Source organism: Triticum urartu, chromosome 7 (assembly GCF_003073215.2).
Source record: "Triticum urartu cultivar G1812 chromosome 7, Tu2.1, whole genome shotgun sequence".
Classification (NCBI taxonomy): Eukaryota; Viridiplantae; Streptophyta; class Magnoliopsida; order Poales; family Poaceae; genus Triticum; species Triticum urartu.
Window position 1 is genome coordinate 8,929,905 of NC_053028.1, and position 72,089 is coordinate 9,001,993.

At 43.8% G+C, this 72,089-nt stretch overlaps 1 protein-coding gene and 1 pseudogene across 1 annotated transcript; both read left to right on the top strand.

Annotated features, from left to right (window-relative positions):
- The first annotated feature begins 3,216 nt into the window (after positions 1-3,216).
- Positions 3,217-39,570, top strand: LOC125518075 (annotated as a pseudogene).
- Positions 39,571-40,285: 715 nt separating this feature from the next.
- On the top strand, positions 40,286-42,510 carry LOC125525888 (G-type lectin S-receptor-like serine/threonine-protein kinase At2g19130). The gene has a single exon (XM_048690893.1). The coding sequence runs from the start codon at positions 41,087-41,089 to the stop codon at positions 42,362-42,364; it is 1,278 nt and encodes a 425-aa protein (XP_048546850.1). The 5' UTR covers positions 40,286-41,086; the 3' UTR covers positions 42,365-42,510.
- Positions 42,511-72,089: the final 29,579 nt, after the last annotated feature.

Here is a 72,089-nt window from a genome sequence, read left to right on the forward strand (position 1 = left end):
GACATTTCCTATGTTCATAATTAAAAGATTAAACTTCTAAAATTCAATATATGTACTACAAAAACTAAATTAGATCATTATTATTCATCACAGGATGACTATCGGTCTGTCGAGTCTTTTCTTGAAAACTCTCAGCTCACGTGGTGTATATATTCGACCGTCGGTGATGGTCGCTCCTCTCCCTTCGTCCCCGAGTGCATTACACCAAAATATCTAGCACACGGAACGAAGGAGAAGCGGCCCCCACGAAAACAATCTGGATTCTTCGTCCACTCATATATGGTGGAGACTCTCCCTCAATGATTGCTCGCTGACATTTGCGTCCGTCAGTGATGGTCGTTCTTCTCTTCCTTCCCGTGCATTACCAAAAGGTCTATCACGAGCAAGAAGAGGCAGAACGACCCCCACGACAACAGTCGGCATTCTTCTTCTCTCGTATATGGTGGAGTCCCGACAGACTTAAAGTCAACCCAAAATGTCATTTAATTATGTTTCTATAAAATCCGGGCCACTCGATATTCCCTACATATTCTAGCACAAGTCATGCCAAAATTCACGGAAAAAATCCGGCATGACCTTTGCTAAAAAGGACATATATCGAGCACCTGAAATTTGCCGGAATGGAAATTAATCAACACTCTGGCAAAACATAGGCCACTCTGAGGAGTTCCCCGCAAACATAGGCCACTTGGGCAAGCACTTGTAGCACACAACACTACATATCACATGTCTAAATCTCCATCATATTTGAATGATCTACATTGAAAATTTTCTATTCCATGAAAATTGTCACAACTACTCTTCTACTACTCTACTACATCTATCAAAACATCTACATCATCTCGACATGGGGATTTGGCTGGTCTAACCTCGAGGTTGGAGGAGGTCGGTGACGGGGACGACGGCAGGATGATGCAGGGTCCTTGATTTTTGCAAAAAAATATATAGACAAAAACATTATTATCCTCATTTTAGGGTTTAGTGAAACCCTAAACCCTAGAAAAATGCCTTGATTTTTTTACCTACTGTCTATTTCTTGAACCATAGAAACCATTACTAATTTTTTCTATTATATTATATCAAATAACCTAAATCAATACTAATTTTCAAAGGTATTTGGTTTTTTTGACCCTACATTACTAAAAAGAATCTATTCTATTCAAATAATCTACAATATTGAAAATTTTCTATCCTATTCAAATAAGCTACAATACTAATTATCTTATAACCCCTACATTTACTAAAAGGTTACATTCTAAATTCTATCGTATTTGAAAAACATAAAAAAAACCCTACATTCTGCAAGAACAGAGGGAGGAGAGAAAGAGAGGAGGGAGGATGGTGCCTGGAGGAGGAGGGAGGGAGGGAGGGAGGAGAGAGAGGAGGAGGGCAGCCGGCCGAGGAAGGGAGGAGGGAGGAGAGAGGAGAGAGTAGGAGGAGGGAGGAGGGAGGCGGCTTACCAGCGAGGAAGGAGGCGGCGACGGCGGCGGAAATGCGGGGGAGGAGGGCGGGCTCGGGCCGGGAGGCGGCCGGAGCAGTGCGGGGGCAGGCCGCCGACGAGGGTAGGAGAGAGAGTGGAGATGGAGAGTGAGGAGGGGAGACTGAGAGGTTAGGCGCGGAGGATTATGATAACCTAGGCTTAGCAGTAGCGGGTTTTTAGGTCCAACGCTACTACTAAAGTCAATAGCTGTATTGCAGGCCCAAGCCAGACGCACTGCTAAGTGGTGATGGGCACATGGGCCTGAGCTGGCCATAACTACTAACCACCTACTAGTAGCGCTCAAAACTGACGCTACTACTAATTAACAGCAGGGCCTCTTTTTAGCACGCGCTATTGGTAAGATTCTGTATATAAGGTTTTCCCTAGTAGTAGAGGGCTGTGGTAGGGCCTTGGATGCGTTGTTGTCCTCTCCTTCCTCTTTCATCCATGGCAACGGTCTGAGACAGATGTTAGATCTGTTGCTGGGCGGCCGGAATTTCGGCATCGTCCATGGTTGACTAGGCGCGGTTGGCTTATTTCAGACCTGGACAACTTGGTGGTGAGGATCTAGATCCAGTTGACCAGGTGGTGGTTGCTGTAGACTTTGCTAGTTGCCGGAGTATTTTTGTACGTGTGTTTCCTGTACGCATTCTATCAATATAGAGTCTGGATGTGTGTTTATAATGTTTGTATCTTCTTGATATTTCAGTTTGAACCAATAAAATACACCCTTTGACTAAAATAATGTTCGAAGTAAACAGTCAATACAAAATGTTGAGAAACTGGAACACTCTTCCAATCCGCGCATCAATTTCGACACGCTAGTACCAATGCATCGGACAAGTGAATACATCAGATCCGCACATCACTTTCTCATCCTAGACTAGATCACAGTGCACTCAGAGGAATCAACTCTTTTTCAACATGGCATCAGCATCTGCGGACACACTCCTACTTTTAGCGAAATTGCTATGTCGAACGACAACTGATGACCAACGACTTGACTAGGCGAGCTCCGGCCATTTTATATATGAAGTGCTCGACTCGTCACTCCCCACGTCACCAAATTTCCGACAAAAATAATGTCGATGAGCACCCGTCCCTTCCACCTTCTACTCATCGGCGTCCACCTACTCCTACTGGCTTGCAAATCAAGCTCGCAGCCCACCTCCGGCGCGAGGAAACCCACGCCAGCTTGTGACGTTAGACCCCGTCACCAACCCCGGCCACTGCGCAACTGGACCGGCGTGGTCTGCGGTGGTGGACACGCTGAGTCCGTGACAGGGATATCCTTGCAGAGAACCTTATGCCTAACTCCAACGCACGACCTCAAATGTTCCGATCGCGTATGTTTGAGGATAAGTGGACACAAACCGCAGCCCAACGCGCGGGAGCAAACTTACGAACGTTCGTTTTTGTCCGCCGCCGACACATTTTCAGCATAAATTTGGGTTGTGTTTGCGTCGAAATAGACAACATGCGGACGGGCGGGACATGCGCCCTTGTCCTATCCTGACGCGCCCGTCGGGGACACAACGCGCCCACTTTCCTGAATGGCAGCATGATCGTGCCGGCCACCCCCGTCCAACTGGCCGTCGTCGACCTCAACGTCACGCCTGGGTACAATGGCGCTGGCTAGTCGTCTGATAGGATGCAAAGGAAGCAGTCCTAGTCGATTCTGACGGCAACCATCCCGGCGCCATAACCTGTTCGACGAAATGCCAATACCAACGCCGATGGTCGACCACCACGACTACAATGCGTTTTTGGAGAACGTCGTCTTCGAGGGCCGTGGCCAGGCCTTCACCCAACCAGCCAAGGCCAAGCCTTCGATTCGGACGAGAGCCAAAGCCAAGACGGCTGCGACCAAGATGGTGCCGACCACTATGTTGTCCACGAAGAAGAAGAGGCCGATGACCATTGAAAATCATGGCATGAAGATGAGGACATGTATTGCGAGAAGAGGAAGAAGAGGTCGACATTATAGAGGAGCCATTGTTTATCGATGAGCTCACCCGAAGAGCTGACGCACAAATGAGGAAGCAAAGCCTTTGCACGGGAGCATACAGCAAAGAAGAGGACACGTGATTTGCTAGAGTTGGATGGAGATACGCCAAGATCCCAAGACTGGTGCCGAGCAAAAACGGTCGGGTTTTTGGATGAGAGTTCATACAACGTTTCATGAATGGAGAAAGTTTGCGCCCTGCAATTTTCCAAGCAATCGAGGCATCAAATCAAATCCAAAAGAGATGGGGGTTCATTCAACAAGAATGCAACAAGTATTGTGCCGCTCTTGAGAGCGTTGAAGCCCATCCCGTGAGTGGCCTAGGCGTGGGCGACTCGGTATGACTTCTCCTATTTCACTGCTATGACATATTCATGTGTTGTTGCATCTTGTGTCCTTCGCTATTAAATTTGCGGCCTTCTCTTTGATTGTGTAGGCATTCTAATCTTTGTAAGCCTTCAAGGCCCGGCATAAGAACAAGCCATTCACTCTCGCCCATGGTTGGTCACTCATTAAAGATTATACCAAGTTCAAAGATCAATATGCCGCTCTAAAGGAGAAATGAGGGCCAGCGATTGTGGCTGGGAATGGAGATGTGTTGAAGAGGCCGACAGGCAAGACCAACTCGAAGGTTGACGAGAAGCGTGATGTAGCATCTATCGCCTTGCAAAAACTTTGCACGACATGATGACTCAAAAGGAAGTGAGTGAAGAGAGGAAGTGCCAAGGAAAGAAGGAGCAAACGGAGATATACATGGAGCTCCAAATGAAGAAGCTTGACATGGAGTAGGCCGCTCAGAAGAGGAAGCTTGACATGGAGTAGGCCGCTAATAAGAGGAAGTTCGACATGGAGGAGGCCATCCAAATGAAGAAGCTCGCGATCTAGGCCACCAATGCCAACACCAAGGCAAAAGAGGTGGCGCTAATAATCATGAGCGTAGACTTGCCCAACATGTCACCAAAGAGAAGAAGTTGGTTCGTGAGCCTGCAAAAGGAGATGTTTGACCGAGACGACGTGAACTAGGGAGGAATCAGCCGTGCACTATGGCTGTTCTTTTTGAACGCTGGCAAGTGTGCCAGCCGCCGGCTTTGTTGCCGGCAAGAAAACTTGAGGCTTGTTCATTTTCAAGGCTGGCAAGTGTGCGGGCAGCTAACTTTGTAGCCGGCGTGAAAACTCGGGCAGGGGAAGGGGGGAGGGGGAGGGCTGATCATTCTGTAGGCTGGCCGCTGGCACTCTGGCCGGCATGAACTAGGGTCGTTGGCATGAACTATGACCGCGGTGTTTAATTTCATTTGCAAAAAAATTCAGGCGGCTAGACGAGATGCGTCGCGTGTTGGGTGCACGACCGGCGCATCCAAGAAAACGGCCGAACTCCGCCTCATTGCCCTACCGAAACGGACAAAATACCAACAAAACGGACATCCGATTGGGATCGTAAGTTGGAGTTGGCCTTACCGGCAAGGTACCGGAGTCTCTGTGCAACCTGTTGAGCCACACAAATGGAACCATTGTTCTCAAATATATTAGCCGGTAAACACAAATGGAACCACACAAACTTGTTGTTGCCTACAATATGACATGATTGATCCCATCATCATAGCCACGGAGAAAAGAAAGTGAGAAAGAGGATGAAAAGGAGAAAAGTACTAACATCATGCTAAGTTTCATTAGAAGACTAATATATGAATGGAAATGGTTAATCTCACAAATGAATTTTTGACAGTAGTCATCAACCCGTGCGACTGCACGGGCCAGAAATATAAAAACCATATTTATACTCAAGAAATGTTTTAGAAAATTTGTTTTGCTCACTGATTTTGGCAACCGAAAATATGAAAAAATGTGACATAGTACTGAAAAAAAATTAGTTACATGTAGTATTCCTTTCCACGTATGGCAACTAAATCTTCCTTCACTATATTATTCTAATTACACTCTATTTATTAGTTAAAGTGGGGAATAGTAACTGTATTATTTCTTTAATTTATATGTGTACTAAATTAGGAGACTTATGGCTGAGCCGGTAGAAAACCAAGACATAGGAATATGCACACTTTACAACATACACTTCCACGTGTAATTTATTTGTAGGAACACAATAACCCATGTTAATGTTTTCGAATTCTAGAAGTTAAGGGTTCTGTCGATAGGCACTGGCACTTTCTTGTTTTTCATGAAAATATTGATGGATCTGTCCCTGAAAAGAAAAGAAAAAAGATTAAACATTTATCATCTACCGAAGTTCTTGATGTAAAAAAATTATAGACACCAGAGGAACTCATTACTGCCTTTAATCGAACTATCTAAACACCAAGCTATGAATTTGTAACTTGTTAGTCAATTAGACACATTATATGTGTGACAACCTAGAAATATTGTAGTCTGGTATCCTTTTAATATATAGCTGAACAAAATGTCTGACATTGAAATTATATCAAGAAGAAAATCCTGACCAGACAAAGAATTATAAAAAATTATACAAATTAATTCCCTTCATATTTTGTTATCCTATCACATGCCCAATGAATAGGATTTAGAGCTTCCTTTTATAGTTCTTGTACATCATGAATCTCCTTGCACTATTACTTTTAACAGGGATTCAGGGCTTGAGAGGAAAACGACCAGGAGAGCCGGAGCTAGACTTTCAGACATGATTGATTGGATCGTATATATGCTAAATCAAACATTTTTAGAAATAACTCATGTTGAGGCAGCGACCATATGGAGGAGTCCACCGAGATTTTAACCGGAAGAATATGTTACTGATGGAGTCCTTTTTTCTTTTTGACAAACAATTAGCCATATCATAGTTCTTAACCGGGACTTCCCTTCTTTCTTTTTCTTTTTTTATTGACAATCCTGGGGGAGTTTTTAACGGGGACTTTCCTTCTTTCTTTTCTTTTTTATTGAAAATCCCAGGGGCTTTCTTTCTTAATGGGAACGGGAGAAGGCTTTCCTTCTTAATTACGTGAGAATTTCCTTGTTTTTTTTCCTTTTTACATGATAATTTCCTCGTTTTTTTTCTTGCGCGGGGATTTCCTTGTTTTTTTAGTGATATTTTTTCTAACGGACGTGATAATCGGCGGTACACAAGTTTTTTACATCCTGATCTTAAATTTTACGTGAGACGATCTAACTGATTAACTGATTTTTGTTTTTTATAGGTGTATTAATTAGTTCTTATGGGGTGGATTAATGAGATGTCATGAATTTTCTAAGGCTGGTCGTAATGGTAGTATCATAGGTAGTATCATGCATGCCAACTAGGCAATTTTGATGAGGTGTCATAACATTAAATGAAGAAAGAGAGGGTGTAGTATCATATCATGATACCGTATCATATTAAATGCTAAGCTACCTTGTGTCATGCATGGCAATAAATAGAGTACTACATGATACTAATATATGATACTATGCATTAGGGAGGTAGTATCATATACTAGTATCATATGCATGATACTAGTATATGATACTCCCCATTACAACCAGCCTAGCGGGAGCTTCCCTTCTTAATTTGTGGGAACGGGTGGGGACTTACCTTGTTTTTGTTAATTGTAGAGGCTTACCTTATATTTTCCTACCTGAGGTTTACTTTTATTTTGTACGTCAGGATTTCCTTGTTTGTTACTTCGTATGTCAGGCTTGGACGTGTCAGATGGGTTTTTCTATAGGACTTTGTTTCTTACGTGAGGTTTCCCTTTTGTTCTGTACGTGAGGTTTTCCAAGATTTTTTCAACTAATGTTAGACTTAGACGTGTTAGGTGCATTTTTTCTAAAGGACGGCATCATCTACGTTACATAACTTTTTCTTTTATCTTGATCATAAATTTTACAATCTAATGGTTTAATTAATTTTGATGATGTGGATTAATGAGAGGTCAAGAAAGATGCCTCCAATTAGTAAATATACTAGTCGTCAACCCATGCTATACTGCACGGGCAAGAACCTTTTGAACATTTAAAGTATTATACACAATTTTTTCCAATAATTATTTACTTTAGATCTCATACAAATTCAATGTACAAAATAATTAAAATTATTTTTCACTTATTTTCAGAGCATATGAAATATTATATTTCCATACACCCGTTACTTAAGACATAGTGGATCATCATATATCGTCAATTTTTTTGTATTATTCATGTGACACCATTATGCATATTTAATGGTCCCTAAATTTACCAATGACTAAATGTATATGGAGATGCCTTGTGTTTTAAACATCATTATACATATCTTATGTATTATTTCACTCTCTACCACTTACTATTAGCCTAGCTACCCCATGCTTCTGCATGCAAACATGTGATTGAAATATTTTTCCAAAACATGCCTGACCAACAACCAATCTCTCAGCAGCAGTGGCGGAGACAGGGGGGACGAGCAGGGGCCTCCCCCCCCCCCTATCGATCGACAATTCCTATGGCTGCTACGAGTAATTAGCGCTGGATCAAGCGAATACAGGTAGTGTGGCCCCCCTTAAGTCAAACCATGGTGAAAACTGAGAGTATAAAATCTGAAAAAAAGGCCCATAAGAAAGCCCATTCATGGCCATGACCTCCGTTCCCAGTACACTCCTGGCTTTATTTTACCCCCAGCATGATTAACGTATGCGATTATATCTTGTAAAAAAAACTTGAGGCAATTAGAGCTGGCGGCGGCCGCTGCCTAATCAGGCGCCAGCAGCACCGCGATTGGGACATCCTGGAGCCTAGACTCTTTCAATATTCTAGCGGTCCAGCGCCAAGGTTAGCATGATTGAGTACTACCCCTCTCAACTCTCATCGTGTACGTGTTGAAATTGCACATCAATTTTAGTTATTTTGATGGCGAGGTCAATGATTCTAATTCATTTTTAATTTCATTTGATTATTTGATTTCTGATGTGATCATGAAGAGCAAATCGCAGCCAAACATCATAAAGATAAATTTGATTTGATTTTTAAATATACCAATCCTAGTCCAATGGAATATGACTTGCTTTGAAATCACGCGAGGATATACATTCATTGGAAATTACTAGCAATTAGGTTATCTTCGGGTGAAATTATTAACTTTTTTATCTTATTGGTAATTGTAGGAAAAACTAAACTAATACGTACAAATGTACTTGTGTTTTGCATTGAAACGACACATTATTATGGTACTTATGTTTCGCGTTGCACTTTTTTTTCCAACTTGGCTCGGCCCCCCCTATACCCAAATCCTGGCTCCGCCCCTGCTCAGCAGTAAGTAACGCCAATCATTCTCATCCACGTCCATGTGTGCACTATTTGTGTATTACACATGCACGCACACGCGGACACACACATATCCCTTTCCAACTCGTTGCCGCACCCACCAGTCAAGTGCTCATCAGTTCAACATGTTGATCAGCTGCGCGTCTCACTATGGGTTGCGTCTTAGTTCAAGTGTATCCTTGTACTTCTAAATTTTTAGAAATTTTTTGAACTTCCTCAAGTCGTTCGTAAACTCCTGCAAGCATTCTATGTCTTTTTAATAATTCACTACATTTCTGGTTTTCTGATCAGATTTTCTACTTGGACTGTAATGTTCCAGAATTCATCATGTATTTTTAAAATTTGAATACTAAAATTTGGAAGTCTGCTTGGGGATTTTTAAATTAGCACGTATATTTTTAGAAGCTCACTTTTGTTTTGTCTAAGAATTCACTTAATTATTGATGACCGCTATCAAGTTATTCGACATTTTTTTAAACTGATCCTTTGACATCCCAATTGAGCTACCGGGAAAAGTAATAATGATGATTTTGTTAGGCCATCAATGATAGCCTGCATCCTAGTCCATTTATTTTTTCTAGAATACCATATCCTAGTCCTTATGAATATGAACTTATACCCTGTGTCGAAACTTCTGAAATTAGTCGGTTTCTCGTGCACTTGCGCGGTAGAAATTTTGGATTTTTAAAATACAATCTAGGATTTTCTTATTAGATATATTTTTGACATACATTTAAATTTTTTCTATGCTAATATATTTCTTTTTTCAGAAAACACAATGTGTGTGTCACGTACAAATTTCAGAATATATAATTAAACGCAATTTCTAGATGGGATTAGTGTAATACACGCATATATGTGTTGTGATTGTGGGCGCAGTGATTTCTGAATGAGAAAAATAATTGCATGTACCTAGGTTTACGCACAGTACACTTAGGTTGGCCATAGTGGGGGTAACATAAGTAGTATCATGTACTTGGGACTCGCAAATATGCTTATGTGGCAGGCAATTAAAGAAGAGAGAGATGGTTAAAGTAACATAGGTAGATACCGTAACATAATAAATATGGTGCTACTATGTGTCATGCATGGCAATAAATGAGACCACCTATGATACTAATCCATGATACTATGCACTATAGAGGTAGTAACATAGACTAGTAACATATGCATGTTACTAGTCTAAGTTACTCCCCACTATGACCAGCCTTAGGGCAATGATGTATGTGTATTGCTAGCACGTTTCCAAAAAAAATCCTTTCAATTGTTAGCTCATTTCAGTTTGCACGTTTCCTTTCTCTTTTTTTAAGGAATTGTACGCTTCCTTTTTTTTACACCAGACGTTTCCTTCCATGTGTAATATATACGAACTCTTGGGCCAGTTGGATGTCACGTACAGAGTTCCAGACATGAGGGGATAGCACATTCCCTTTTTTATTTTTGACATCCCATGTTCCTTCCAAGTGTAATGCCTATGGACTCTTAGGGCAATCGGGGTCTGACTATCTCGTTTTATAACATACACGAGATTAAGATCTAACGTTATTTATAAATACTTTTAAGGATTAACGTGGAGGCTCGTACGGTCGTTATTTATAAATACTTTTAAGGATTAACGTGGAGGCTCGTATGGTGCTTTCAATTAGTAAATATATATACCATGACGGCGTGCGTTGCCGCGCCCGTCTATTTTGACAATAGAATGATAGTGATATTTCTAAATTAAAGGGTGGTACAAAGCATGAAAGTAAAATTTATATGAACTAATATATAGTTGTTCGCATACAAGTGCATTTGCATGAGCCATATATGTCCAATAAAGTGACTAAGGTCGTAGTGTGATCTAGTTTTGATGATCTAATGTCTTCTCGGGATACGAGGGCATCCTGTATTATTTCATCAAAAGACAAGTACTCCCTCCGTAAACTTTTATAAGACGTTATAGATCTTCTCGGGATACGAGGGCATCCTGTATTATTTCATCAAAAGACAAGTACCCCCTCCGTAAACTTTTATAAGACGTTATATATCACTAATTTAGTGATCTAAACCATCTTATAAAAGCATACAGAGGTAGTATTTAGCAATTTGGATTTTCCAGAAGATACTGTATACATATATCCACAAAGAGATCGAATAGATGTGTAGGATGTGAATGTTTACCGGGCAGATACCTTAATTGAACAACACCTTCTTTGTAAGAAATCTATTGCGTGAGCTGCTCGCACTCATTCCCTGCAAATAACTTTGTAAGAGAGAACTGTGTGCATTTTCTTTGTATATGCCACTTCCTAATAATTATTTGGCTGCTACTCCCTAGTACCCAAAAAGTTGGCATGTACACTTGTCCCCAACATGTTTCATGCACAATTAGGGATAACAAGGCTCCAAGAATCCTCCAAACCAACAGACCAGAACCAGACCAAAGCACTTGTATTAAATCTGACAAAAAATGGATGAATGTGCTCGTGGGAATAATTATAATAGTAACACATGCATATATGGAAATTTCATGAACTTAATAAGGTAAAAAATTAAGGTACATACTCTGGAATCTCGAATGTTATGTCGGCAAAACAACCCATAATACATCTTTGTTTAGAAATGGGTTTTGTTTAGTAAGAGGACACCCACCAGTTTTTTTTTGACATAGACACCATTGTAAAGCCATATAGAGTGGATTATCACAAGACATGTTCGGTGATATGGTGGATGCATATATTCCCCTTATATAGATAGTGATCATGATCTCAGTATTTAGGTCAGGTCAAACATGCGAAACATTAACCTATTTCCCCTCATGACACATGTGTTTAATAATCTCCAGACTTGATGCTGCAACTACAGAGGGAAAGCAAATAGGACTGACAAACATACGTAATAGCAAGCCTGGGCATCTGATGGTGTAACTCTAATATAATATTATAGGTGCTCTTGCTTTTCAACTTCCTGTGTGTAGGAGCAAGATAACAAGAAATAATATAAACTCTTGTATGCAACAAGATGGCTTAATTAGCAGTGGCGGAGACAGGGGGGACGAGCAGGGGCCTGGCCCCCCCTATCGATCGACAATTCCTTTGGTTGCTACGAGTAATTAGCGCTGGATCAAGCGAATACAGGTAGTGTGGCCCCCCTTAAGTCAAACCACGGTGAAAACTGAGAGTATAAAATCTGAAAAAAAAGGCCCATAAGAAAGCCCATTCATGGCCATGACCTCCGTTCCCAGTACACTCCTGGCTTTATTTTACCCCCGGCACGATTAACGTATGCGATTATATCTTGTAAAAAAAACTTGAGGCAATTAGAGCTGGCGGCGGCCGCTGCCTAATCAGGCGCGAGCAGCACCGCGATTGGGACATCCTGGAGCCTAGACTCTTTCAATATTCTAGCGGTCCAGCGCCAAGGTTAGCATGATTGAGTACTACCCCTCTCAACTCTCATCGTGTACGTGTTGAAATTGCACGTCAATTTTAGTTATTTTGATGGCGAGGTCAATGATTCTAATTCATTTTTAATTTCATTTGATTGTTTAATTTCTGATGTGATCATGAAGAGCAAATCGCAGCCAAACATCATAAAGATAAATTTGATTTGATTTTTAAATATACCAATCCTAGTCCAATGGAATATGACTTGCTTTGAAATCACGCGAGGATATACATTCATTGGAAATTACTAGCAATTAGGTTATCTTCGGGTGAAATTATTAAATTTTTTATCTTATTGGTAATTGTAGGAAAAACTAAACTAATACGTACAAGTGTACTTGTGTTTTGCATTGAAACGACACATTATTATGGTACTTATGTTTCGCGTTGCACTTTTTTTTCCAACTTGGCTCGGCCCCCCCTATACCCAAATCCTGGCTCCGCCCCTGTTAATTAGCAATCAAGAACCGGGGAAATAAATCTGACAGGTACTTGAGGTTCTTGATATAAGCAACTGAATTTTGGATGCTCTAGCCAAGATGACTCTCAGATGGAAATTGGACCAGAAGTTGTGTACACACTTTGTTACTCGTGCTCCTAGATGTTGTTCTGCAATAGCATGTCCAAGAACAACAGACACAATCCCTTCTGAGTTCTGATCACTATGCCTTACAATAAAACAACGTAGGGACAACTTGGAGCGTCAAGACACCGGGGGCGGCTCACCAAGAGTCCGCCACAGCAAAACTGGCTGCCGCCGCTTCCTCATTCTTCTCTTGTGATCAGAAATTTTGCACACACTTTATTACTCGTGGTCCTGTGATCAGAAATTATGCACACACTTTGTTACTCGTGGTCCTAAAAAAACTATACACACTACAAAGGGGAGGGGCATAGAAACTGCATATCTACAAGAAAAATCACCTTCATTCCCGCAAAAAAAGAAAAGAAAAATCACCTTCAGACTGCCACATAGCTGCTCTAGGATGTATCCCCAAGGAGACATTGCAACAATCGACCGGGAGAGGGTTTATATAGGACCAGTAGGGAGGCGAGGGGACTGCAGTGGAATACCATTAATCTTATTGGCGACCAGGGAGTAAAGCACCTTCATTGCCATAGTGCCATTAATGGGTTGTAGCAACGGAAATTTAACTTCAACACATCAATTTGAGGGAGCACTTCAATCGCCCGCCCAAGCTTCTGCGGGACGACTCCGCTCGCTCTAGTAGTATCTTCTTTCTTCCTTTCCTTTTCCTACGGGGCCGGCGGAGAGAGAGAAGCCAATCAGGCCCAATTCAATGAGCGAAGCCCAAAAATGTTAACGGAGCAGCGGCCCACCCATTTACTGCTTCGTGGTTACTGAAGGAAGCAAGCACGGGTGCGACTTGGCAGAAATCACACAGCCAAAAACGCATAGATATGAAGATCCAATGGCCAAAAATGCAAATGGCTTGAGAAGGCTGGAAAGGTGCGCAGTTATAATATATTTAAATATATATATATATAACATAATAAAGATATAAGATATATATAACATAATAAAGATATAAGATATATATATATAAGCTAATAACAATTTTTGCGGGTATTTTTTACATAATCACTGAATATTCATATTATGAACATAAACACAAACTAGCCCGTGTGCAGGCTGACAGCGCAACACAAATAGACCTACGTACGAAGAACATGAATCTAGTAGTGCTATGACACTTGCAACTATAACAAGTCTCTAAAGTTGAAAACATATAGACTTCACTAATCAAGATTACTACTACTAACAACCCTTTATTGACAAGTGTGAATGAACTGGTATATATGGGCTCCGCGACGACCGGCGACCGATGACCGGGCCACTAGGGGAGCTCGTGCCTTTTCACGCGGATATTAGCCCAGCTAGCTCTGCTCCACTCGTCACCGAAGCTCAGTAGCTAGTAAGAGCCAGTGGCAGAGACAGGGGGACGAGCAGGGGCCTGGCCCCCCTATTGATCGACAATTCCTTTGGCTGCTACGAGTAATTAGCGCTGGATCAAGCGAATACAGGTAGTGTGGCCCCCCTTAAGTCAAACCACGGTGAAAACTGAGAGTATAAAATCTGAAAAAAAGGCCCATAAGAAAGCCCATTCTTCATGGCCATGACCTCCGTTCCCAGTACACTCCTGGCTTTATTTTACCCCCAGCATGATTAACGTATGCGATTATACCTTGTAAAAAAACTTGAGGCAATTAGAGCTGGCGGCGGCCGCTGCCTAATCAGGCGCGAGCAGCACCGCGATTGGGACATCCTGGAGCCTAGACTCTTTCAATATTCTAGCGGTCCAGCGCCAAGGTTAGCATGATTGAGTACTACCCCTCTCAACTCTCATCGTGTACGTGTTGAAATTGCACGTCAATTTTAGTTATTTTGATGGCGAGGTCAATGATTCTAATTCATTTTTAATTTCATTTGATTGTTTAATTTCTGATGTGATCATGAAGAGCAAATCGCAGCCAAACATCATAAAGATAAATTTGATTTGATTTTTAAATATACCAATCCTAGTCCAATGGAATATGACTTGCTTTGAAATCACGCGAGGATATACATTCATTGGAAATTACTAGCAATTAGGTTATCTTCGGGTGAAATTATTAACTTTTTTATCTTATTGGTAATTGTAGGAAAAACTAAACTAATACGTACAAATGTACTTGTGTTTTGCATTGAAACGACCATTATTATGGTACTTATGTTTCGCGTTGCACTTTTTTTTCCAACTTGGCTCGGCCCCCCTATACCCAAATCCTGGCTCCCACCCCTGGTAAGAGCAACTCTAGCTGACCCCGCAAAATCATGACCCGCATAAGTGTTTTACGGAATGAGGAAAACGGATTATAATGGTTGATTTTAACTGCGGCCAAACATAATCCAAATAATCAATCCGTAAGAAAGAATATTCTCTAAATATATCATCTTCTTCCTCACGCCCTTTCCATCTCGACCTTCGTCCTCTCGGCGTGTGCACGTCCTGCCTCCGCAACCATCTCCTCGTGCTCGCCAGTGAGCGCGACTGGCCGGGGCCAACAGCAGTGTCGATTGCAGCAACAGACGACCGCAGCGCCCGGGCGGAGGCCAAGGCCGCTGGGGCAGCGCGAGCTGCGGCCGAACTCCCCCATTCGCTAGCTACACGCGCATCCATTGAGCTGCTAGGTAGCTAGCTAGCTAGCTGATCCATTTGAATCAATTCTAGCTAGCTAGCTCCTCCAACGCGGCCGGCGCGGCCGACGGCCGGCGGGCTGGGCGGATGCCGGCGGGCGCGGCAGTGAGGGCCGGCGTTGCGGCTGGGGCGTGCGCCGGCGGCCGGGGACGGACAGGCGGGAGCGAGCCATGAAGTTTCAGCTGGCAGTTAGATTCCCGCCAACGGTTTTTCACGTATACAGGTCGTCCTTGGATCGTCTTCGAAATCCGTATTTTCACCGGTTTGGCCGGAATGTTTGCGGTGCCCCTTAAATTTTTTACGGGTTAGGGTGGTTTACGGGTTCTATTCTGGTCTTTTTTTACCTAAAACTGTAAACTGACGGTTAGTTTGCAGTTTCATGTGTTTTGCGGTGACTGCTAGAGTTGCTCTAACAAAGTACAGACAAAGATAATGGCGAGCAGCTATCCCTTCCACCTTCTACTATTCCTGGGTCTCCTCCTGCTGGCTGTGGGCGACAAATCGAGCTCGCAGTCCACCTCCGGCGACCAAGCCACCCTCCTAGCTATCAAGAAAAGTGGGGAAACCCACGCCAGCTTGTGTCGTGGGACCCGGTTGCCGACGCCGATGGCCGACCACTGCAACTGGACTGGCGTGGTCTGCGGCCGCAGCGAACGCGTGGTGACGGGGATATCCTTGCTGAAGCTGAACATCGCCGGTAAGGTACCGGAGTCTCTGTGCGACTGTGTTTTGATTTTCGGTTTGCCATTTTTTTCGGCCCTGAACGAAATGGCTGAATTTCGGTCATTTCAAAAATTACGGCAAAATTTCGGACGAAATTATAAAATCAAAATTTGAATTTTCAGACAAAATTTGGCCGAAATTTGGCCGAAATTCGGCCGAAATTTGACCAAACATTCACAGAAATTTGAAATCAAGCTAAGCAAAAGCATAGCAGCCCAACAACCATCAGGAGTAATCATATGATGTTTAGCAAATTAGCTCTAGGGATTAAAATAAGAGCGTCAGTCCAATATGACCCTCACGCACATTAGTTCTAAACTTACAGTCCACAACCATCACATCATAGTTCAAAGTTTAAATACTTCAGTACAACCAACTCTAGGAATTTAAAGGATTTCACATAGAAACAGCTCCAAAAGACAACCATCAAATCATCACAACGAACAACAACTCCAAAAGAAATCCATGAAAGCATGGACGGGGAGGTCTTGTTCCATTGAAAAAGCTCCAGCTTCCATGCTCCAAGCCTCCAACTAGCATCATGCTCCAAGCTCCAGCTAGGTACCATTTAAAAGACAAATACAAGTGATAAGTAGCATTTAGAACAACACTACTACATCATAAGTAGCAACTAGAATAGCACTACTAAGAGATAAGTAGCAATTAGAACAGCACTAGTATGTGAGTGCTAGCAATTGGAACAGCACTAGTAGGTGATAAGTAGCAATTACAACAGCCATACAAGAAGATAAGTAGAAATTACAACAGTACTACACGATAATTGACAAGTAGCAATTAGAACATCAGTATTGATCATTACACAGTGAGCATACACATTAGAGCACCAGAATAAGAAAGCAATGTACATCAAGCTATTTAAAGATCAACCGCTTCAAACATATGCATCAAGCTAAGTAATCATCATGAAGAAGAAACACCGAAAAGAAGAGACTTACCAAATCTACGAGTAGAGGCTGTTGACTTCCTTGGTCTTCTTCCTAACAAGTCGTCCAGATCTACGAGTCTCCAAATTGCCAATGCTTGCTTGTGTCTCCTTTTCAACTTGTACTTGTGTCTCTTCTTCCACTTGCATTTGTGTTTCTTGCTGATCTTGTTGATCATCCTCATCATCCTCACTCACCCCATCATCATCCTCACTCTCATTATCAACATATTCATTCTCATTGTCGTCATCCTCACTGTCAGTTTCGACATACTCATTCTCCTCATCATGATTCCTCTTTCTTTTCTTCTTATTAGCCTTTGTACCAACATAAGAATCCTTCCTGCTTGAGTTGAGGCGCCTTATTTTCTCAAAAACAGCACTGGCCGCATCGGCTCCATCCAAAATTGGATCCTCTTCATCCTCATTCAGCCACTCCATTATTGGATTTGTCTCATCGAACATTGTTGTATCTATCAGCAGTGCACTTGGATCAACCTCTTTATCTATATCTCTCTCTTTCTCTTGATCTTCTTCAGCTCGTATCTTCAAGGTTTGGATAGTAAACCAAGTAAATTATATGACATGCAAGGACAATACAAGGTACAAAGTAAATTTGAGTTGGTTTATACCTTTAGGTTGTAGCGGACAGAAACTAGCTTGTGGAGCTTGTCATATAAAAGGCGATTTCTTGGCTTTGTGTGCACCAAAGCAAAGGCGCTCCAGTTCCTCTCACACCCACTAGATGAGACACATTGTGAGCAAATTCTCATTGCGCACTTCTGCAATGCAGGAACATCCCCTCCAAATTGAAACCACCACTGGGCTGCAAGATATCACCAATGAAATTTTCAGAATTACACAAAACAAAAGGAAATGGAAATTCTAAAACCAAAAGACCACGACTTACTTGGCTCCATTCTCGCCGCAGCTTCTTGTGCTAATCTGGTCCCAAACCTTCCTTGGCACTCCCTAAACTTACTAACTTCATCAATGGCTGAAAGAGCACTCTTTGGATCTAATATCTTCGCTATCGCATCTGTTAGTGCAGTAGCATAATTTGTATGGTTGCAAAGGTTGAGGCTATAATGTGTATATGGATCAAGGACGGCAGCTGCAACCATAAACGTATCTTCTTCCATTGCATCTATCCTCTTGCACACCTTGCGCATGAAACTAAGGTACAACCTTGATGTAGGGCCTAGATGTGCTTCCATCCGTTGTATAGCGAGCATCATACTTTTTTTGAAGCTAGAAAGAGTGCATTGTTTCTGCGTATCAGCATACCTCATGGCCTTATAAAGTGGCCTTAACGAACCTAGTACCCACTCTAGTGCATTCCACCAAACATTACTAGACAAACATTCTTCAAAAAACACGTATCCAGGCTCATAGCTCCACTGACACTCCTTCCAATCCTGAGAAACCATCCACTCCCTAAATTTATCTTTCTTCAAATGGTAACTCTCAAGGAACATGAAGACAGTCCCAAACCGGGTGGCATTTGGTCTAATTAGTTCACCACCTATGTTCTTCTTCATGTTATCATGTAGATTATTGTGCTTATGCAAGAACCTACAGATTGTCTTGGCACTCTTGACTATCACATCAACCTCAGGAAACTTGGCTATATCTTTTAACATAAGATTGACGGTGTGAGCAGCACACGGTTGCCAAACAATATGAGAGTACTTTGGTTCTTCTATAAGGGTTTTGCAAGCTTTTTTATAATTGGACCCATTATCGGTTACGATTTGAACTATATGTTCATGGCCTATCTCTTCTACAACCTTCTCAATCTCTCTATAGATAAAGTCTGCAAAATTATGTAAGATGCATATACCTAGTTAGAAAAAATCAAGTATTTTAAGAACATAAAACAATTCTAGGACAGATCGAAGTATTCAAGAAGCATGTATTGTAAGAACATATGTAAAATGCATATATACCTACTTAGAACAAAGCATTAGGAACATAAAACAATTCTAGGACAGATCCAAGTATTCAAGAAAAGTATTGTAAGAACATATGTATATACCTAACTAGAACAAAGCAAATATTTTCATGAACATAAGACAATTCTAGGACAAACCCAAGTATTCAAGAAGAAAGTAAAACGCGAAGAAGAGGAGGAAGTAACCTGAATTCTGAGTCTGACCGGATGCATCAATAGTATTAAGGAAGAACATTCGTCTATTGCAATACACCATGAAGTTTATGAGACACATTCCTGTTGGACCAGTCCAAGAGTCACACATAAGAGTCACACCAAAGTTTTTCCAATCTTGTTTGAATTTTTGAAGAAACGAAGTTGCTTCATCATAGTTTGCATCCAAATATTTTCTATCAATCTCCTTCGCGGTTGGTATAGGAGTAGGTCCTAATTGTTGAGTGATCTTCAAAGCAGCTCGGAAGTATGGACAGTCAGCTTTACGTCCAGCAATATCATTGGCATGAAAAAACTTGGACCAAGCTAGGCCAAGTGCATCTCTCGAATTAGGATCCAAAGCACTACTGATCTTGGGCTGCATAGATACTTTGTTGCTGCATAATTGCTTGTCAAAATATGCGGTGATACTCTTTTTGCCAACATCAACTCGCACATCACCCACATTCCCCTTGCCAATCCTCCTATCAACTCTCCGGGAGACATTCGGGTCACGCAATGCCTCTCGAATATTCATCTGAATTTCTTCTTCTTCATCATCTATTATGTTAATCACCCTTCCTTGTTGATACAGCCCTTCCATAATATTTCTTTCAATTCTCAGCCTTCTATTTTGTTTCTCTCTTTTCTTCCTCTTCGATTCATCCCGGCACTCTCTCATTGCATCTCTCACATTTCTTGGCACATTTGGGCAGCTCCTCACGTTACCTACAATCCAACCAAGGTGCTCCTTGGCACGGGTTGCACCTCCACCTTTGTGCTTTAGGCCACAGTACATACAATGAAAACCCCCAGAATACGGCCATGTATGGTTCCAAGGATCATATAAGTTATTATCTTTAATTCCTGCATTGCAAAGTTACAAACAACATCACTTTAATTGAACCTAACAATATTCCATTTGCATCGTGTGAACAAGCAAAGCATAGTAATCTGGCAACATACCAAGCAAATACTCTAGAAATGTGCACCAATAAGATCAAGATATATGCCTTACTATATAGAAATATGAAAGAGAGATCCAAATACTCTAAACTGTGATCATCCTCATCTCACTACATGGACAACGCAGTGTACTGTTATTTACAATTTACAAACAAATACCAAATAGTTTCATGGAAGTACTGAATTAAGTGAGATCTCTATGCCATCTTTTTTTATTTGAACCAAGTTAGAGCTCTATAAGAAGCACATGCAATCTCATAGCTCATATCAAGTTAGTATATTACCTTTCCAAGAGCTTTGAGAACCACTTGCACTTGCATCATGGTTGCCGCTGCCATTCCTATTTGCAGTTCCATTACCTGAAAATCAAGTGACAAAAGGACACCGGTCAGTTATCAAGAGTAGGTAACTAAGGAAGCAACCCTTGCTTACTAGGGTGTCCTCATATTAATGATAAAGAAAAAACAGTACAACCCAATGCTCTAGTTCACATACTAAGGAATAAGTAATTTATATACAACTCGATGCTCTAGTTTGCCAAACAGACAAGTCATATACTGTACCCAATGATGCTTAGTTCTAGAACCACCACTTAATGGTACCACTGACCATTGAAATTAATCATCGGTCAACATCTACTTTTCTGTGCAAATAACTCAAGTGTGAAGTCTGATAGAAATTAGCACAAGAGGCAGCCTTTACAGGAAATCGACGGCATGGCGCAGCTCAAAAACATTAGAGCACAGAAGGCCTACCGTGCAAATAAGAAGTTCCAACAACATCATTAACATAATAATCCGATCAATAATATCATTAACATAACAATCCGATCGACAACACATTATTACGTACAATTGCATATTCTCAACAACACAGTTTACGGGGGAGTCACTCGCAACATCCATCATACATAACAACTCAAGTTCAGCAGCAATTCATGGGCAAGCGCAGCTGAACCCAAGGCCTGTTCGGGTAACACGCGCGGAAGGAAACATAACAGCAGCTAGTGCGGTGTGCTTCTGCCTCGGCCAGCAGCAATTTTATCCAAGTCGGTGGCTTCAAGGAGCAGTCCCCTTGTCCATGGAACAATTATATATTTTAGGATGTTCATAACAAAGTTTGTAACCCACTTTCTGTTGGACCAAAAGAAATATTACCAGATCTAGAGCATCCTTGGTGACTACAAGATGCATGTATAATTCAGATTAATAATGCCACTACTGTGTTCAACTCATCAAGACTCGATTTTTCTTACCCCGGTATGATATATGCATTTGCCAAGCCATTTACCAGGGACCTATCCTAAATCTAAAGCAGCACAAGTAGACACAGATTATAACCAAGAAACAAATCCACATCGATCTGAAATTGCTGAAGAACTGAAACAGCATACACGTACTTGGACGAGACAAATTGCTGAAGACTGAAACTGCATACACGTACTGAAACTGCATCAAGAACATATGTACCTTCCCAGTCAAGCGGACGCCCTCCATGCTGCTGCCGCTGCTCCGTGCTACTGCCTCCGTTGAACTGGTCGGCTTGCGCTCCATCAGCTCTGTTGCCGCAGCCGCCAAGCACCATGCTGCAGTCTTGGAGAAGCAAAGGACAGGAAGTGGATGGGGTGGAGGCGAGGAGATGTGGAGGACGGCCAGAGAAGCGAGCGCCTTGGCCGGAGATGTGGAGGAGGGCAAGGAGATGTGGCCTGTGCGCGGCGGCGGCGCCGCACACAAGAAGAGGGACAGGGAACGAGTGATTCTAGGGTTAGGCCGTTTGGGTTTCGTGGTTTTGTCTCAGCGGAAGCTAACTAGAAGGCTCTCGAAGCTGGGCCGGGCAAAAAAAAATTCAAACTGGGCCGAATTATTCGGCCGATAGGCCCATATATCGGGCCCTAGCGAGACGGCCGAAATTCGGCCGAAAATCATTTTTTTCGGCCGAAAATCAAAACGCAGCTGTGCAACCTGCCGAGCCTTAGCCACCTCGACCTCTCATACAACAACCTCACCGGCGAGTTTCCCGGCGCCTCGCTCTACGAATGCTCTCAGCTCCGCTTCCTCGACCTCTCCAACAACGCCTTCCACGGGGTACTTCCGGATGACATCTGCCGCCTGTCACCGGCCATGGAGCACCTCAACCTGTCGACAAATTTCTTCGGTGGCACCGTGCCGGCCGCGGTGGCCGGGCTTCCGGCGCTGAGGTTGCTGCTTCTTGACACCAACCAGTTCACCGGAGCGTACCCAGCGGCCGAGATAAGCAAGCTTGCTGGGCTCGAGCAGCTCACGCTTGTCTCGAACCAGTTCGCGCCTGCGCCGATGGAGTTCGCCAAGCTGACCAACCTGTACTACATCTGGATGTCCAATATGAGCATGACCGGCCAGATCCCGAAGGCCTACTCGAGCTTAGCGAACCTCCAGCTGATCGCGGTGAATAATAATAACCTCACCGGCCAGATCCCAGCATTGGTGTGGCAACACAAAAAGCTCGAGTACGTGTACCTGTACAACAATGGACCCACCGGTGAACTGCCACGCAAAATCACGTCGGTGAATTTGATAGAGCTTGATGTGTCATCGAACCAGCTCACGGGACGGGAGAAGTACCGGAAGACTTCAGTGGCCTCAAGTACCTGAGCTTACTGTTTCTGTACATCAACGAGCTCACCGGCACCATTCCAGCAAGCATAGCGATGCTCCCCAATCTCAGGGACATCAGGCTATGGGCCAATAGCTCCTGTGCGACGTTTTTGATGTGAATTGGAAAGGAGTGCGACGTTGTTGAAATAAATGGTTGTGATGCGACACATTTGAGCGTGTAAATAGCCCAGGGCCACATGGGGTGTTAAATGTGGTTAAATTGGTCGTCAACCAAGCCCCCCCCCCATTTTTGTTAGGACATGTGGGTCCAACTTAATTGTTCCTCAAAACAGCTGACCGTGCCCTGCCGCCCGACCATGTTGGGCCCGCCACTCTGCCCCCCTTCTTCTCCGGTGGCGGCGGATCTTGCGTTCTCGGTGGCGGCGGCGGAGCCCTCGTTCTCAACGGCGGTGGAGCCTTCGTCCTCAGAAAATGGTGAGTGAATTCGAACCCTAGTCGCCCTCCCGTTCCTCTCTCGGGCCCGTAGATCTCAGCTTGTTTCCTCTTTTTTCGCTTGTTGAATCGATAGGTTGTGAGGGGAGCCCGTGGGCATACTGAGATGGAGCCGCCAGATTCAACTTCGAATAGGTAATGCGCCTCTCTCCGATCCAATTTTGCATGCAATTAGGGCATCGTCTGCTCTTTCTCAGGGGCTCACACCGTCCGCCACTGACAGAGGGGATGCTGCCGCTCGGACCTTCGAATCGACTGTCAATTTCTTTCCATCGAAGGCAAAATTAGTTGATGGTAGCATACAGAACATTGAGAGAGACACAATTGTTAAATGGGAGGTTGAGTCTACAGAGATTGATCCACATGTTCTACGGAACATGGGAGAGACGGCAGTGAAGAAATGGGTGGAAAAAATTGGGGAGAATATTGTTTGGGGTCCAGAGCAAGAAGTATCACTGTTGCGGTTTGATGATTGGAAAGGAGAGTATGTGAGAATAGAAGATGGTGAACAGATTGTTGAAGAAATCGGTCGGCAAAACGGCTGGACAAGCAAACGGGCTAATTTTTTTGCTGAATTCGTTGATCTGAACATTTTTTCGAAGGTTGGATATGTGCCATCACAATTGGCTGCGCAGATGGTAGATGATGATTGGGCTACACAGAGGCCATTGATTTCCATGTGTACTGAACTTACAGTAATAGCCGAAGAGGGACAGGTGACTGGAACTGAAACTGAAACTACAACAACTGTTGATTGGAATGTAGTTGAATTAGATGAGCCTACTGATTTGGTCATTGCACCAATGCCTGACATTGAGATGGCCAAACTTTTTGGCATTCCAGTCGATGACAGAGATAAGTAGGAGAGGGGCGAATCTAGTTTCCCTGATAATGCTAATGAAGAAGTAGATGGACAGTTGATGGAACAAGCTGCAAATGAAGTAGATGATGCATATGATGATGAGCTGGCGCATGTGTATGACAAAGAAAACCCTGTCATTGAAGTAGGCAAGTTGTTCCCAAGCATGAAGAAGTTTAGGATGTGTTTCAAGACTTATGCAGTGAAACATGAGTTTGATGCCAAGACTATTTGCACTGATAGAAAGAAGTTTTATGCGGGTGCAAAGGATTTGGTGGTAGTGTGAAGCCTTGCAAGTGGTACATATCTTCTAGACTGCAACCTAATGGAAGTACTATCAGGGTTAACCAAATCCCCAATCAACATACTTGTATTACAAGTTCACAGAGAGTATCAACCATGACATCACAACTTTCGGTTGTAGAAAAGATCACCCCAATTTTAGCCAAAACACCAAACACTACTGCCAAGAAACTCAAAGTAGACTTGGAAAAGATGTACCCCATTAAACTGAAATATACCACAGTGTGGAAGGAAAAACAAAGGGCAATGAAAAATTTATATGGTGATTGGGCAAATACATTTAGGATGCTTTACAACTTCAAAGCAGAGGTGGAATAGAGGTCACCTGCCAGTGTTGTGGAGATAGATACAGAGGTATCAACCGAAGGTGAAGTCAAGTTCTCCAAGTTTTTTATGGCTTTGAAGCCTTGCATTGATGGGTTCAAAGCAGGGTGCTGTCCATATTTGAGCATAGACTCATCATTTTTGACAGGCATGTGGAATGGTCAGTTGGCAGCATGCAATGCTCTAGATGGACAGAACTGGATGTTTCCTATTGCTGTTGGCTTGTTTCAGTCAGAAACAGAGGCTTCATGGACATGGTTCATGATCCAGTTGAAAAGATGCCTAGGGCCAGTGTCACCTTTGGCTATACACACAGATGCATGTAAGGGGCTTGAAAATTCAGTGAAAATTGTTTTCCCACATGCTGAGCAGAGGGAGTGCTTCGGTCATTTGTGGGTGAATTTGATCAAAAAAAATAGAGGAGAAGAATTTGGGCGCATGTGGCCAGCAGCAAGATTTTACACTAGAGAGATACAAAAATATCATCTTGATAAGATAATGGCAGCATGTGATGAGTTTGGTCCATGGCTGAACACCTACCATTCTTTGTTTTGTTACAGGTCAGCATTCAACACTGCCATCAAGTGTGACCACATCAACAACAATTTGGCAGAGTTTCAACAACAAGGTGAAGGAGTTAAAAGATTTGCCTATGCATGACATGGTTGACCAAATCAGGATCATGCTCATGCGGTTGTGGGAATTGAGAATAAGGATAGGTGATTGTCTGCAAGGTGACAAGCTTCCAGCAGTGGTACAACAGGTGGTCAATAGGACCAGATGTCTTTCACATTTGTTTGTTGAAAATTCTTCACCTTGGGGTGCTGAAGTTAGAGATAACAAAACTGGAAGGAGACATGTTGTTAACGCTGAATTGCATGATTGCACTTGCCTCGAGTGGCAACACACTGGTAAACCATGTGAGCATGTCATTCTTTTCTTAGCATCCCAACCGAAGATAAACATGCACCCATATTTGCATGAATATTATTTGGTAGCAAGATTCAAAGCTACATATGCTACTCCAATTCCAGCACTTACAGATCAGTCTCAGTGGCCTGAAGTGGACATTGAATTTTCCATGTGTCCTCCTTGACGAAAAGAAAGGCTGGCAGGCCTAAACAGAGTAGATTCAAGGCATGGTTTGAGAAAGGTGGCAGTAGTAAGAAGGGAAAGAAAGATGGAAAGTCAAAAAGGTAACAAAAACAGATGCAAGTTGTGCCAGGAACTTGGGCACACAGTGGGATCTGTCAAATGCCGTTACACTCCTGATAAGCCAAAGTATGTTCTTGTTTATTTGTCTGTGTTTTGATTTGGTCCTTTTTTCCAATTACTATATCTATAACATTTTCCCATTGGCCAGGAGGAAGCAAGCAAGTCAGCCCCTTGTTGTTGAACAGTGTTGGCCAACAAAAAAAGCAAGAGTCAATGGCAGTAGAAAGAAGAGAAGTGTGTCTGAGCCTGAGCAGCCTGAAGAAAATCCTGCTGCAGTCAACATTCAGACTAAAGAAACTGGTGTGGAGGTGCACACCGAAGAAACTGAATTTGCAGTCAACATTCAGACTGAAGAAACTGCTCTCGAGGTTGAAACTGAACCTGAGCGTGTCGAGGTTCAGACTGAAGAAACCCATGTTGAGGTACACACCGAAGAAACTGAAACTGCTGTCAACATTGAGACTGAAGACGCTGATCACGAGGGTGTTGGCGAGGTGTTGAAAAGACCAGTGAAGAAAACCAAGATGATCAGTGAACTTGTGTGTGTAGTAGAACCAAAAACAAGAAGTGTTCAGGCGAAGAAGGGCACACGACGTGGTAGGAAGAGGTAGAAACAGAGAACAGTTTGAAAACTTGGGGCATGTAATAATATTTGTAACTTGGTGCATACTGGTAGTCATTATGTATCCCCGTGTTTCTATTCGAACTTGTTTGTTGGTACCTTGTCTAAACCAGCCAAATAAAATTCAAATTTGGGCTCAAATTTGAATTAGAGATGGGGAATTGATGATTTAATGTTATCTAAAGTACCTCAACTGAAATATGTTTGCTTGCTGACCATTCCGAGCCCTTTTGGTAAGTTGAACTCATAGTCATGAAAAGTGTGTCTCAAATGACCTCCAAAGGTAGGGTTAACGGCCTCATATTTAAGCAAGTTTTTTGGCACCTTGTCTAAACCAGCCAAATAATTTTTCTACACATCTATTCTACCTATATAGTGTAAATCTAAAGTCTCGCTATTTATTGAATTAATTTTCTATTATTTTCTTTTCTTTTTGAAAAAACAAGGCTTAATAGAAAATTATATATAAACAAGTTTAAAACATGAAAATGAGAAAAGTAAGTTAAGATCTTTCTTAGTCAATCCAAAATGAAGTTTTGGTAAGGTTTTCACACTTTTAATTTTCAAAACCCCACCTACTCTCGGGTGCCCACTACTCTCTCCCTTGAACTCCATACTACATTGTTCGAGGAATGACAATTTTGTGAAGGATTTTTCGTAAAAATGTATGTAAACCATATTTATATTTTTTTTCTCGTTACTATATGACATAATAAGACTATGTGCGCAAGTTTTATATATTTTTGATTTTTTTGAATTAGTTATGCTCAACCCTAATCAGTCAAAACCCCTCAGAACCTCTCAAAATCCCTCAAAAACCCTCTCAAAAGACCTCAAAACCCCGCACACTACCGGGTCATCGATCGTTGTGCGTGGACGTTTGAGATCAGGCGCTAGGGTTAGCTACAGTGTGCATCGATCCGCATGAGACGCACTGATTGGTTGAATCAGTGTGCATCGATCCGCATGAGACACACTGATTGGTTGAATCGGTGGGGTTTGGATCAGCCTCTCTCATTGGGGCATCATGATCGTTCATCTGAATCCAACGGCAAGAGTTGACGCGGTGCATGGACCAAGCCTACACAGTGCCCTTTCCATCGTTGCATGTGTGCCCGTGCCTACCTGCAGCATGCATGCCCACCCGCAGAACTGCGCCCGTGCGTTGCATGCATGCCCTCGACGTAGCCCTGCTCCGCCACCCCTATTGACGCAGTAAGTTGTCGCATGCCTACCATTAGAACCGATGTAGCGTCGCATCAAAGCATGCACCCGGCCACAATGCAGCAGCCCGATGAAGACAACCAAAAAGCCAACGCTACATGGCATGCTGTACATGGCATGCTCCTCTTTGAGGACACAATACTGGCATGGGGTATCGATGTGGGTATCGATGCAGTTCAAACAGCGTGCTGCCCTTTACAAGATGGGCAAATGAAGGCTTCCATTATTGTCACGTCTCCCATCGATCGAACGTTGCCCTCTAGCCAGGCCCTAGCAAGATGGGCAAATTAATGGGCTGCGGCATGAATGCACGGGCGGCACACACAGAGAACCTGGGGCAGGCGTGTCCTCTTGACCCACGATGGCACAGACGCGTGCGTGAGCCCGTCCCCCTTGACCCGCGACCGGTGGCACAGAAGGATCGCAGCCCGTTTCCCACGCTCGTGTACACATTTTCATGGGGCGCCACCAAACACCGCCCGCCCATTAATTCTACGGGGTGAAACCACGTCGCACTTGGGCTATTTAAGCCGGGCACTATCGTCCTTCCTCTCCCTCCTCATCCACACCCCATCCTCTGCCTCCTCTGCCCTCCTTCTTCCTTCTTCTCCATCAAACCCGATCGAGCCCTCGAGCCACCCCACCACCATGCAGTACAACGCCCCCACCTACCGCTTCCCCCCAACCGTGCCGGAAAGGCTCTACCCGGCCGGAGTGTATGTAGAGAGAACCCTTAGGGTTTGGGTGATCTCGAGGTGGAGGGGCGCAAGGGAGTTAACGGAGTTCTTCCTTGCGGCCGGCTTCCGCCACCTCCCTCGCGGCTCTCCTCGGATGTACCATCTTGAGGAGGTCAACCACAACAGCGTTGTGGTTGCACTAGTAGAAAAGGGTCAAATGTCAAGCACATTAGTGCCGGTTTGCTTTTGAGCCGGCACTAATGTGTTCATTAGTGCCGGTTCCAACGGCTAGCCAGCCGCTCTCATTAGTACCGGGTCGTGGCCAACCTTTAGCACCAGTTCGTGCCACGGACCGGTACTAAAGTGAGTGGTGGCTGGATGTTATCAGTCCGGGGCCCCTCCAGCACCTTTAGTACCGGTTCGTGGCACGAACCGGTGCTAAAGGTTGTCCTACATAAACCCTTCATCCACCCGCGCTCGCTCTGTTCTTCCCCTTTCCCCTCTCCTCTCTGTTCTCCCCCTCTTCCTCTCGAGCTCATCACACATTTTGCCCAAAATTTGTCAAGATTTGAAGGCCCCCATCCATTCAAATGATCACAAAGGTTAGCAAATTTGTCCTTTCATCTCTCATTGCTAGATTACCTCTTGCAATGCTTTGTATAGTGATTAATTTATGAGTTAGTAATTTGGGAGGAAATATATGTGCTAGTATTTAATTTATATGCAATTTGAGGTCAAAAATAACACTTAGTTTGCATATGTAGGTGTGGTTTACTTAGTGCCTTCTAAATCTCCGTCATAACCACAGTCGATCGCCCGCACTGTTCCATCGCCGGCAGCACCTTGTGGTGAGCCTCTTGTTCATGAATGTTTTACATTACCAAATTGATGTTTGTGTGATTTGGATATATAGTTACTCGTATAATTATCTTACCCATACGTTGTTTGTTATACATAGTGCCATGGTTTTGATATCCGTCCCCGTCGGCCCTCGTCCTTGTTATGATTCGGATGTGGTATATTCTCTTTTAAAACTAGTTGTTTCATTTCGTGTTTATGACAAATTATGGCCATCAAGTTAACATAGATATTTTTGTCTAGGAGGTTTGTGAACCGGAAATTCCAACCGACCCTATTGTCGAGAGGTTAAATTTAGTTGAAAGAGAAAACGAGTATTTGAAAGAAAAATTGAAAAGAATTGAGGGGGAGAAGATGGAATTGGAGTTGCATATTGCCGATGTCGTCGATGATCACAAGATCAAGATGGAGAAAATGCGCTCGAAGATTAGAAAGATTAGAAAATATGCCATTGATAGTGAGGCTTGGTATCGTTATGCTGTTGGATCTATTGTTACCTTAGTTGCGATCTTGATCGCATTTGTTGTTGCATTTAAATGCTTTAGTTAGAGAGTTATATGTTTGTTGCATTTAAGTCTTGTATGAACTTTATTGACCCGAGCATCCAGTTAAATGATGAAGATTTTCCATGGCTACGGCGCAAAGGGACACACACGAAGTAAAAGTTTCACACCCAAAGATCTGGGACGTGATCGGCTTCACTATCATCACTTTCTTATGTGTTTCACACCCAGGAGGGAATCTTTGTAATAGTTAGGGTAGTTATGTGTTTTGGCATTTGAAATGCGAAGAAATTTTATGTGCAAACAAATTCTTTCATGCATTTACTGATTTTTTTCAGCTAAATGACCCTGGCATTTCAAATGAACTCAGAAAATGTTGAAAGTTGGCATGGTATCATAATTTCACCCACATAGCATGTGCAAAAGAGTAGATAGGGTTACCGCAAAAACTGGATGCACTTCGTGTACAAAATTGACAATCTCTTTCGAAGTATCAAGGTTTCGGATGAAAACTCATCCGTTACAAAGGCATTTCATTTTTTAAATAACTTAAGCATTACCAAATTGAATATAATGATAAAACACACTAATATTAAGCATAAGAAAAAAGAATCACTCAAAAATCTATTTTCAAAATTAAGTTATTCACAAACTAGTGATTCACACAAACTTCAAATAATTCAAAACCTAAACTACTCAAATTTCTAAACTACCGGCACTAATAGAAAGTTTGTAATTTTTTGTACCTAAAGCAAAAATATTCACAAAGAAACTCTAAATACAACAAAAAAACAACTCAAAATAAATAAAACAAAAAAATAAGAAAATAAAAAAGCCCGCCTACTGCGCCACAGCGGCGTGCATAAGACTAGAAACCCAACCTGTAGTTGGGCCAGGATGCAGGCCCGCAAGCCCAGTAGGCCCACAGGCAGAGTAGGAGAGGTAGGCCCAGAAGGCCTGCTATTGAGAGGAGCTCAATGCAGTGCCCGCGCCGTGGCTTATAAACAGGTCCTGGCGCTCCTCAACTAGCGAGGTGGGACTAAACTTCTGCGCCCCTCGCCTGGCAGCGCACACCCTTTAGTACCGGGTCGTGGCTCCAACCGGTACTAAAGGGGGGTCTTTAGTACCGGTTGGTGCCACCACTCGGTACTAAAGGTGGGCGCTTCCCACCGCTTGGCATGGCCAAAACAGACCTTTAGTATCGGTTGGTGGCTCCAACCGGTACTAAAGGGGTGTTCTATATAAGAAAACCCTTCAAAAAAATTCGTCAGTTTCGTTCTCCCTCTGCTTCTTCTCCTCTGCCCCGTCGCCGCCGCCCCTCGTCGCCGCCCCCGTCGCTGTCGCCGCCGCCCCCGTCGTCGTCCCCGTCGCCTCGCCGTCGCCGTCGCCGTCCGCGTCCCCGTCCCCATCGTCCCCGTCGCCACGCCCCACCCCGGCCTCCCGTCGTCCCCGCCCGGCCTGTCCCCGTCCCCGTCGTCGCCGCCCCGTCCCCATCGCCGTCGTCACCGCCCGTCTCCGTCCCCGTCGCCGCCCCCCGTCGCCGTGCCTCGCCGGTGAGCTCCTGTGCCCCGGCCGCCATGTCCACACACACACACACACATTGTTATAGAAATGTTAGCAATTTTTCTATTTTTAGTTATAGAAATATTAGAAATATTAGTTATATAGAAATGTTAGTTATATAGAAATGTTATAAATTTTTCTGTTTTTTAGTTATAGAAATATTTCTAGAAATGTTAGCAATTTTTCTATTTTTTAGTTATAGAAATATTAGAAATGTTAGTTATATATATATATAAATGTTAGAAATTTTAGAGTTAGTTTTAGCTAGATGAATTAGATTAATGTCAAATTGTTAGAATTTGCATATAGAATTTTAGTTATCACAATCCAATCACATTTAAAAAATGTTACTTTTTGCAGGCATATAGTATTTGTTCTCGACGATGCCCGGCCCGCATCCTCGCCGTCGACCCGTTCGCCCCAACGTCCGACTGACCCATGTCCGGGACTAGGCTCCACCGGGCTGGCACTGGGAGGTGCTACCTGGAGGGGCGCGCCGCTTGGTGAGGAACCCAGCCTCGGGTCCCGTCGTCGACCCTGATCTCCTTTGGTGGCGTTCGCGTGGGCCACATTCGGTGCAGAGGGAGCCGGCCCCGCCGGAGGTGGTGCGTCATCGTGTCAGGGAGGAGGACGAGCACGTCCATCGCTACATGGCTGCTATGGACGTCAGGTTCTCCAATACCTGCCAGGTTCTTTGGGCAGATGACCAGAGATATGATCCTGTGATGGTTCCTTCTCTTTGGGTGTCCACCGCTCGTGCCCCAGGAACCGCGAGTGGCCTAGATTCTTCTGTAGTATTCGATCTTTATTAGCTACCTAGCCAGTGATGTATTCGATATATAATATTCGAGACGATGTATTCGAGATTATATATATTATTCGAGACGATGTACTCGAGATTATATATCATTCGAGACGATGCATATATATTATGTACTATATGATTCAGTTTTTCCTTATTGATTGCATCCATGCATTGTAATTTGAATACTAAATTGTTTTATATTTCTTCTGTATTAGTTAAGTAAAAGCTATGGCAGACAATACCGGCAGAGAGAGAGAGGAGGAATTGTTCGAGATCATACACAGCCCTCGCAGGCTAGATGATCTGAATGAAACAGATGACGGCTCCCAATATCTGAACAATACCGGGGAGGGTGATGATAACATATTCGATCTCGACGACCGAGCTGATGAAGTCATGAACTATGATTATGATTATGATGACGCAGACAATGTTTATGATGACACAGACAATGTTGATCTTGAAATAACAAAGACTACCGGCGAGGTATATTTATATAAGCAGGCATCTGGTGATCATCACATGTTTTTTTTATTTGAAGATATATATATTAACGAATCGATCTTTCTTCTTTCAGCCCTCCAGATCGAGCAAATCTGCTTCTACAGACAGCAGGACAAAGCGAGGCCCGGGCAAAAAGTTGAAGGAGGGTGTAAAGTACAACATCGACTCTATCAAAGCTAATGGCGAACCCCTCACGCCTAAGAACATTGCGAACAAGTGGACTCGTCAGTGCGGAGTTCTTGTGGAGGACCAACTCCCGATCTCCATTCAAGAATGGAAAGAGCCAAAAACTAAACGTCCAGATGATACTTGGGTCGACGACAGAGCAAAACAAAATCTTTGGGAATCTCTGATGGAACATTTCACCCTACCAGATTATTTCACTGATGCAGATGTGCAGAAAGTCAAGGACGCTGCTCTTAAGAAGATGGCAATTGCATTCAACACCCACAAGAAAACTGTATGGGCAACTACCTCGTTGCAAAAAAGAAGACTCCGGAATTCAAGGGAACACTGGAGAAGCAAAAAGAACACTGGCCCGCTTTCGTGAAATTCAAGGAATCAGAATTATCTAAGGAACGGTCGATAAAAAACAAGGCCAATGCCACAAAAAAGACGCAGTTCCATAGGTTGGGGCCAGGTGGCTACGCGGTGGCAATGCCTAAGTGGGATAAGTCTGAGCAAGAGATGGAGGACGCAGGGGTCACTCCGGTTACTAGGAGCTGGCCCCCCAGGTGCAGAACTTGGTTCTATGCGCATGGGGGGCGTTGGACCCGAAGACAGGCCTGGTTTCGAAGAAGGCAAGTCTAAAAGGAGCCGAACAAAAGTTACTTGACGCAATAGAAGATGCTCGAAAGGGGGTGTTCACGCCCAACAGAGAGAAGGACGAGCTTACGCACGCCCTGGGAAATCCTGAACACCTGGGAAGAACACGAGGCAAGGGCGTTATTCCCTGGTATGAAGGCTTTTCGGAATGGAATGACGACTACATGACCTGTGCAAGAAATAAGATGGAGGAGGAGAAGAAGAGGAAGCTGGAGGAGGAGCAGAGGAAGCAGGACGCAGAACGCCTTCAAGGCCTAGAAGCAAGGCACGCGGACTTGGCACTCAAATTCCAGCAGCAGCAGCAGCAGATCGACTCACTTAGCCAGGAAAGGGGGTCTCAGCAGCGGTAGCAGCAAGCGGATGATCGTCCAGCATTGGATAGCACCGCCCCATCCATGCCGAGAAGCAGCATTGGTTCCGCCCCGGGTGACACACTGTTGGATACATACCCTATGGATGACATCATAGAGAACACAAACTGTGAGCTACACTTCAAAATGAAGAACATATCCCTGAAGGTGGTGGACGTCGTTGCTTTTACAGTTACCCCCGAAGCAACCTTCCATTGCACCCCGATTCCAGCGGGCTATGCTCGTGTCGTGATTGATGAGGTGGTGGACCCATATTCGGGGTTACAGCTTGACATTCCTGGAGGTGACGACGAGCACACACTGGAAGAGGCCATACATCGTATCATCCTATGGAGAAAGGATTGCATCGTCTTTCGAAGTCCACCGACACCACGTCTGCCGACTCCTCCTCAGAGTCCGCCACCGAGTCAGCAGACTCCCGCTCCTGCAAGTCCATGAACGCGTGAGCCGACTCCTCCTTGAAGTCCGTCACCGTGTCAGCAGACTCCCGCTCCTCCAAGTCCACGAACGCGTGAGCAGACTCCTGCTTCAAGTCCGGCACAGCGTCAGGCCACTCCTCCCGTTTTAAGTCCGACACCGTGTCAGGCCACACCTCCTTCTTCAAGTCCGGCACAGTGTCAGGCCACTCCTCCTGCTCCAACTCAGCCACGTCAGCCGTCTCCGCCACCTCAGCAATCGCAGAAGAGACACGCCGCAGCTATGGTGTGTAGCGGTGCGAGTCGAGGTAGTACAGGAAGTACATGCGGAGACAAGCGATGTAAATATGGTTCAAGCCTCGCTCCTCTTCCTCAGAGGCCTTACGACATGACCGAGGAGCAAAACACAGCCATAGTGAGGGCCGAAGTGGACTCCCATTTTGGACCGAAACCGGCACCGCCGCCAAGGGTGAAAGTGCCTGAGGAAGTTATGGACCACTTTATTCATATGGTAAGAAAACCAGCTCCCAAGCCTGTTGACTCAGACTATGAGAACCAAATCAGGAAGGCACATCGAGCACGACTACAGAAAGAAGCGAGCTCGAGCTCGAGCCAACAAGCAGCTGTCAAAAAATGCGGGAAAACCGTTCCCCAGCTGGGAGAACAGGCGGCGCAATAGATCCCCCCGCTTGTTGTGCCAAAAACACATGAGAGTACGCGCACCCAATATTATTGTGGGCAAACCGTTTACGTTCCCGAGGTGGGCGATGTGGTAATAACCGAGGAGCATATAATGTAGGCTGAAACGCTCAAGATCACTATTGGACAACTGCTCGATATCGAGCCCATGTCTCCGCTTAGAGAGGAGGAAATAAAAGGGAAATATGTCCGGGGCCAACCTTTGGTCGAGCCAGACGAGGTCAAGAACCTCCCAACCAGAATGTATGAATTGCATGATTGGTACATGAAAATTACCAAGATTTCCAATCGAGAGTCCCTCATGGTGCAAGTCAGGAAGATCATTACTTCAATAAGAAAGCTCTGTCCGTTGAGTATTCAGAACTATTTCAGTTATTCAATCAAGATGCACTCGACAAATCTATCGTCAGTTGCTATTGTCTGTAAGTGATTTCTTTCTGTAATTTAAGTCTCAAGCTAGCTCTAGTGCTCATTGATTGATCATTAATTACCTGTAATTATATATCCTCACTATATATTCTTTTCTGTGGTATTATGCAGGATGAAGATGTATGAAATGAAAAAAGATGGACGCTATGGCATTGGGTTCAATGACCCAAATACCATTAATGAATACACATGGAAATTTGAATACTGTAGACAAGATGTAGAGAAAAACGTGCTAGAGTTCTTGAAGCGCCTCAATAGCAATGAAGATATACTACTTCCTTACAACTTCGAGTGAGTCACACGTCTTGTACTACAAATTCTGTTTTTGCTTTCTAGCTAGATGTTAATAAGTGTATAGGGTTTAGGGTTATAGTTGATTAGTGTTATGCACATGCCCGCTTAATTTATACATGCAAATGTATGCGCATGCAGGTATCGCTGGATCTTGTTAGACATTAAAGTTGACGAAGGAAAAGTTGAAGTACTGGACTCACTACTTAAAAAAGATAGTGACTACAGCATCGTGAAAAGGATAGTCGACAGGTAATTTCAATCATTATTAACTATATCGTCTCGGCCTATTTAGTTCATCATTTCCTGATATGAACTATTTTTAATAACCCCTTTATTAATTTTCTCTGCCGGCGGGCAGGGCTTGGGCAAAGTACATCAAGGTGACTCCAGGAAAATGGCGACAAAAACTAATTTGGTATCGACCCAAGGTAAGTAATTAAGTAGTACTAGCTAGCTAGCTACCATCGCTTTAATTATTGTTTCAATACCATTAATTAATTAACATGCTTGATTAATTATTATCTGATTAAATTTTATTCTCGTAAAGGCCCTGAAGCAGACGCCGGGGACTGAAGTGTGTGCATACTACGTTTGCGAGAACATTCGCATGATAGCGTCCGAAAGGAGCAGATCTGATAGACAGGACTGGGTACGTTTGCCAGAATACTATTCACAAATCTTACATGATTGTCGATATCTAGTCACACAACTAATGCACATGCATATTGATCTCCTTCTTAACAGTTCAAAGAGGTGCGGGACCAGCTCCTACCAACAGAGCGCATACGAGCACTTCAAGAGGAAATAACGGGATTTTTGCTCGACCAGGTCATAGATCCCAAAGGAGAATACTATTACCCGCTACCGCCCCCATGAACCACTTGTCATCGTGCTCCGAAGGCACCAAGGCAACATGTAGGACAAATTGTATATATATACATGTGTATGTGTGAATAATTAATGGTGGTTGTGAAACATTAGATTATATATATATATATATGATCGGTTCTACGAGAAAATCTATTTATATATATGCATAACGTGTACAACATGTAGTATCGTAAAATACCAGCAAACAAAAAAGAATTAAATGAAAAACACAAAATTAATGGAAAAATAAAAATTAAAACCAAAACCCCCCCAAACATTTAGTACCGGTTTGTGCTACCAACCGGTACAAATGGTCTACCAGCACACGGGCCTGGCTCGTGTCACGTGGTGGCACATTAGCGCCGGTTCATGCCGAACCGGTAGTAAAGGGGGGGGGCTTTAGTCTCCACTCTTTAGTGCCGGTTGCAGAACCGGCACTAAAGGCCCTTACGAACCAGCGCTAAAGCCCGGTTCTGCACTAGTGTTGGGCTCCTCGCCACGTTCACTAACCCTTTCGATGCTTTCCATCTCCTCGGGCGAGCGTATTGGGTTGGTTGTGAGTTCATAGCTTTCACCACCTACAATATCTTCACCGACTTCAACGGCATCTTCCCCAACAATGGCGTTATGCACACGCTCCCGTACCCCATCAACAACGGGGAGGAGTGAAGGGCGGCGCCCGGAGGAGCGAGGTGGCCCCGGAGGAGGAGGAGAAGAAGAACCCGCGTTTGGTGCCCACCGATCTATCTAGCTTGCTATAGATCTATCGTATTAGTTTTTTTAAGTTGTAATCGTTCTGCTACTATTATTAAGTTTTATTAGTACTTTAAGTTGTAAGGCTATCATGGAGTTGTAAGGCTATCGTGGAACTATGGGTTGCAATTGTTATGCTTCTATATAATCGTTATGCTACTATATATATTGTGTGTTTCGTGCTATTATTTGTTCATTTCTATGGGTTGTTCTTGCTTATTATTCGTGTATTGCTATGGGTTGCTACGGGCCCGGGTTGCTACACCCCAATCACCACACACACCATCTTCAAAATATTGGCCAAACCATGGACATGCAACTAGGAGCCCCATGCAAACCCACTATGGACATGCAACTAGGAAATGCAAACTAATTTACTTCGGGCACTTCATGCAAGCATGCAACTCATTTAGTTCATGGAACCGTAGACATGCATAAAAAAAATTAACATTTAGTTTTAGTGCATCAAAAAATGATCCATCACAAAATTTAGTGCAAGAAAAAGTCCAAAGTAAAAACAAGTAACATTTTATTGGGCCCCATTTTATTTGCCGAAGTTAGAGGTGGGCTGGTGCCCCTACGCAGGTGGGCTGGTCTGGAGCATGGTTATTTTCTCAGGGCCCATTTTCTCACGGCCCAACATCTATTCGGCAGTCCAGTTTTGTTTTTTACTAAAAACTGAATTTGGGTGTGTACTCTGTTAACTGAAGAACAAAAACAGAGGAAACAGAGCATGAAAACTGAATAGGGCCCCTGAGAATATCATTGAAATAATTCAAGCAAGTTTTGCTTCACACAAATTCAAATTCATCTAACAAATGATCTATGTCTATCTCAAACTACTGGGCACCCCTGAAACTAGCTGACACACTAACTGAAACTCTAACAAATTCTAGCTATTGATGAACATCAAGTAAAATAAACCCATAGCAATGACACAACCATAAAATGCTCCAGCCATCATATTTGCTTGCTGCTTCAAATCGATCAGATGCTTTAGTTGCTTGCCAATTTTCTTTAATTCACACTTCAGTTGCACTGTGCATCATCGGATCGCTCTGTCCGCCAAATTGGGGGCTTGTTCCACGGCAAGCCGCCCCCCAAAATTGAGCTCTTGGGTTCGGGTTGATCCCTTCAATTTCAACCTTTCAACATAGTCATCGAGCCACTCAAAATGCCCACATTTCTTCAAAACCTGAAAAACAGAGGGCCGGCGGCGAATGAATCCTAGATCCACCACCCTAATTCGAGGAAAAAAGAAAGAAATCGGGAGAAATTAGACCGTAGGATTGGTCAAGAACACAGATCTAACCTGCCCCGGCTGTGGCTTGCTCAAGCATTTCACAAACTCGCGCCCACGGTTGCCATTTTCTTCACTCACACAAGTCAAATGCTTCAGAGGCTCCATGCGCGGGCAATTGGGGCATCTTGTCAACGGCAGTGGACCGTACTGCGTCCATGATTGGCGGGAGGCCGAAGTCGAGCTAGACATCACTCGCCGGCGGCGCGCTTTGTTGCCGGAGCAGAGGAAGAAAGCTTGGGTCGGGGCACGTTGATGAGCACGGGCATGCTTGCGTGGATATGTTGTGGGTCCCACCCGCATGCGAGTAACTGCTAGGCCCCGCGTGTCATAACTCGAACCGCTAACCCCTCGTGTTTTTCATTTCATGGTTAAACAGAGCCATGTGGCATTGGAGCTATTGTTTTCTTCTAAAACGTCGCATCACAATCATTCATTCCAACAACATCGCACTCCTTCTAATTCGCATGAAAAACGTGGTACAGGAGCTATTGGCCCTCAGGCTATATGAAAACAAGCTCTGTGGTGAACTGCCGGTGAAGCTATGGTCGTTATCAAAGCTCAACAACTTCAATATAACAATGGTTTCACCGGGGCTTTACCAACCAAGATACCCGAGAAGATCCAGTGGCTTGATGTGGGGAACAACAAGTTCTCCGGCTACCTACCAACATCGGCAACCGGGCTGCGGGTGTTCAGGACGGCAAACAACCTGCTCTCCGGCGAGCTACCGGCCGACATGAGCAAGTTTGCCAACCTTACACGTTTGGTGTTGTCCGGCAACCAACTAACTGGTGTCATACCATGATGCCAACATCAGTCAATTTGTTGCAGAAGCTCAGCACTCTCAACTTGTGCACGATAGGATTTGAAGTTCTTGAGGTGTAAGTTGTAACCAAACCGTTGAAGTGTAAAACAGATTTGGTGTGTCGTGTCAAGCTAGGAAACCTGGTTAGCAGAATCGCGTCCTGTTGGGTCAAACGGTGGGCGTGTTGGCCCTTCCTGGGTTACGGCCTCGAACCTGACTTGTGGCCCAGAACACAAATCATTGAGATCGCCCGACCGCTGCGTGGGCCTGCGCTGTTTTATCCCTCTGCAGTTCTTCTTCTTCTTCTTCTTCTTCTTCTTCTTCTTCCTTCCACAACCTGTCCAAGTTCAGGAATCGGAAATGAAAGATGAGACGCCATCTCTATCGTGTAGAGACGTTTGAGATGCCATGGCCTGCGCGTGGCTGGACGAAAAATCGGTGCCGCGCGTGTAGCTTGGGTCAAAAAATGAAAGGTGTTTGTTCAAATGGCTCAACGCATAGCCAGCTTGCTAAAATATCATCTGGCAACGGTTGAATTCAAGTCTTGAATATTGTTCAGCAAAGATTATCATCATACTGCTGGGTGTTTTTGTATGGACACCGACTGCAGTGGTACTTTTCAGTCCTAATGTCACTGTTGCTGTCACTTGCTGTTCTTTCCGGGTAGATTCGTGGCTACAAAAATGCCAGCTTCATCACGGAAATAACTTGTGGTTCTGGGAGCAAGTTGGGCTAATATCAACATCAGCAGTCACAAGAAAATTTCCACACGTCTTGGTACGGCCTTAAAAGCAAGTTCACATCCTTGACCCCGTATGCTAGTTGTCTTCGTCTTGAGTAAAGGATACATTGGGACGGTCAGAATATCCACATTTTGTTAGTAAGAGATCGACCTCATACAAAATGAACAAGGCGTGCAAGACATTTTTATTAGTAAGCGATCCATCTCATACAAAATGAAGGCATGCAAGACATCTTCCTTTGCAGCAGCAATTCTCTACTTGATCATTGCCGTGTCTTCACGGTGTAAATTTGGGCATGCGACAGATACTCTTCTTCCAGGCCAATCTCTGCATGGTAACTGTACCCTACTCTCAAAGAATGGTGCCTTTGAGTTGGGTTTCAGCTGCCTATTTCCCCCATGCTCAGAGTTTACATTTGGCATATGGTACGTCAACTCATCAACTTGTAGTGCTCTTCTAGTTTGGGCTCCTCCTCAATGGGACCTCACCTCAGACCCCCGGACCTCGGTTCTTAGCCTCTCATATGGCAACTTACAGCTCACCTCTCTGACCTATGGCCATGATGCTATTATCTGGTCATCAGAAGGTACACAGAGTGTATCTACTTCTGCAATTGCAGTACTTCTTGACAACATAGATCTGGTAATAAGAGACCAAGTGAATAGTTCATTACTGTTCTGGCATAGCTTTGATTACCCAAGTGATACATTGCTACCTGGAGGATGGCTGGGATCTAATACGATCAGTAGTAGTGCTACCAATAATGTTTCTTGTGTCATTTATTCTTATCTGGAGAGGAATACAAACCTAAAAAGAGGGTTCACTATCTCCCACACCTCTAGTACTGCTTTTGATTACAGAAGTTATGTTAAGACCAAATATTCCGGCTCTTTCCCCAGCTGAATGGATATTCATGAAGATGAAGACTCTTTATTTTTGCCCAAGAATTCGCATTTTTATGTACGGTTGTATTCTGATGGTACGGTTACTGTTGCGAAACTATGGGGTTGTGGGACTGTGTTGTGGTCTGCTCAAGATTCCAGGCATGAAAATTCAGAATGCAAGCAACAAATATTGGATTCCAAGCAAGAAAAGTCATATTCAAAGATTAAAATCGTTGTTCTAATTACAGTGATGGGAATGTTAACCGTTATGCTTGTTTGCCTTGTTCTTCTATGGAGAAGCATAAATAAGCTATCCAAGGAACTACCGTTGAGTTCCACTAGCAGCCTCAAGATCTTTTCAAACATGCAACTAAAGAAGGCAACGAAAATTTTCTCCGAAAAACTTGGAGAAGGAGGTTTTGGTTGTGTTTACAAGGGGACATTGGTAGGTTTCTCTCTAGTGGCACTCAAAAGGCTGAAATGCATCGGACATGGGGAAAAGCAATTCCGAGCAGAAGTACAGACAATTGGCATAATTCGCCACATCAATCTTGTCCGATTATTTGGTTTTTGTGCTGAAGGGCAGAAAAGGCTGCTGGTATATGAGTACATGGAGAATGGTTCTTTGAGTTCTCATTTGTTTTCAAAGTGTTTGGCCATATTGACCTGGGATCTCCGGTACCGTATAGCACTTGGAACTGCAAGAGGTTTGGCTTATCTCCACGAGGAATGCAAAGAATGCATTATACACTGTGACATGAAGCCAGACAATGTACTTCTTGATGCAGAGTTCTGCCCCAAGATTGCAGACTTCGGGATGGCGAAGCTTCTTGGTCAAGATTTCTGCGGGGCTTTGACAACAATGCAAGGGACCATTGGATATCTTGCACCGGAGTGGATATCGGGGTTACCGATCACACATAAGACTGATGTTTACAGCTATGGCATGATGCTTCTTGAAATCATATCGGGTCGAAGGAACTCAGAGAAAATTAAGGAAGGACAGTTAACATACTTTCCCATTTTTGCGGCAATCAAGGTGAATGAAGGAGATGCTATGTGTCTGGTGGACAGTAGATTGGAAGGCCAGGCAGATGGAGAGCAGCTAAGCAGAGCTTGCAGAATTGCATGCTGGTGCATTCAAGATGCCGAGGATGACAGGCCTATGATGGGACAAGTTGTTCACATGCTAGAGAATGTCATGGATGTCGAAACCCCACCTATTCCAAGGTCACTTGAAAACTATGTTGGCATGGAGGATTGCTCATACTCTGCGGAACCAGATAACTTGTTCTAAATTCTACATGTTTGTTCGATAGGCCGGCATTAGTTATAAGGCCCAGTAGTCTATGTTTCTGTTTATTTGTTGAAGTTTAGTGGAATACAGAAATATATATGTGGTGTGTCCTGTAGTTTCAATAAAGCACACATGTCTTCACTTTATACTTTGTTGCAGAACTTTTTTGCTAGGCTTGGAGGTTCGTTTGTATTTATGTTTTTTTAGAAGGATTCGAGGTTTGTTTGTACGTACGTATGTCATCCACCTGATTACAAGGTTAAGATGTGCATCATCGTCTGCCTTATGTTTCTTCTGAATTTCATCTGAATGACCGCGTACTCTGTTTTTGGAAAAGGAATCAGAGTACTCTGTTTTTGGAAAAGGAAGCAGAGTACTCTGTTTTTTGTATTCCAGCCCTCTTGTTACTCTCTGCTATATTAACCTCTAAAAAAGAATTGTACGTAATAGAGAAATAAGAATGCATCAATGTGTTGTCTAATAGCTGCTCGAGAAAGCTGCTGGAGCTAAGCAAACTTCATTTGGGCATTCTGTTTATACGTCACCTGAATCATTCTAATTTTTGTAAAAATCTGTCAACTAGTATGTTCATGTTAAAGGGCATGCACTTCTACAAGATTCAGAGCGTAGACTTTCCATGCGTTATTTTCCAGGTATCGTCAATTTGTAAGTGCAAAAGAGATAATGGAGCTTGTTGCAGATCACGGGAGCTGCTGGGTCTGTTTATATGTCACCTGAATCATTCCAGTGACCTATGAGGGAAGCCTTGCGCAGAAGCTAGAGGAGTTTGTTCAACTGGATGGACAGAACATCGATCCACTGAGTATATGCGGTGGTATTTTGATCTCTTAGAACATAAAAGACAGGCCTGAAGCTTATCAGGAAGTTACTGCTACCAAAAATGATTGGATGCAGGAGCGCTTTCCGCTACCAAAGATTTTGCAAGCAGTTAGTTTGCCCCAAGAAGTAGCAAGTGACAACTCATTTTCCCTTGTACCAGAAAAAGGGAAAATTTGGAAAGATGTGCACCTAAGCTTATCTAAAAAGTGCAAGTGACAACTTCTGCATGTTCAGGCAAGAAAATGCCTGAATATAACATTAGCAGTAAGGAGATGCACTAAGGCCCGCAAAATTTTGGCCCCTGAAGGAAGCTAGAATCAGTTTTACTCCCTCCGTTCGGAATTACTCGTCGAAAAATGAATGTATCTAGATGTATTTTAGTTGTAGATACATCCATTTTTATGACAAGTAATTTCGAACGGAGGGAGTTGATGCTATGTATCTTTCTGACTTTTTTGTGAATAGATAGATAGCTACGTATATTTATCTCTGGATCCGAATAGATCCTCACTCAGTGTCATCTACAACTATTTCTCTCCGAATCTAAATAGCAGCTACACATTCAGTTGGGGATTTTACAATGAATCTGAATAGCAGCTACACATTCAGTTGACAATATCATCGTGCACTCTGTCGTGTGCCTTCATCATAGAAGTGCTGCTTTCCTGGTTTGCTGCCGGCCATTGGGCTGTTCCTGAACTCAGTCTATTGGGCCTATAAGCTAGTATTACTTTATATAATAACTTTTGGCAAAAATATTTGGGTGTACATCTGTACACACGCATTCCCCATATCACTCTCAATATGCTGGTTTGCTGCATGCATGGCCCTTCCTTGTCCTTTCTGGTCCACCATCAATTCTCATATCACTATCCATCTACTCCCTCCGTTCCGAATTACTTGTCGCACGTATGGATGTATCTAGATGTATTTTAGTTTAGATACATCCATTTCATCGACGAGTAATTTGGAACGGAGGGAGTATCTCCTTGTCCACGACATCTCTACAGGGAGAGACCACGAGAAGCAGCTTGCTTGGGATACGGCGATGGAGGGAGAGGATTCTTTGCTGACAGTGCACATGCATGTCAGTGAACTTCATTTCAACTATGAGTGTGTGGACTATTACAAAGCATTGAGTCGGCGGTTCAACTCACGGCGAGAACTGGCCAAATTTGTGAGTTCACATATTGGAGCATCGCAGGATGTGTTTCACATGATGACACCCATGCACTTGTGATGTAAATATCAAATAATCAAATCATATTTGCGCAAAGTTGTAGAATCCACAAAATATTTATATTTTTGGTGATTCCGCGTGCATCCGGTGCGCCCGGTGCTTGCCCACCATCTTCCGTTGCACTGCCCGCATCATTCTCATAGAAGTTGGTGAACTCTTTCTTCTTTTTAGCTTCTCTAAACTCGGTTTATAAATAAATTTCATTTATAATTTCTGCTCCGACTAGTGAAGAAATAGTGGACACATCAACCGCCAACGTCAACGACCTATTATCACGGTTCGCAGATCCACGCACCACTATCCACGTTTGCAGATCCAAAAGAAATATAGAAACACCCGTAAAAAGGGTATGTTAAACCAACCTTCACGCCATTTCTCCGCGTTATCTTTTAGCACTCGGATTGAAGGCATGCCCGGATTGAATTATGTAAAAGAACTATTTGACTTGCGGGTGTTGTTACTCGACAGTCAGGCGTTCTGCTTAAAACTAGACATGGTCTGATGTCAAATCGTTTTCGCTACATATTATACCTTTTTGGGCAAACTCATTTTGGCTGCCTCAAAGTTGATAATGTGTGATCGATGTTGAAACTAATCTCGTTACATCTGTTTTTTTAGATTGTTTTTATCCTTTGCTTCCACGTTATATGTAATTCTTTTAGAGTCCTAGTCACGGAGGTGTGGTTGCATGCATTGTTCGTTGTACTGCATGCGAACTACATGGGCCAGAGGTGTGCTAGTTCACTCTGCGGCCAGGTCGTTTAGTTGTTACGATTCTACCGAGTCGTCCGGCACTTTCCATTGCATCGTGGGATGGCACGACGCTTTAAGTGGATCGTGATGGACTTAGATCTTTACTGGATCGAATAAAAGGAAAGGGTGAAAAGGGCGCAAAGATTACGCGTCGCAAAACTCCTCTCTTTGTGACTGCGTTGTCTCTCTGTCTTCGTCTACCTCTATCAGTAGTGTTCATCAGAGAAATTCAGAGAGAGAGAGAGAGAGAGAGAGAGTAGACCACAGCCTCGAAACCATCAATCGATATAGAAGATCCTGAATGTCCTGCAAGCTATGTTGCGTGGCCTGCTTTGGGTGAACTCTTGACATTTTGCTACTGCCTTTCTTAATCAGTTTTCTATCGCATACCCTTGGCCTGCATACTTTGGTCATTCATTAGTATTCGGTGATGTGAAAATGTGTCCAGCGATCTCGGAGTTTATATATTAGAAACATAAAAAAACAAATATAGAGTACATAGAAACACCCTGTAGTATACAATGTTCTGCAAATCTAAATTCAAAACACAACCTGAAAACCAAAACTGATGAATTTAATTAGTGTTGATGAACTAACGTGAATTTATGGCCCATTGGTAATTAATAACTGTTCATATTGGGATTTTTTTCATTGGTATGATTTTCAAATTTAAATTTAAAAACATGAATCATCGCAGATAGATGACTATCAACATGCAAATTTGTTTTTAGATTATTTTGAAGCGTCGAATATATAGACTGAGGTCGGGCGCACTAGATGCACCACACTCACAAGTGCACATCATAACTTTTTCAAAAGTTTGTGGCTGTTGATTCGGGGTCGTTAGTTTCAATGTTAAGACAGAACTTCCGCTAAGTTGGCACAACTGCAGCTGCCGACATATTGATTATTAGTTATTCATTATTCTCAGTTCAATTTCATTTTCAATAGTTCTTTCACAAAAATGGACGGGCGCCGCAACGCGTGCCATCATGTTCTAGTAGGAATTGGAATAAAAGGAAGAAAATTGACAATAATAATAAAAAATAAAACTAAAAACAGAAGTTTGAGGAAAAGTGGAAAAAAAAGGAAAATAATAGACATAGAATATAAAGGTAAATGGATAAAAAATATCCATACTTATTTACAAAAATGAAATGTTCATAATTATATTTATTTTCGTTAAAGAACAACTAAAAAGGGAAATAAAAATATTCATAGTAATATTTATTTTATTTAAATAAATAAAAATGATAAAAAAGTTTTAAATTATATCCCTCCGTTCAAAATAGATAACCCAACTTTGTACAACTTTGTACTAAAGTTAGTACAAAGTTGAGTTATCTATTTTGGAATGGAGGGAGTATTTAATATTCAAAGAAAAACTAAAAAATAGAAAAGGTAAAATATAAGAAAATTAAAAATTAAACTGAAACAAAAACTGATGTAAGAAACCAAAATAAAACAACCCACGTATTCCATTCCACACTAGGAAGCACAGAAGCGCATTAGCATATTGGGCCATCCTAGCACAGATTGAGGCCGCATCAGATTGCATGTATATCACACGAGCGGTTCAGCTAAACCCAATGATATTTTCGGGAGTTCCTATCTGCCGGTAGCGGGAGCAACTAGTTAACGAGTGCTCCTTCGGGAGCCTCGCAACGATCAGCGCCACTTGGCGCGCTCTCAGCCATTTCGCCACGTATCGCGCTCTGGACGCTCCCTTCGGATTTTGTTTTTTTTATTTTTCCGCACGTGTTTTCGGCTTTTTAAACGGTTTTTTCGGTTTTTTTCGACGTTTTGGTTTTCCCCCGGTCTTTCTTAGCTTTTCGACCAAAAAAAATTCGAAAAAAAAAATTTTTTGCACGAAAAAACGTGTTTTCTTTCGTGAAAGTCACGGTTTTTCTTCCGCGAGAGGCACGGTTGTGCTTTATCGAGAGTCATGGCCGTGCCTTTCGGAAACGAAAAAAACGCGTTTTCTGTTGTTTTTGTTTCCCGAGAGTCACGGTTTTGCTTCCGCGAGAGGCACGGTTGTGCTTTCGCGAGTCACGGCCGTGCCTTCCGGAAAGGGAAAAACAAAACACGTTTTCTATTTTTTTTCTTTCGTGAGAGTCACGATTTTGCTTCCGCGAGAGGCACGGTTGTGCTTACGCGAAAGTCACGGCTGTGCCTCTTGGAAAGGGAAAAAAATACGCGTTTTCTGTTTTTTTTTTCTTTCGCGAGAGTCACGGTTTTACTTTCGCGAGAGGCACGGTTGTGCTTTCGTGAGAGTCACGACCATGCCTCTCGGAAACAGAAAAAAACGTGTTTTTTGTTTTTTTTCTTCCACGAGAGTCACGGTTTTGCTTCCACAAGAGGCACGGTTGTGATTTTGCGAGAGGCCCGGGCGTGCCTCTTTCGGAAAGGGAAAAAAAGGAAAAAACACGTTTTTTTGGTTTTTTTTCCTTCCACGAGAGTCAGGGTTTTGCTTCCACAAGAGGCACGGTTGTGATTTCGCGAGAGGCACAGGTGTGCCTCTTTTGGAAAGGGAAAAAACCGTGCTCCCGGTTCGGTTTTTTCGCTCGGTTTTTTTTGTCCGGTTTTTTTCGTGAAAAAAAAGTTTGTCAAAACCTATCAACATGGGATCTAGTTTTGAAGATCTCGATGCGAGGAATCCAATGGTGAAAACGGTTCGAGATTTGAACGCACGGTTTAAGAGATAAAACGTTTTGAATAAACAGATCTACGAAAAAAGGGAAAACTCCCCGGTTGCGACAAATGGCGCGCTGCATGTGCGCCACTTGTCGCGATCTGGGAAAGTGGAGTGTTCTTTGCAACGAGTACTCCTTAATTAGTGATTTCGGCCGCTAGCTGCGGCAATATGTCGAGGGAACGCACAATGGGTCTCCCAGACTGGGCCGGCCCATGTGGTTCTCCCGCTCCGGCTAGCGAAGAAAAACTAGAGCGGTCGCTCGCAAAAAAGAATGCGCCAAGCAGGATTCGAACACAAGACCATGCGCTTCACAAGCAGTAGCTGGCGAGCAACATATTTAAAATGGGCAGCACAAATTCTTAAGAACCAAACCAACCACTGATACGAACGTTTTTTAAATTTCGAACGTGCAATACTATTTTGGAGAAAAAGTGAATTCTGTATGAAACCGCAAACACTTCTCGAAATTGTGTATGTTTGTAAAACTCAAACATTTCAAAAAACACAAATAATTTCTGGAAACGGAAACAATTTTTAAAACCCCACCGAAAAATTGAAAATACGAACATTTTTTGAATGGCAAAACAGTTTTTGGATACGCGAACATTTTTGAAAAATGGGAAATTTTTTGGAATCTCCCGAACAAAACTTGAAAATACCAATATTTTTGAAACTCCAGAACAAAATTTGAAACCCGATTATTATTATAAATTTGAGACAATTTTCGTAAGACTGAACAAAATTTGAGAAGTTGTGAAATTTTTAACAAAATTTTAATTTCTGAACAATTTTTGAAATGTGCGAACATTTTCTGAAAAAGGGAACATTTTTTGAATTTCTGAATTAAATTTGGAAATGTAAACATTTTTTGAAATTTTGAACAATATATTATATATCAAACCTTTTTTGAAATTTAAGAAAAAATATTCAAAGAAAAATTAATGAGAAAAACTAAATAGAAAAGGTAAAATATAAGAAAATCAAAAATTAAACTGAAACAAAAACTGATGTAAGAAAACAAAATAAAAATACCCACATGTTCCATTCCACACTAGGAAGCACAGAAGCGCATGAGAATATTGGGCCAGCCTAGCACAGATTGATGCCGCATCAGATTGCATGTACATCATTTGTATATCCATGATCAAGAGGTGTTGAATTCACGAAGCTATGGAAGTTAGATGTGTATTGATAAGAGGAGATCTAAAGTGAGCATCAACATATTTATGGATAGAGAGCGCATTAATTATACAAGGATATCCAAAATGAGGATATGTATTCATGCAGAGCTAAGCACTAATAACTTGAATATCTATGGCCAAGCTGGATACTGCATTTCCGAACTGCCAATACATATGTGCATAAAATGGAAAATAATCATTTCGATATCCATGTCAAGATGCGTTGCATTTATGGCTATGCAGTAGACGTATTAATAACAAGATATCCGAAGTGAGTGTCAACAGGTCTGTGCACAACCAAACTGGATACTGCATTCATGAACCCCCACTATATGAACTTTATAAATACATGCTTAGGCATCCGTCAAACCGCACATCCATTTCAGCCTTAGGCATCGCCTACCCAGTTATCCTCACCACTCCTACTTTCAATAAAATTCAAGGTTTCTAGCCGGCCTTGCAACAATGGCAATAGCCCAAACGACCACCATCTTCTACTCTGCCATCATCATCCTGCTCTCTTCCTCGTCAATTGCTGCTCATACTAGCGGTGACGTTGGTGGCAAGCCGAAGGCAGCCGATTTCGTCACAGAAGCGTGCAAGAACGCTTCAGCCAACTACGACAAAGAAATCCACCTCACGGAGAAATTCTGTGTCTCAACCCTCCGGTCGGACAAGTAGAGCAAGAAGGCAAAGGACCTTCGTGACCTGGCACTCATCGGTGTAGACATCCTCAAAGCACGTGTCGTCATCGCCAATGGTAACGTCCAAAAAATGTTGCACAAAGCCAAAACCGGCACGTCGATGGCGCGCCGCCTCACTTTCTGCAAGCTGGACTATGACGTGACGGTAAGCATCACGAACGTCTGCACCGCCTTGCTGAAGGACTTCCGTGGCCCTAACGGCGGTGACAACGATGGACCGGCATCTTTTATGCTCCCTCAATGTGTGGAGCAGGCGAACACCCTCAGCGGTTACTGCGGGCATGAGCTTATGGATTTGCCGGGGCTTCAAGCGTTGTTCAACGAAAATATTGACATGAGTATGCTGGCCCACCTTAACATGGCCTTGCTAGAACCATATAGAGACAACGATTCATAATATGTATTTTAGCCTGAGTGGTGTATGTTGCTTCATTTAGAATAATAATAATGAGAGGTTGCTACTCTATTGAGAAATAGCTATTTCTCCACCAGTTTCTGAACCACTGAATCTATGCAGTGATTTGTGCTGAATTTTTTGGGTTTTGTTTTTTGTTTTTTCCTCTGTGCAAGTTTTATGCCCCTTTATACCTTTTTTTATCTATTTATTTTGCGCACATAATTTTAGTTGCATGCTCATAGCCCACGCGCAACTACAGTTGCATAAATGCCTATCTACGCGCAACTGCATCTCTATGGCCAGCACACGATTACACATATGTCGCCTTTTCCCTTTCTATTATTTTTGTAGATGAACGTTTTATATTTTTTTATGTACTCTTATTTCAGTTTCTTCTGACACGTTAACTATAGTTGCACGTGTGTATCTCACGCGTAACTAGTTGTAAAGATGCTTTTCTGCGTACAACTAGACTTTTGTCGTCTGCTGATATCATCATCTCTGATCTCCTGCTCGCGTTCCAGCAGCTATATCGAGGTCGCGGGCTATGGTGGTTGGAGTTCCATTGACACTGGTCGTTTGGATCCTCAGATGGGCGATGGAGGTAGGGAGACGAAGACCTTTCTTCTTCCTTGTTGGTACGATTTGTTGCTGCTGTTCTTCTCCTTCCTCTGCGCTGATACTGGTGGGAGATCCTGCTTTGCCCGGGCGGATGGCCCGGCCGCGGTGCTGGACCGGTCGGATGACTCGAGTTCTCTTCCTTCCGGAAGGGACACTTTTTGCGGTACTCAAAGTCAAAGATGGCGACGGCTGTTGCAGGTGTGTTGGATTGGTATCCATGCCCTCTCAGCGCTGGTGTCAAGAAAAGAGGAAGCAGCGTGGCGACAATTGTACCGTGGTCGAAGATGATGACCTGTTTGCGACTAATTGCAGATCCTTCTGCTGCAGGTGTCTTCTCTCAAGATTCAGGGATGATGACACAGGGCTCCGGCGATCTTCTTGTGTTATGGTTGTCTTAGGGTACTCTAGGTGTTCATGGTCCTTTGTTTTTACGTTTCAGTGTGCTTGTAAGGGTCACCTACTCTGTACTGATTCGTGATCTGAATGAACAATTTCTAAAAAAAAAACTAAACCCCCGTGGCCTGGATAGAATGAACGGGGCTCACGTCGTCTTAATTCCTCAAGTGGATGGAGCAAACGCATTGTCAGATTTTCGACCGATCAGTCTGCTCCACAGTGTTGCCAAGCTTTGTCAAGGTTTTGGCGATGCGCCTAGCTAAGCGCCTCCCGGTACTTGTCTCGCCAGGACAGAGCGTGTTCATTAAAGGACGTAGCATTCAAGACAACTTTCTATTCGTTCAAGGATTGGCTCGTCACTTCCACCGGACTAAACGCCCTATGCTTTTTCTGAAGCTAGATATCGCCAAAACTTTCGATATGCTAGCCTGGCCCTATCTGCTGAACATGTTGAGGGCACGGGGTTTTGGCGAACGATGGTGTGAATGGATCGCTATGATCCTGTCCTCTGCATCCTCGCGAGTGATCATCAACGGAAGCGTTGGAAGCCCAATTCATCATGCCAAAGGAGTTCGCCAGGGTGACCCCATCTCTTCGTTCCTATTCATCCTGGCCATGGAACCTTTGCAACGCCTCATCGACAAAGCGGTTGACAGCAACCTGATTTCGCGACTACGAGGCAGGATTCCACCGGTGCGAGTCTCCCTATATGCTGACAACGTGGCCCTCTTCATCAACCCTGTAAGGGATGAACTGGTAGTGCTCAAATCCATTCTCTTCGCTTTTGGTGACGTGACGGGACAGCGGGTAAACTTTGCGAAGAGCTCCGTGATACCCATCAGGTGCGATGGACTTGATCTGCAGAGCATCGTCGCCCCCTTAGGTGCCCGTGTCGCTACCATGCCAACCCAGTTCCTGGGATTGCCACTCTCCCTCAGGAAGTTGCGCAAGATTGATTATCAGCCGTTGCTGGACAAAATCCGGGCGCGCCTAGCTTGCTGGAAGGCTCGCCTCCTAACAACAGCAGGCCGACTCGTTCTTATCAACGCCGTTCTCTCCTCCATGACAGTCTACTGGCTTGTGATGTTTGAACTGCCAGCCTGGGCCCGTCGTGAAATCGATAAGCTGCGCCGGGCATGGCTATGGCGTGGCGATGAAAGTTGTCATGGTGGTCACTGTAAAGTGGCTTGGCGCCGGATTTGTAGACCGAAGAATCTTGGAGGGCTTGGTATCATGGACCTGCGACAGTTTGGCACTGCGCTACGGCTGCGATGGCTCTGGTTTGCACGGACCACCCCCTCTCGGCCTTGGGTGGGACTACCAACGGCATGCTCCATGTCCGACCACCTGCTGTTCGCCATGGCAACTCGCTCCATCTTGGTAACGGGCGAACGGCGTGCTTCTGGCTCGATGCTTGGTTGGAAGGGCAAGCCCCATGCCTCATTGCACCTGACGTCTTCAAGGTTACTGCCTGTAAGCGTCGTACGGTGGTTTCTGCCCTCACTGACGGCCGTTGGGTGCGTGACCTGCAAGGGCGTATCACGGCTGACACCCTTCCATCCTTTGTCGCGCTCTGGACAAAGGTTGCTGCCGTGGCGCCTCTAGTTGCGACCGAGACTGACTCCTTCGAATGGCGCTTCTCGGCAAACGGATGCTACTCCGCGCATTCGGCGTACGCACTGCAGTTCGTGGGATCTGTGGCTTACGGAGTGATGGCCACGATTTGGAGAGCCTGCGCGCCGGCGAAGCACAAGTTTTTTGCCTGGCTTCTTGCGCAAAACAGGATCATGACTGCCGATAGACTGCTGGCTAGGCAATGGCCAAACTCATATTTCTGCCCACTTTGCCGGCGGAACCTTGAGACAGCTGAGCATCTCATGTTGCAATGTCCTTGGACCATCAGCCTCTGGGACCAGGCAGCTGAAAAGTTCCAATTACCGGCTCTCTCGCCTTCGTCCTGGCGTGGGAATGGCACCATGGAAGTTTGGCTCAATGAGCTGTCCGCCGTCCCGGCGACGGCAAAGAAGGCGCGCTCCTTGGTGTTGCTGCTGATCTGGGAAATTTGGCGGGAGCGAAATGATCGCATCTTCCGGAACGTAGAGCACTCACTTGCTTCGGTCCTTTTCAGAGCGGACGAAGAAAGGATCTCCTGGGCGCTGGCGGGAGGCCGGCACTTGTCCATGCGAGAGTAGCTGTCCTGCCTTTGACTTTTTGCGGTTTTTTTTCCTTCGTTTTTTCTTTTTCCTTGTTGGGAGATTTCTTCTCCCACTATGTACAGTTGGCGTTTCCCTCGCGGTTCTTCTAAATGAAATGCGCAGCTCTCCAGCGTCCTTTCAAAAAAAAAACAATCACGTCCAGTGGCCTGCCACAACTGTACATCTATTGTCCACACGTAATTATGGTTGTATTCATGTCTTTCTAGACGCAACTGCACGTCTGTTTGCTGAGCGTGCCAGGACGGCCGAACAGAAGTAAATAGCATGTGGGCTGGTGTTCCAATGCCCAAAAGTAAATGTATAGTGTACAAATTCAAAATTATTACGATGTAGATCGACCCATAAAATCCCATATTATTACGATGTACAAATTCTCAGGTTAATTAGAAATTAAGAGTTGTTTATCTAATGGGTCCAAATTATTACGATGTAGATCGACCCATAAAATCTTTGGCCAGAAAAAACTCAACTCCATGATCTCTTTTACCTGTTGTAAAAATAGAGAAAAAAAATCCCATATTACCGTACCTTAAAAAAAACTCAACTCCACGATCTCTATTCTCTGTTCAAAAAATGGGAAAAAAAACTCCCATGTCAATCTAACTATACCTTTTTTTGTGCTAGGACAATCCATCTATACCTTGATGGCCTCTTCTTTTCCCCAGAAGAAAAGCAACAACCTGAAGCAATTTCTAAACAAATATCCTATCCATGTTAACCCCATGCATGCAATTGGTTGTTCTATGGATTACTTTTCCTGCATGGCCTCGATGTGGCCTCCCTTCCCTCGCTTCTTACACTTCTCCAGTGAATTACAACCGGCTGGATATTGAGCAGTCAGATGGTAGGACAGCGCATGTCCATGTCCACCGTTTGATCTTGGCTCGACCATGGGCATCAAGTCCAATCTGCCAAGCTGCAGTGGAATCCACTTCCGGCGTTGTTCTTGATTGGTTTTCTTGCCCTGCCATCCGAAGGAGACTATTTGGCTATTCGAGTGAACCCATTTGTATTTTTCTGATTGGAATTGTTTCTTTGACTATGTAATTGAACAATCGAAATAGCCTACTTGAGGTTTGTGGCAGGGATCGAGGGTTTTCTCTTCTAGGTTCTGTCCTTGCAACTTATATTATTCTCTCGATCTAGTGTGATTAAGATCGATCTGGTGATCAAACCTCCTGAACTGCCTCAAATTTATTAGTCTCATGCCTGTGCAATCCATGGACGTGTCTGAGTGCAAGTCGTGCGCCTTCACGGCAGCAACACGTTTGCACCATCTGGGAATTCAATTCTAGCATTTGACAACGGTATGTACATGCTTTCATGCTTTCCTCTTTCAGTTAGGCTGTTAAATTGTGATCCAAATTCTAGTACCGTATTGGACTAGACGTAGTACATACGGTGTGGGTCTTTTGCGTTGGTACCGATGCGTACGAGTACAACTCGTTTACTTGTCCTACAAGGACTCGTATGTGTTGCCCCTCATATATACCCCATGTAGTCGCACCTCAGACGGCCTGTCGTCCCGTGCTTGTAATACTCTTCCTTATAGTGATTGCGCCTTCCTGCGTCCGTGGTTTTCTCCCGCAAGGGTTTCCATGTAAAAATCTGTGTGCTCTCGTGTCTCTTTTATCTCGTTATTATTTAACAAGTGGTATACAGAGCTGAGGTTACAGATACGAGATTTGAGTTCGAGAGATTAGGGTTGCGTGCGAGCCGTCGCCCGTGCGTGACCAGGCGATCCGAAGCCGGATCGATTTCCACTGCTAGCCGAGACCGACAGAAGTTCTGCTTTGTACGTACGCGTACAAATCGCTCCAAGGTCGCAGCCGTTCCGCCGAGTTGCTGGCCTGGTCGATTCAAGCCTCGAGGGAATCAACCGTACTGCTGCTGCTACTTTCTGGCTTGTGAAGTCCGATCCCTTGTTGTGGATTGTTTTTCTAGCTTCAAGTCCCGAGGAGAAGCGATCTGTCCAAGTCGTCGTTCTTTCACGTGAAGCTAAGTTATTTGTTGTTTGCTTTCATCTCCGATCAACAACTAGTACTTTGATCAGCCAGCTACTAGTACTAGTATTCGTCACGTGAAGGCTACAGGGCTATTTTTTTCCTTGGTCAACTGCTACGTACATACTATTAGTGCTATTTACTCTGTTTTCTTTGATCCGCAAATTAATTCTTCAAGAATTTTCTATCGGCTTGTACTATTTTGTGTACACAGATTTATCGACTTATGGCATTCATGAAGTATGATTTTCCGCTGCTGGATCGTGACACAAGGTTTACCCTATGGCAAGTCAAGATGCGGGCGTTGTTGGCACAGGCCGATTATGATGTAGCACTGGATAGTTTTGGGAAGAACCGAATTGAGGACTGGACTGCTGAGAAGAAAAGAATTGATTGTAAGGCTTTGTCACAAATTCAACTCCATTTGCATAATAATATTTTGCAGGAAGTTTTGAGCGAGAAAACTGCCGCCGCACTATAGTTAAAGCTGGAAGGGATTTGCATGACTAAAGATCTCACCAGCAAGATGCATCTGAAGCAAAAATTATTCCTGCACAGGTTACCCGAGGGAGGTAATGTTTTGAATCATATTTCAGAATTTAAAGAGATTATATCTGATCTAGCTACGATGGAGGTTAAGTATGAAGAGGAAGATACTGCTTTAATGTTACTTTGTTCACTGCCAAGTTCTTATACCAATTTTAGAGACACCATATTATACAGTCGTGATACTCTCACACTTAATGAAGTTTATGAAGCTTTGAACTCTAAGGAGAAGATGAAATTAATGGTGCCTCATGATGGTTCAAGTTCATCCCAAGCCGAGGGATTATCTGTTCGTGGCAGGACAAAGGAGAAGAACTCACATAATGGAAACAGAGGCAAAAGTAAAAACGGCTACAGGGGTCGGTCGCAATCCAGAGACAAAAAATATTGCAGGTATTGCAAGAGAGACGGACATGACATCTCAGAGTGTTTCAAGTTGCAAAATAAAGAAAAAAGGAAAGGTAACAAACAAGGTGAAAGTTCTGCTAACGTTGCTCGTGATGATAGTTCCGATGATGCTCTTGTCGTTATTGCTGGATGTGCCGAGACCAATGATGAGTGGGTACTTGATACTGCATGTACTTTTCATATGTGTCCACATAGAGATTGGTTTAATACTTTTGATTCCACAACTTCTGCTGGTTCCGTTTGGGGTTTTGATAATTCACCATGCAAGATTGAAGGCATAGGTTCTATTCGAATCAAGATGTTTGATGGCATAATCAAAACTTTGACAGATGTTCGGTATATTCCGAAGAAGAAGAGAAATCTTATTTCTATGAGTTCCATTGATGCAAAGGGGTACAAATATTCAGGTGGAGATAGTGTTTTGAAGGTCACCAAAGGTTCCCTTATTGTAATGAAAGGTGATTTAAGTTCGACCAATGGTCTTTATTACCTTCAAGGTTCTACCGTTTCAGGTAACGCTACTCCAGCTATTTCAAAGAATTCTGATTGTGATGCTGCTAACCTTTGGCATATGCATCTTGGACATATGAGTGAACTTGGTTTGGCAGAGTTAAATAAGAGAGGTCTTCTTGATGAATATGAACCTGGTAAATTGAAATTTTGTGAGCATTGTATCTTCGGCAAGCACAAGAGGGTGAAGTTCAACACTTCGACTCATACAACCGAAGGTATTCTTGATTATGTGCATTCTGATTTATGGGGACCATCTCGCAAGAAGTCACTAGGTGGTGCTAGTTATATGCTAACTATTATTGATGATTATTCGAGAAAAGTTTGGCCTTATTTCTTGAAGCATAAATATGAAGCATTCTCAGCATTTAAGGAGTGGAAGATTATGATTGAAAGACAAACTGAAAAGAAGGTAAAAATACTTCGCACTGATAATGGTATGGAATTCTGTTCTAAGCAATTTAAGAATTATTGCAAGTCTGAAGGCATTGTCAGACATTACACCGTTCCTTATACTCCTCAACAAAACGGTGTTGCTGAGCGCATGAACATGACCATTATTTCCAGAGCCCGTTGCATGTTGTCCAATGCAGGTTTGCATAGGCGTTTTTGGGCTGAGGCCGCTTCCACTGCTTGTTATCTCATTAATCGTTCACCATCTATTGCTCTAATAAGAAAACTCCAATTGAGGTATGGTCTGGTTCACCTGCTGATTATTCACAGTTGAGAGTTTTTGGTTGCACTGCTTATGCTCATGTTGATAATGAAAAGTTGGAGCCTAGGGCTGTTAAGTGCATCTTTCTTGGTTATAAATCTGGTGTTAAAGGTTTTAAAATATGGAATCCTGAAACCCAGAAGGTTGTTATTAGCAGAAATGTTATCTTTAATGAATCTGCTATGTTACATGATGTTTCATCTACTAATGTTCCCGTTGAGAGTGAACAGCAGCCTATTGTTAAGGAGCCTACTGGTCGGTGGAGCATGTTGTTGATTCAGGTGATACATCTGGTAATGAAATTGTTGATGCACATGATGAACCCGTCGTTAATGATGATAATGTCACTCCCACTCCAAATCAGCCTATTGTTCCACCCAGTTGGAATCTTGCACGTGACAGAGTTAGGCGGGGTACTAACAAACCTGACAGGTTAATTGAAGAGTGCAATATTGTTTCTTTTGCTTTATCTGTTGCGGAAGAAATTGAAGGTAATGTTGAGCCTTCTTCATATTCCGAGGCTATTATTTCTAGTGATAGTAATAAGTGGATGACCGCTATGCATGATGAGATGGAATCACTTGAAAAGAATGGCACTTGGGATTTAGTAAGATTACCTAGAGAGAAGAAACCTATTCGTTGCAAGTGGGTTTTCAAGAGGAAAGAAGGTGTTTCTCCTAATGATGAGACAAGATATAAAGCAAGGTTAGTTGCTAAAGGTTACAGTCAGATTCCAGGTATTGACTATAACGAAGTCTTTTCTCCTGTTGTGAAGCATAGCTCTATTCGCACTTTACTTAGTATTGTTGCCATGCTGATCTTAAGCTTGAACAATTGGATGTTAAAACTGCATTCTTACATGGATAATTAGAAGAGGATATTTATATGGAACAACCTGAAGGTTTTGTTATTCCTGGAAAAGAAAAGCTTGTCTGTAAGTTAAAGAAATCTCTTTATGGATTGAAGCAATCCCCGAGACAGTAGTACAAAAGATTTGACACCTTTATGCTCTCTCAAGGTTTCAAAAAGTCTAATTATGATAGTTGTGTTTATTTAAAAACTGTCAAAGGTTCAACTATTTATTTGCTCCTTTATGTTGATGATATGCTAATTGCTGCAAAGAGTATGTCAGATATTGATGAACTAAAGAAGCAATTGAGTAATGAATTTGAGATGAAGGATTTGGGTGCAGCAAAGAAAATACTTGGCATGAAAATATCTAGAGATAGACCGTCTGGAAAAGTGTATTTAAGTTAGAAATATTCAGAGACAAAAGTATCTCCTGGATCTTCCTTTGCTGGCTTTTTCCATTCTTGGACCGAGATCGGGATTTGGTCCCTGACAATAACTCCGCATGGACGAGTGAACTTGTTCGCATTCTTCTTAGGTTCAAGTGGTTCGCCATTTGGTTTGATGGCATCGATATTGTACTTTACGCCATCCTACAACCTTTTGGCCGGGCCTCGAACTGCCCTGCTGCTTGTAGAAGATTGGACTAAAAGAAGAAAGATATATATATATATATTAAAAGGAGGTGATATTCTTCGTTTGGTCTTCTTAGTTAGGTCCGTGGTAAAAAATTACGTACGTACGCATCGTAAGCGTTTCCTCCGATTCACGCACGGCCATACCAGTTTTGCTAGCGTGGCTATTTTTAATTTGGTAGGCCCAGATCGTCTCTATCCCATCTTAGCCCATGGAGCAAGACTGGTGGGCCTCGAAAAACCTCTCCTCTGATGCTAAGAGAAAAAAATCTCCTCTCGCGCGATCTCCTCCACGAGCACGATGCCCCACCGAGGCCGACATGATTCCCTCTTCCGCTGATCCCTTATTTGATCCTCTCTTTCCTTTTTGCTGTTGTCGCCCGTCTTCTACCCCGAGACAAACTCCTATTCCGGGTCGAGCACACGCCCATGGGGTGACCGTACTCCTTTTCCCGTTCCATAGGCCGATGTAGGCATGTATAAAGATGCCTCATCTCCCTCGATCAAACCCCTGCTCGATTGCTTCCAGCGCTGAAAGCTGCTTCAATCTCGTCGTTGCGCCGTGCTCAACATTGATGTGGTGTGGTTCTTCCAACCTTGCCAGAATCTTGCCGTTCTGACCTTGCCGGATCTTCGTAGTGAGGGCTACAGATATGTATATACGCAGCCGTACGCAAGCTTTGGGTCTTGGTTCTCTTCGCCGCTGCCTCCTACGGACGGAGCAACGTTGCCATCCGCAGTCCCGCATCTGGGCTTCAACGGCTGGAGCCGCACCACGGCCGGTCGGCCGCCCATCTCCACTTCCCAGGCTCCACACAGCCACGCTCGGCTCCATCATTGCCCGTGCCTGCCCTCACTCGTACAACGCCGCAACATTCATGGCTTTAGAGACCACAGCACCCCGGCTGAGATGCGAGCATGCTTTGGCGCTGGCTGCAAGGGGACCGGCGTGGACGTCCTGTTCCTCCCGGCCGAGCTCCTTAACGACACATCGGCACCTGCGGTACTACCGATGCCTCCACGACACCTGTGCTGCCTCGACCCAGGCCAGGCCTGCTTGGCCGCTGGCTGTATGCGGAGTTGTGGACTCGATGGATGAGTAACTGAGGACAAAGGGAGCAAGACAGGCAAGGAAGGAATGATGGATCTGTGAGAAGAAGCGAGCTCCATTGATCACAAACTAAGAAGGAAACGGATTCCTGGATGTGGAAGATGAAAAGCAAACGGAAACAATCCATACACCAAGTAGGATTGGCAAAGGTTGGACTAATATAAATGTATAGGCAATGTTAGTACACGCCCAGGTTTTTTTTTTGGAACGTAGACGCTAGACGCGTCCGGCTATAAATTAATAAAGCCACGAAGACAGCATCCAAGTTTGCAGAAAGAACAAACCACAGAACCCAAGTCTCAACAGGCCACACCGGCCACGCACATAACAAAAAATAGTTCAAAGGACAGGCCCCAACCAGACCTAACAAACTTGCTAGAAACCGAAAAGAAAGACCGCCCAAAGGAGCTCAAGTCGCTTGACGAAGCCTCCGGATACTACTAGCAATCTTCTCCATTGTGCTCCTCATAAGATCAGCATCGCATTGTTTCCCAAACGAAGTCCAGCTCTGCAAAACAATATGGCATTTAAAAATAACATCAGTCGGGTTAGTCGGGAATTTATGCTCCATAGTCATTTTGTTTGGCACTGTCCATAAAGACCAAAGCAATGCTCCCACGCATATCCACATGACCCTGGCCTTGGCACCCCTCTGCAACTGTAACACCGTTAACAGCTCGTTCCCCGGTCGTGGGTTCCAATTCTGTTGAAACACCTCACGCACATCACTCCAGGCAAAACGAGCAAGTGCGCACTGAAATAATGCATGGTTCGCATCCTCTAGCGATTCGCACACCACACAAGTCCCGTCAGAAGGCCCGTTACGTTTAGCAACGTTATCAGCCATCGAAAGTCTATTGCGAAACATTTGCCAAAGAAATATCTTTATCTTTAGCGGTAGCCTTCCATAGACCCCTAGCTATATATAAGGCAGGTCCCTCAGTCAGCTTGCTATACATGGACTTGACCGAGAACTTGCAAGACGCCGACAAATCCCAGGACACTTCATCAGCGTCCTGACTCAGGGCAGGGTGGCCAACTTGAGCTTGAAGCAAGTCCCAACTCGCCAGCTCAGACGCGTTCAGCGGCCTCAAAAAGTGGATTGCTGGCGGAGTCGTGCGCAAGGCCTCGCCCACCAGAACATTCGTGTCCGAGGCCACATTATACAATTGCTGGAATTCCTGCCAGAGATGCCTGGCTCCCGACCACGTATCTAACCAGAACCTGGTGGCCATGCCATTCTTCACCTCGAATCTCGCCCCTAACGAAAAAGCCGGCCTAACCGCCTGGATCCCATTCCAAAATGGTGAACCCGAGGCCTTAGCGTTAAACACATACCCATCCGGGAAATATTTAGCCCGAAGCAAGTCCGCCCATAGACCCGATTCGTTAGTTGCTAATTTCCACCACCATTTGGTAAGTAAGGCTACGTTCATAAGTTTGGAGTTAGTAATCCCCAAACCACCAAATTTCTTAGGCGGACACACCGCAGCCCATTTCAACAAATGGTATTTCTTTTTAGTACCGGCCCCTTCCTAAAAGAATTTGGAACGCGGGGTGTCCAGTTTCCCATGCACCCCATCTGCCAACAGGAACATACCCATAGTAAAAAGTGGGAGGGAGGACAGACTAGAGTTGGTCAGGATCAGTCTAGCTGCCGAAGAAATGAATCTCCCTCGCCACGGACTAACCCTATTAGCCACTTTACCATACAAAGGCTCCCATTCGGAAATGGCGAGTTTCTTGTGCGAGATCGGCAGCCCAAGGTACTTAATTGGGAAGCTCCCTAGCTTACAATTAAGTAAGTTAGCTATCCTCACTCGATCGTGCTGCTCTAGCCCCATCGTGATAACTTCAATCTTAAGGAAATTTATTTGAAGTCCCGATAGAATCTCAAAGGCTAGAAGGAGCAGCTTGATTGATGCAATGTTGTGTTCATCCGGTTGAAACATCAGCATCGTATCATCGGCGTATTGCAAATGCGTCACCCCCCTGGGATGAGGTGCGGCACTAAGCCTTTCACATGACCCGCCCCTCGAGCCCTTGACACCATCGCAGCGAGTGCATCCACCACGAAATTAAAGATCAACGGTGAACTAGGGTCTCCTTGGCGGAGACCCCGTCTGTTTCTGAAGAATTTGCCCATCTCCCCGTTGATCGTCACCGCAGTTTGCCCACAACTAACTAGGTGCATTATTCTGTGAACAAAACCTGCGTCAAAGCCCTTTTTGAGCAGCACCTCCCGCACGAACTCCCAATTCACGCGATTATAGGCTTTCTCAAAATCTAGCTTGAGCAAAACCCCTTTCCCTTTCGTATGTTTCAGCTCATGCACGATCTCCGAAAGCGCAATTGGACCCTCCAAAATATTGCGCCCTTTGGGAAACCCGGTCTGGCACCTACTTATCACCCTTTGAGCAATAGGGGCCAGCCGCGAGGCGTATGCTTTGGCACACAATTTAAACGGCACATTGATAAGCGTAATCAGCCTAAACATCTTGATGTTATCCGCGCCCTTAACTTTGGGAATAAGGCTAATCGCCCCGTAGTTTAGGCGGGAAAGGTCCACTTGGCCCAGCGCGAAGCCATTAACGATTGCGTGGAAAACATGTTTAAAGCACGGCCAGAGTATTTTGATGAACTCCACCGGCCGCCCATCGGGCCCAGGGGCAGTGAAGGAAATATGCCCTAAAGGCAATAATAAAGTTATTATTTATTTCCTTATATCATGATAAATGTTTATTATTCATGCTAGAATTGTATTAACCGGAAACATAATACATGTGTGAATACATAGACAAACAGAGTGTCACTAGTATGCCTCTACTTGACTAGCTCGTTAATCAAAGATGGTTATGTTTCCTAACCATGGACAAAGAGTTGTTATTTGATTAACGGGATCACATCATTAGTTGAATGATCTGATTGACATGACCCATTCCATTAGCTTAGCACCCGATCATTTAGTATGTTGCTATTGCTTTCTTCATGACTTATACATGTTCCTATGACTATGAGATTATGCAACTCCCGTTTGCCGGAGGAACACTTTGTGTGCTACCAAACGTCACAATGTAACTGGGTGATTATAAAGGAGCTCTACAGGTGTCTCCAAAGGTACATGTTGGGTTGGCGTATTTCGAGATTAGGATTTGTCACTCCGATTGTCGGAGAGGTATCTCTGGGCCCTCTCGGTAATGCACACCACTTAAGCCTTGCAAGCATTGCAACTAATGAGTTAGTTGCGGGATGATGTATTACAGAACGAGTAAAGAGACTTGCCGGTAACGAGATTGAACTAGGTATTGGATACCGACGATCAAATCTCGGGCAAGTAACATACCGATGACAAAGGGAACAACGTATGTTGTTATGCGGTCTGACCGATAAAGATCTTCGTAGAATATGTAGGAGCCAATATGGGCATCCAGGTCCCGCTATTGGTTATTGACCGGAGACATGTCTCGGTCATGTCTACATCATTCTCGAACCTGTAGGGTCCGCACGCTTAAGGTTTCGATGACAGTTATATTATGAGTTTATGAGTTTTGATGTACCGAAGGAGTTCGGAGTCCCGGATGAGATCGGGGACATGACGAGGAGTCTCGAAATGGTCGAGACGTAAAGATCAATATATTGGACGACTATATTCGGACATCGGAAAGGTTCCGAGTGATTCGGGTATTTTTCGGAGTACCAGGTAGTTACGGGAGAAGCAATGGGCCTTGATGGGCTTTAGTGGGAAGAGGAGAAAGGGCCAAGGGGCTGCTGCGCCCCCCCTCCCCTCTAGTCCGAATTGGACTAGGGAAAAGGGGGCCGGCCACCTTTCCTTCTCCTCCACTTCCTTCTCCCTTCCTCCCCTCTTGGTGGACTCCTACTAGGACTTGGAGTCCTAGTAGGACTCCACATCCTGGCCGCACCAATTGCCTTGGCCGGCCTCCTCCTCCTCCATCCTTTATATACTGAGGCAAGGGGCACCCCATGAACACAAGTTGATCTTCGTGATCGTTCCTTAGCCGTGTGCGGTGCCCCCTCCACCATATTCCACCTCGGTCATATTGCAGCGGTGCTTAGGCGAAGCCCTGCGACGATAGAACATCAAGATCGTCACCATGCCGTCGTGCTGACGGAACTCCTCCCCGACGCTTTGCTGGATCGGAGCCTGGGGATCGTCATCGAGCTCAACGTGTGCTAGAACTCGGAGGTGCCGTAGTTTCGGTGCTTGATCGGTTGGGCCATGGAGACGTACGACTACATCAACCAAACGCTTCCGTTGTCGATCTACAAGGGTACGTAGATCACACTCTCCCCTCTCGTTGCTATACATCACCATGATCTTGCGTGTGCGTAGGAAAATTTTGAAATTACTACGTTCCCCAACAGTGGCATTCGAGCCTAGGTTTTATGGTTTGATGTTATATGCACGAGTAGAACACAAGTGAGTTGTGGGCGATATAAGTCATACTGCCTACCAGCATGTCATACTTTGGTTCGGCGGTATTGTTGGATGAAGCGGCCTAGACCGACATTACGCGTACGCTTACGCGAGACCGGTTCTCCCGACGTGCTTTGCACATAGGTGGCTTGCGGCTGACTGTTTCTCCAACTTTAGTTGAACCGAGTGTGGCTACGCCCGGTCCTTGCGAAGGTTAAAACGGCATAAACTTGACAAACTATCGTTGTGGTTTTGATGCGTAGGTAAGATTGGTTCTTGCTTAAGCCTGTAGCAGCCACGTAAAACTTGCAACAAACAAAGTAGAGGACGTCTAACTTATTTTTTCAGGGCATGTTGTGATGTGATATGGTCAAGACATGATGCTGATTTTATTGTATGAGATGATCATGTTTTGTAACTGGGTTATTGGCAACTGGCAGGAGCCATATGGTTGTCGCTTTATTGTATGCAATGCAATCGCGCTGTAATGCTTTACTTTATCACTAAGCGGTAGCGATAGTCGTGGAAGCATAAGATTGGCGAGACGACAACGATGCTACGATGGAGATCAAGGTGTCGCGCCGGTCACGATGGTGATCATGACGGTGCTTCGGAGATGGAGATCACAGGCACAAGATGATGATGGCCATATCATATCACTTATATTGATTGCATGTGATGTTTATCTTTTATGCATCTTATCTTGCTTTGATTGACGGTAGCATTATAAGATGATCTCTCACTAAAATTATCAAGAAGTGTTCTCCCTGAGTATGCACCGTTGCGAAAGTTCTTCGTGCTGAGACACCACGTGATGATCGGGTGTGATAGGCTCTACGTTCAAATACAACGGGTGCAAAACAGTTGCACATGCGGAATACTCAGGTTATACTTGACGAGCCAAGCATATACAGATATGGCCTCGGAACACGGAGACCGAAAGGTCGAGCGTGAATCATATAGTAGATATGATCAACATAGTGATGTTCACCAATGAAACTACTCCATCTCACGTGATGATCGGACATGGTTTAGTTGATTTGGATCACGTGATCACTTAGAGGATTAGAGGGATGTCTATCTAAGTGGGAGTTCTTAAGTAATATGATTAATTGAACTTTAATTTATCATGAACTTAGTCCTGGTAGTATTAGCATATCTATGTTGTAGATCAATAGCTCGCGTTGTTGCTTTCATATGTTTATTTTGATATGTTCCCAGAGAAAAATTGTGTTGAAAGATGTTAGTAGCAATGATGCGGATTGGATCCGTGATCTGAGGTTTATCCTCATTGCTGCACAGAAGAATTATGTCCTTGATGCACCGCTAGGTGACAGACCTATTGCAGGAGTAGATGCATACGTTATGAACGTTTGGCTAGCTCAATATGATGACTACTTGATAGTTTAGTGCACCATGCTTAACGGCTTAGAATCAGGACTTCAAAGACGTTTTGAACGTCATGGACCATATGAGATGTTCCAGGAGTTGAAGTTAATATTTCAAGCAAATACCCGAGTTGAGAGATATAAAGTCTCCAACAAGAACTATAGCTAAAAGATGGAGGAGAATCGCTCAACTAGTGAGCATGTGCTCAGATTGTCTGGGTACTACAATCGCTTGAATCAAGTGGAAGTTAATCTTCCAGATAAGATAGTGATTGACAGAATTCTCTAGTCACCATCACCAAGTTAGTAGAACTTCGTGATGAACTATAATATGCAAGGGATAACGGAAACAATTCCCAAGCTCTTCGTGATGCTGAAATCGACGAAGGTAGAAATCAAGAAAAACATCAAGTGTTGATGGTTAACAAGACCACTAGTTTTAAGAAAAGGGCAAAGGAAAGAAGGGGAACTTCAAGAAGAACAGCAAGCAAGTTGCTGCTCAAGTGAAGAAGCCCAAGTCTGGTCCTAAGCCTGAGACTAAGTGCTTCTACTGCAAAGGGACTGGTCACTGGAAGCGGAACTACCCCAAGTGATTGGCGGATAAGAAGGATGGCAAAGTGAACATAAGTATATTTGATATACATGTTATTGATGTGTACTTTAGTAGTGTTTATAGCAACCCCTAAGTATTTGATACTAGTTCAGTTGCTAAGATTAGTAACTCGAAACGGGAGTTGCAGAATAAATAGAGACTAGTTAAGGGTGAAGTGACGATGTGTGTTGGAAGTGGTTCCAAGATTGATATGATCATCATCGCACACTCCCTATAATTTCGGGATTAGTGTTGAACCTAAATAAGTGTTATTTGGTGTTTGCATTGAGCATGAATATGATTTGATCTTGTTTATTGCAATACGGTTATTCATTTAAGTTAGAGAACAATTGTTGTTCTGTTTACATGAATAAAACCTTCTATGGTCATACACACCAACAAAAATGGTTTGTTGGATCTCGATTATAGTGATACACATATTCATAATATTGAAGCCAAAAGATGCAAAGTTAATAATGATAGTGCAACTTATTTGTAGCACTGCCGTTTAGGTCATATTGGTGTAAAGCGCATGAAGAAACTCCATGCTGATGGGATTTTGGAATCACTTGATTATGAATCACTTGATGCTTGCGAACCATGCCTCATGGGCAAGATGACTAAGACTCCGTTCTCCGGAGCGAGCAACCGACTTATTGGAAATAATACATACTGATGTATGCGGTCCGATGAGTGTTAAGGTCACGGCAAGTATCGTTATTTTCTGAACTTCACAGATGATTTGAGCAGATATGGGTATATCTACTTGATGAAACATAAGTCTGAAACATTTGAAAAGTTCAAAGAATTTCAGAGTGAAGTGAAAAATCATCGTAACAAGAAAAAAAGTTTCTACGATCTGATCGTAGAGAAGAGTATTTGAGTTACGAGTTTGGCCTTCAGTTAAAAACAATGTGAAATAGTTTCACTACTCATGCCACCTGGAACACCACAATGTAATGGTGTGTCCGAACGTCATAACCGTACTTTATTAGATATGGTGCGATCTATGATGTCTCTTACTGATCTACCACTATCGTTTTGGGGTTATGCATTAGAGACAGCTGCATTCACGTTAAATAGGGCACCATCTAAATCCGTTGAGACGACACCGTATGAACTATGGTTTGGCAAGAAACCTAAGCTGTCGTTTCTTAAAGTTTGAGGTTGCAATGCTTATGTGAAAAAGTTTCAACCTGATAAGCTCAAACCCAAATCGGAGAAGTGCGTCTTCATAGGATACCCAAAAGAAAATGTTGGGTACACCTTCTATCACAGATCCAAAGGCAAGACATTCGTTGCTAAGAATGGATCCTTTCTAGAGAAGGAGTTTCTCTCGAAAGAAGTAAGTGGGAGGAAAGTAGAACTTGATGAGGTAACTGTACCTGCTCCCTTATTGGAAAGTAGTTCATCACAGAAATCTGTTCTTGTGACTACTACACAATTAGTGAGGAAGCTAATGATGATGATCATGTAACTTCATATCAAGTTACTACCGAATCTCGTAGGTAAACCAGAGTGAGATCCGCACCAGAGTGGTACGGTAATCCTGTTCTGGAAGTCATGTTACTAGACCATGACAAACTTGCGAACTATGAGGAAGCGATGATGAGCCCAGATTCCGTGAAATGGTTTGAAGCCATGAAATCTGAGATATGATCCATGTATGAGAACAAAGTATGGCCTTTGATGGATTTGCCGATGATCGGCAAGCCATAGAAAATAAATGGATCTTCAAGAGGAAGACAGATGCTGATAGTAGTGTTACTATCTACAAAGCTAGACTTGTCGAAAAAGGTTTTTGACAAAGTTCAAGGTGTTGACTACGATGAAATTTTCTCACTCGTAGCGATGCTTAAGTCTGTCCAAATCATGTTAGTAATTGCCGCATTTTATGAAATCTGGCAAATGGATAAACAAAACTGCATTCCTTAATGGATTTATTAAAGAAGAGTTGTATATGATGCAACCAGAAGGTTTTGTCAATCCGAAAGATGCTAACAAAATGTGCAAGCTCCAGCGATCCATCTGTGAACTGGTGCAAGCATCTCGGAGTTGGAATATACGCTTTGATGAGTTGATCAAAGCATATAGTTTTATACAGACTTGCGGTGAAGCCTGTATTTACAAGAAGGTGAGTGGGAGCACTACAACATTTCTGATAAGTATATGTGAATGACATATTGTTGATCGGAAATAATGTAGAATTATTCTGTAAAGCATAAATGAGTGTTTGAAAGGAGTTTTTCAAAGAAAGACTTCGGTGAAGCTGCTTACATATTGAGCTTCAAGATCTATAGAGATAGATCAAGACGCTTGATAAGTTTTTTCAATGAGTACATACCTTGACAAGATTTTGAAGTAGTTCAAAATGGAACAGTCAAAGAAAGAGTTCTTGTCTGTGTCATAAGGTGTGAAATTGAGTAAGACTCAAAGCCCGACCACGACAGAAGATAGAAAGAGAATGAAAGTCATTCCCTATGCCTCAGCCATAGGTTCTATAAAGTATGCCATGCTGTGTACCAGATCTATTGTATACCCTACACTGATTGGCATGGGAATACAATAGTGATCTAGGAGTAGATCACTGGACAACGGTCAAAATTATCCTTAGTGGAATAAGGATATGTTTCTTGATTATGGAGGTGACAAAAAGGTTCGCCGTAAAGGGTTACGTCGATGCAAGTTTTGACACTGATCTGGATGACTCTAAGTCTCGATCTAGATACATATTGAAAGTGGGAGCAATTAGCTAGAGTAGCTCCGCGCAGAGCATTGTAGACATAGAAAATTGCAAAATACATAACGGATCTGAATGTGAAAGACCGTTGACTAAGATTCTCTCACAAGCAAAACATGATCACACCTTGGTACTCTTTGGGTGTTAATCACATAGCGATGTGAACTAGATTACCGAATCTAGTAAACCCTTTGGGTGTTCGTCACATGGCGATGTGAACTATGGGTGTTAATCACATGATGATGTGAACTATCGATGTTAATCACATGGTGATGTGATCTAGATTATTGACTCTAGTGCAAGTGGGAGACTGAAGGAAATATGCCCTAGAGGCAATAATAAAGTTATTATTTATTTCCTTATATCATGACAAATGTTATTATTCATGCTAGAATTGTATTAACCGGAAACATAATACTTGTGTGAATACATAGACAAACAAAGTGTCACTAGTATGCCTCTACTTGACTAGCTCGTTAATCGAAGATGGTTATGTTTCCTAACCATAAACAAAAGAGTTGTTATTTGATTAACGGGATCACATCATTAGGAGAATGATGTGATTGACATGACCCATTCCATTAGCTTAGCACCCGATCGTTTAGTATGTTGCTATTGCTTTCTTCATGACTTATACATGCCGATGACTATGAGATTATGCAACTCCCGTTTGCCGGAGGAACACTTTGTGTGCTACCAAACGTCACAATGTAACTGGGTGATTATAAAGGAGCTCTACAGGTGTCTCCAAAGGTACATGTTGGGTTGGCGTATTTCGAGATTAGGATTTGTCACTCCGATTGTCGGAGAGGTATCTCTGGGCCCTCTCGGTAATGCACACCACTTAAGCCTTGCAAGCATTGCAACTAATGAGTTAGTTGCGGGATGATGTATTACAGAACGAGTAAAGAGACTTGCCGGTAACGAGATTGAACTAGTTATTGGATACCGACGATCAAATCTCGGGCAAGTAACATACCGATGACAAAGGGAACAACGTATGTTGTTATGCGGTCTGACCGATAAAGATCTTCGTAGAATATGTAGGAGCCAATATGGGCATTCAGGTCCCGCTATTGGTTATTGACCGGAGACATGTCTCGGTCATGTCTACATCGTTCTCGAACCCGTAGGGTCCGCACGCTTAAGGTTTCGATCATAGTTATATTATGAGTTTATGAGTTTTGATGTACCAAAGGAGTTCGGAGTCCCGGATGAGATCGGGGACATGACGAGGAGTCTCGAAATGGTCGAGACGTAAAGATTGATATATTGGACGACTATATTCGGACATCGGAAAGGTTCCGAGTGATTCGGGTATTTTTCGGAGTACCGGGTAGTTACGGGAGAAGCAATGAGCCTTGATGGGCTTTAGTGGGAAGAGGAGAAAGGGCCAAGGGGCTGCTGCGCACCCCCTCCCCTCTAGTCCGAATTGGACTAGGGAAAAGGGGGCCGGCCACCTTTCCTTCTCCTCCACTTCCTTCTCCCTTCCTCCCCTCTTGGTGGACTCCTACTAGGACTTGGAGTCCTAGTAGGACTCCACATCCTGGCCGCACCAATTGCCTTGGCCGGCCTCCTCCTCCTCCATCCTTTATATACTGAGGCAAGGGGCACCCCATGAACACAAGTTGATCTTCGTGATCGTTCCTTAGCCGTGTGCGGTGCCCCCCTCCACCATATTCCACCTTGGTCATATTGCAGCGGTGCTTAGGCAAAGCCCTGTGACGATAGAACATCAAGATCGTCACCACGCCGTCGTGCTGACGGAACTCCTCCCCGACGCTTTGCTGGATTGGAGCCCGGGGATCGTCATCGAGCTGAACGTGTGCTAGAACTCGGAGGTGCCGTAGTTTCGGTGCTTGATCGATCGGGCCGTGGAGACGTACGACTACATCAACCAAACGCTTCCATTGTCGATCTACAAGGGTACGTAGATCACACTCTCCCCTCTTATTGCTATACATCACCATGATCTTGCGTGTGCGTAGGAAAATTTTGAAATTACTACGTTCCCCAACAGGCAGTACCCGTTTTCATGGAGGCTAGCGCCCGGTCAATTTGCTCCGGTAGGAAGGACAGGGCCAAACCTGCATTTTCTGCCTGGGAGACCCGTTCGGAAGGATCCCACAAATCCTCCTGAAGATTAAGTTTTTTCTCCTCGGCCATCCCCAGCAACCCAATGAAGAAATCATAAATATGGCTGCGAATCTCAGCCTGGGTGACCAAGATCCTATCATCATTGTTAAGGCGGAGGATAGAAATTTTACGTTTTCTCTCGTTAGCAAACGCGTGAAAGTATCCCGTGTTTGCATCTCCTTTAGTCACCCATTTAACGCCGCCCCTACGACGCCAATACTCCTCTTCGGCTCTTAGGATACTAAGAACTTGATCTTCCAGCGCATACCTATGAGCCCATTCCTGCTCTGAGAAAGATCGCACGTCCGCCGCCAAATCAAGCGTCGCAATCTCCTCCGTAAGCCTGGCGCGCTCCTTTTTGGAATTGCTACCATGGTTTGCTCCCCATCCCCTGAGAAACACACGCAACTTGGCCGCAGCCGTGGTCCAAAACTCAGTCGGGCCCCTTTGGGGACCCATTTGAGACATAATAGTAGCCCACCGCTCTCGTAACATGTCCTCAAAGCCCTCTGCTTCGAACCAAGCTGTTATGAAATAAAACCTACTACTGCGACGGATCTCATCCTCCCCTGAGCAAAAGATAAGCGGGATGTGATTGGAGCTAATCCTGGTCT

What these genes read in the sequence shown, in the direction of transcription:
- LOC125525888 (XM_048690893.1), top strand. Translation starts at nt 41,087, where the DNA reads ATGGATATTCATGAAGATGAAGACTCTTTATTTTTGCCCAAGAATTCG.